Below are 72089 nucleotides of genomic sequence, written 5' to 3'. Positions count from 1 at the left end.
ATTTGTAGAAAGGGCTCTGACCACTTGAGTTTGTTTAGTTTTAACAACTTTTGCATGAAGGCAACAGTAAACGCAAATATAATTGTCAAGACAATCACCAAAATTATAGTTCCTCACCCAATGTGTGAGTGATGCTTTGAAACCATCTGCATGGGTATAGCCCAGATAATCAATCAGCTAATTGCTCAGCTAAAGTTTCCAAATTAGTGGAAGAGGGCAGATTTTTAGAAGAGGTTTCAAAGATTTCTTTCTGTAATATTGTACATACAGAGAGACATTATCATGTATGTTTTGTAAAGGAAATTTGATTTGTTCCCTGTTGTAGGCATGATGATTAAATTGAACAGGAGTAACACAAAACTGAGTAGAATTCCAATCACATTTTAGTATCACCTGTTTTTGTATATCTATTAATTGATCTCCAACCCATTTGATGGCTGTTTTTAGTTCTTGTATTTCATCTTAAATATCCTCATCTATCTGAGCCTGAGTGGCCCAAATAGTATGAGCATCTTTAGTCCAAATTTGGATAAAATTATGTGTTTGAATTGAAGTTTGTAATGCAATGCCAGTGATGGCAGCAGTGGTGCAAATAGTTATTAATCTCAATATGCCAAAAATCAGCCATCCAATGAATCGTTTAGATCACTGGAGCAGTTTAGTAAGTAACCAGGAAGCAAGTCCAGCCACAGGACCTTCTTCCAGGGCCATTGGAGATTTATTGGGAACCACAGACTATGTCGAGATCGAAGAATCAAAAGGGAATCATTTCTTAAGGAAATAGAGGAGTTAAGACAAATATATAATTTTCAATTTATACAAGTTACAGAACATAAAGTCTTAATGAATTCTGAGTTTCCTATAGCTACAACAAAAGGAAGTGGAACACAGCCTTGTATAACTGTGATTGATGATAGCAAAAGAAATAATTACTATGACAATGATTGGTCCCTGTGAAATGTCCAGTCTAAGTCCCAAGTTCTTCAGTGCTTGCTGCAAGTTTCCAGATGTCCCATTGTTTAGGCCCAATCTCTTTATCAAGGACGATTTGAGAGCGAAAAGGTGTCATTTCACCATCAAGCCAGCCAAGGAGTCCTTTTCATGGCAGTGTTTCATTGAATTCTTGGTAATCTTTTATGTTACTTGAATAACATAATCACATATAGTACTGTTATTATAATTTGAGCAGTTAGATAGCCATATACCACGGGGTCCCCAATCAAGAATGGTGTATTTGGCCATAAACATTAATTTCCCTGATTCAACTTGACATCTATCTCAGTAAATAGAGTATATTTAATGTCTTTATAAGTAAACCCCTTACATTCTAACTTTTGTCCTTTTCCTAGAGTTTTGGTAGGGTTGACATGGTTTTCAGAAAAGGACAGGGCAGTAAACGATCCAAGCAATGTGTGGAAGTTCTTTTTTGTAGGCAGGATGAAAGCCCGTGTTTGTCAACTTACATTAATACATAATTTTGTTGGACCCATGCATAAAGGAAGGATTTCAAACCTAAAGAAATGTCAATTAGTCTTCCTTCTTTCTCAGGATGAGAAGGCCCCTCCAAGCTCCACGGAGAGGGCATATGTGTTGAGTCATTAGTGGATACGATTGGTTCTATATCTGTCCATTCTAGAACCTACAATAAAAAGCGGGGTTAGGTACATAAGCCCAGTAAGGGTGATCAATCAAGTCAGCCTGAGCAGGGGAAGCAAAAGCAAACAAAGCAAGCATAGCAAAAAAAAATATATTTTCAGGATTCTGAGGCATTCCCTGTTGAGAAATCAGATTTTCAGCTTGATTAGTAAGGGTTTTTATCTGTCCCCAAGTAGGGAGATCATAAGGTCGATGACGTCGAATGCGGCATTTTGTGGAAATGTTTTAAAGCCGCCATGGCTTGTACTGGAATTTCTTCCTCCTGAGGTTTCTGTTGTTTCATCTCTAGTTTGAATGTTGGGGGCCCCCTTAGGTCGATTCTTCCGAAGAGGAAGCCATGTGAGTTCGTTGGATCCATCTGGAGAAATAGAAGCATACCCCTTTCCCTGTAAGATTAGTTTTCTAGATTTCCACTGATTAGTTAACCTATCTTGATTCCAAAAGGGAAGAGGAAGGGAGGTGTCCTTCAATGTCTCGAAATGTTTTTCTGCTTTTGTCAAAATATCTCCTTGCAGTAAGTTAAAAAACATTCAAAACAAATAAAGCTATATTAACAATAGTTATAGGCTTAAAGAACATATTGTGTTGGAATCTAGTAGAGTCTGCTCCAGATAAGGAAGATAGAAGTGTTCCTATGCATTTCACCCTGTAAAAAAAAAAAAATTTTTGTAGGTTCTGTGTGTGAGGTATTTGTTTAAGTATGTCTCGTGTTTGTGGATTACAAGGAATGTCTGTAATGTGTTTAATAGAGAATGCAAGTAAAAATTGTTTGAAATATCTAGAAATACAGCCAGGGCCATTGTCTGTTTTTATAGAATTAGGTGTTCTCATTATTGCAAAGTAAGCTAAAAGGTGGGTTATAACATGTCGTGTAGCTTCACCTCGGAGAGTTGTGGCCCACATAAAAGAAGAATTTGTATAGATCGAGACGTGTAAGAAGGAAGAGGATGAAAGTTCAGGGCAGTGAGGTACATGCATTTGCCATAAATCTTCTTTATATTTTTGTATTCACCATTCCATTCGTCATTCCTTATACCTTTTTATTAAAAATATGTATCTTATTTTTCTTTAGCAACGATGAACTGTCTTGTATATTAGCATTTTATAGGTTGGTGAATATATTTATTATATTATATATTATAATATTTATTTATTTATATAGATGAAAATATATACACACACATATATATTTCAACAATTATATTTAAACAATATATTTATTATAATATAACATATTTATATATATATATATATATATTTATAAATAGTCCAAAATCTCTTTAGTTTTTCTGTATGAAAAACTTTCTGTAAGAGGAAGTTAGTGATCAGTAATTAATGTTTTATTTATTTATTTTTTTTTAGTAATTAATGTTTTAAAATCTTATTTTATTTGGAAATAACCTAGCTATTTATTGAATTTTTATTTTTTAGTTTAGTATAACTCTAGAAATTAAGTTATCCCAATCCTAAGAGATTATTTTAAATTATAATAATAGATTATTACCTTTAATAGAGTTTATCTAAAAGTTTTCATCTCATTTATATATATATACATATATATATAGATAGATAGATAGATATGGAGAGGGAAATGGCAACCCACTCCAGTGTTCTTGCCTGGAGATTCCCAGGGACGGGGGAAGCTGGTGGGCTGCCGTCTATGTGGTTGCCGAGAGTTAGACATGACTGAAGCAACTTAGCATCAGCAGTATATACATTAATAGATAAAGTTAACTTTTTGTTGACAAATTTAGCTTACCTTCAACCTAGGACAATAAAAGTATTATATAATGTTGATGATTTAAGACATGACTTAATTAGATTAGCAATTATATTTAAATTGTATTTATATTTAAATAAACATTACATTTTATTTCAGCCTCTTGATGAAAGTGAAAGAGGAGGGTGAAAAAGTTGGCTTAAAGCTCAACATTCAGAAAACTAAGATCATGGCATCTGGTCCCATCACTTCATGGAAAATAGATGGGGAAACAGTGGAAACAGTGTCAGACTTTATTTTGGGGGGCTCAAAAATCACTGCAGGTGGTGACTGCAGCCATGAAATTAAAAGACACTTACTCCTTGGAAGGAAACTTATGACCTAATAGACAGCATATTAAAAAGCAGACATTACTTTGCCAACAAAGGTCCATCTAGTCAATGCTATGCTTTTTCCAGTGGTCATGTATGGATGTGAGAGTTCGACTGTGAAGAAAGCTAGGAGCCGAAAAATTGATGCTTTTGAACTGTGGTGTTGGAGAAGACTCTTGAGAGTCCCTTGGACTACAGGAAAATCCAACCAGTCCATCCTGAAGGAGATAGGTCCTGGGTGTTCATTGGAGGGACTGTTGCTGAAGCTGAAATTCCCATACTTAGGCCATCTCATGCAAAGAGCTGATTTATTGGAAAAGACCCTGATGCTGGGAGGGATTGGGGGCAGGAGGAGAAGGGGACGACAGAAGATGAGATGGTTGGATGGCATCACCGACTTGATGGGCATGAGTTTGAGTGAACTCCAGGTGTTTGTGATGGACAGGGAGGCCTGGCGTGCTGTGATTCAAAGAGTCGGACACGACTGAGTGACTGAACTAAGTAACTAAGGCAAAAGGAGTAATTGAGCAATTTTGTCCCCCTTTTTGAATGGCCATAGAATCTGAGATGACATCTGATTTGAACTTCTCCTTTAAAATCTGAATTAATTATTCCAGGGTGAACAGCAATTCCTTTAGAAGTCAAACTAGATCAGTTGAGTAAAAGACCGAAGGTTTGTGGGGGTAGGGGCCCAAAAAGCCCAGTATGTATTCTAGAAGGGACTGCTTGATGGTAAAGTAGAAAATCATTTAGGGCTGATATATTGATGGCAACACTGCCAGAGGTTGAGGGTTTGAGGGAAAAGATGGAATTTGCCCCTGGTTTTTGTTGAAGGGGACCTGGGGGGGTCCCCTGCTTGGAGTTTCCTGGAATAGTCCTTCCTTCAATATCAAATTTAGATTTACAATCTTTGGCCCAATGCATTCCTCTATGGCAGTGAGGGCAAATTCTTGGAGGTTTGTTTATTAACCCTCTTAGGGCAGTCCCTTTTTAAATGGTTTTTATCTCTACATGTAAAGCATCCTTCATTTTCCTTTCTAAAGGCAGCAGCCATTGTCTCAGCTACCATTTGCATCTTTTGAGTTTCTGATCCTAGATTGACACAAGCCTTCAAATAATCAATAATAGTCCCAGTCTCATGTATTGGAGCGATAGCTCTTTGACATTCCTGATTTGCATTCTCATAAACAAGTCATTTCTCTAGCTGTCTTTTGACTTCTTCTCCAATTACAGTACGGGAAATAGCAGTTTCTAATCTAGCTAAAAAATCAGCATACTTTTCAAGGTCCTTGTAGTATTTTGGTGTAGCTACCTGTAGGCTCTCCTTGAGGAGTAATTCGATCCCAAGTTTGAAGGGCCACAGTTTTTAATTGTTCATGCAACAAAGAAGGGCATTTTATTTGAGCTTCTATGGTATCAAATTTTCTGGTGTCAGTTAACATTTCAAAAGTCATTTGGTTTCGGGAGTGCCAGCTCAGGCATTCTTGTTAGCATGATCTCTGGCTATATCATGAAACCACATTGTCCTTTGAAGATATTCTCCTGGTTTAAGGAGAGCTTTTACTAGAATTCACCAATCATAGGGAATAAAGTTTCCAATAGAAGATGCCACAGCATTTAGAAGCGCTTTAGTAAAAAGCAAATGTGGGCCATACACAATTACAGCCTTTTTCATTTGTTGCCTGTAAAAAAAAACTAACACCTTCATATTGAGGTATTATGTGCCCTTGAGCATCAGGAATTCTTAAAACTGGAAAGGTGGACAAACGTTTGGGTTCAGAGACTTGTGATTGCAAAGCCAGTAATTCAGAGATCTTCTGTCATGGAGGAGAGTGAATACGAACTGATTTTTTGCAAATATGAGTCTGTACTAAGGACTTGTCATTATTATCTAAAAAAAGATTGCCAGTTTTGATGTCAAAAGTGTCTCAGGAGAGTCATTGTTAGAATCATTAGGTTCTAGCAAAGTAGAGACTTTAGGATTTGTGCCTGCTGGCAGAGGAGGAGAATTTGGAACAGCCGGGGCAGGGCTTGTAGGAAAATTCTGAAATATTTTATGTTGTTCTAATTGGGCCTTTTGTAAAGTTTTATCATTTAATTTATATTCATGTAATAAGTGTTCTGTCTGTTGTTGAATATTAGGAGGACTAGAAGTTACCTTGAAATGGCAGAATTGCAGCTTTAATGAGAGCCCATAGGGGCCAGAAATCGAATGGAATATTTTTTTCTCCATTTGGTGGCTCATTCAACATTTTCTTTGACCCAGTGCCAAATTTCTAAATCAAAACTGTCTTTCGCAGGGAACCAAGGATCACAATTAACCACTGTTGAAAGGCAAGGTTCTATTTTGGCATGAAACCAAAAGTCCCTGAACTTTAAACAAATGGTGAAGTAAAGTAGAGAGATGATGGGACTTTCCAGCCATTTGAAGTTAAGTAGAGAAATGAGGGAGCATTTTAGCTGTTTGACCCATGTCTTAGTACTTACTGACCTCAATAGGCCCTGAGTCACTCCGTCTGAAATGCCACGTATACAAGAGTCCCTGTTCTGGACGCCACATGTTGGGGTCCTTTAATGGATATAGAGAGAGTCAAAAAAGGCATGGGGACCTAAGCTCTGGTGGAGCAAAGGTGCTTTAATGATCTTTTTCTGAGTATATGTAGGCTGTTTTACAAGGAATTTCTTTCGACAATTATAAAGATCAGAAAACTAAACGTAGAGCAAGCATTACCAAGGGAACAAGGGATTAATGATGGTCATAAGGTCAAGAGACAATCCATAGCTCAAGAAAGAGGATCAGGACAAAGCACTTTTCTCATAAAGAGAATGTTTACTGGCGGAGACCCAAGCCTGTCTCACACAATGACCCCAGCCCTGGGAGCAGCTTGCTGTTCCACTGATAAGGAACAGAGGATTTATGAGTAACAGCACATAGGAATCCTCCTGTTAAACATCCCCTGACAGACAGGGAGGCCTGGTGTACTGCGGTGCATTGGGTCGCAAACAGAAGGACAAGATGAGCGACTGAACTGAACTGAAATGAATCAAATACCTCCCAGAAAACGATGTCCAGGACTTGATGGTGTCACATGTGATCCTATGAGACATTTTTAAAAATAACATCTATCCTTCTTAAACTCTTCCACAAAGTTGAAGAGGAGGGGAGCACTCTTAACTTTATTCTATCAGGCTATCTCAACACTGATATCAGTATATAAAGAGAACCTACAGAAAATTACAGATCATTTTCTTGATGAATATGGTTGAAAAAAGCTTTCAAGAAAATATTAGCAGACAGAATTCAACAATCTATAAAAGGTATCATAAGTGATTATCACATAGCATTCTTCCAAAGATGCAAGGATGTTTAAAAATCCACAAACCAATCCACTTGATACACCACATTAAGAAAAGGAAGAGAAACACGAGATTGTGTCAGTAGATGTAGAAAAAGCATTGAAAAAATCTAACATCCATTCATGGTAAATACTCTCAGAAAAATGGGCATAGAGAAAATACACCTCAACATAATAAAGGCCATTTATGGCAAACCCATATCTGAAAGCTTTTTCCTCTAAAATCAGGACCAAGGGAAGGATGCTCACTCTTGCCACTCTGATTTAACAGTGTGGAGGTCCTATCTACAGCATTTGGACGAAGATTTAATAAGAGATATCCAACGCCTAAGAGAAGAAGTAACATTGTCACTACTATAGAGAAATGATACTTTATACAGAAAACCCTAAAGTATCTACCAGAAAACTAATTAATGAATTCAGTACACACACACACACACACACACACACACACACACACAATGGAATATTCCTCACCCCTTAAGGATAAAGTTTTGCTGGTTGTAACATAGATGGACCTGGATATCATTCTGTTTAGTGAATTAAGTCACACAGAGAAAAACAAATACTGTATATTATCACCTGACATATGAAATCTAAAACTAGTGCAAATGGATGAAAATAATGGAGTAGAAAAAGACTCTCGCACATAGAGAATAAACTAGTGTTTACCAGTGGGGAGAGAAAGTGGGAAGGGGCAAGACAGAGGATAGATTCAGAAGTACACACTACTATATATAAAATAAATAAACTACAAGGACATACTTTACAGCACAGGGAATATGTCCAATAGCTCATAATAGCTTAAAACAAAGTATAACCTATATATTGAACCACAATGTTGTACCTCTGCCACTACCAACTGTAAATGAACTATAATTCAATGAAAAATTTAACATAAATGAAGAGTTCTGCATTGTGATATGTCGTTGTAATGGCAGTCATATTACAATAATTACATGTAACACATTACCAAATCTTGCACTTTAAATTTACACAATGTTATATGTCAAATATATTTCAGTTTGAAAAATCTGCTGAAATATAGTTTTCTTTTGGTGTGTTTTTTATTGTACGTCCCTTCAAATTACTCATTTCTACATGAAAATACTTTAATGTGCTAATCTCCCTGCAAGACTCTTTCTAATAAATACTGCCATCTCTCTTAACATTTAAATCAGTTCTAATGAGGTGGATCAAACTGGAGCCCATTATACAGAGTGAAGTAAGCCAGAAAGAAAAACACCAATACAGTATACTAAGGCATATATATGCAATTTAGAAAGATGGTGATGATCACTCTATATGCAAGACAGAAAAAGAGACACAGATGTATAGAATAGACTTTCAGACTCTGTGGGAGAAGGCGAGGGTGGGATGATCTGAGAGAATAGCATTGAAACATGTATATTGTCAATTGTGAAACAGATTGCCAGTCCAGGTTTGATTCATGAGACAAGTGCTCAGGGCTGGTGCCCTAGGATGACCCTAGGAGGGAGGTGGGAGGGAGGTGGGAGTGGGGTTCAGCATGAGGAACACATGTTAATCCATGACTGACTCATATCAATGTATGGCAGAAAAACACTACAATATTGTAAAGACCTGTTGTTTATTGCATAAACCTGAACTCCTTTTCTACAAGAAAATTTCGCTGATATATTCATATTTCATGACAATATATTTCAATTGGTCTTTATATTGAAGAAGATATTTGGCAAGTCTGGTATAATATTATCTTGAGATTTCAAAATTTAAATTAGGGTTCTGAGGGTGAATAAATGAACTGGCAACCAATCATTATAGAAATAAATAAAATTTACACTTTTCTCATAATAGTAGAGGACTTTGCATTTCTTATCCCGGCAAAATAGAGCCTGTGTACACTGGAGTTATGGCTCATGAGCAGAAAGGGGCTGACAGTTGGGAAACACGCTGCAATGATTATAGTGATGTCCACAAGGAACTGGCTGGGCTGACCAAAAAGAGCCAAAAGAACTTGACAGATGGAGGAAAGAATATAAAAGTAGACAAAGGTGCTCCCGAGGAGAAGGATGAATTTAGTAGCTCTGGACTCAGGGGAGCACCTGGAGGAGGCGTCGGTCCTACGAATGTGCTGGACCTGCTGCTTATGTCTGTACAGGATGAGAACCATGGAGCTGCCAGCACAGAGCGTGAGCCCCAAACATAAAACATCAGGGAATAATAGCAATGCTGCATACATAGCATCATCAGTTTTTCCAGTAACAATAGAAATACAGTAGCCAAAATCTCTTTCCTCCATGATGTTTATGCCACTCCATTTGCCAGTCATATTGAAAGGAAAAACTACATTTACCAGCATTTGCAGGATCCAACACAGGAAAATAGAGAGAACCATGTACTTGGGAGCTGTTACTTTCAGTGCTGCCCACCTGGAGTTCCAGGGACTAATCGTGATCACCTGAAAGACACTCAAGAGGCAGATGCTACTGATGGACACTCCCCTCCCCACTCTGTGCAGAAAGAAGAGAAGTTTGCAGCCAACATCACTACACATATGCTTCCACCCAAAGACTGCCATTGTGTGTGGGACTCCTTTACAGAGGAGGACCAAGGAGTTGGCCACAATCAGGTGCTTAAGGAGCAAGTCTGTGGACCTTAACCTATAACCCATGAAATGAAGGATGATATAACTGCAAAGGAGTGAGAAATTCCCCAGAATTCCAACCACGGTCTGTGTTACGATGATCATGCCTATTATTAAAAAGCTGCTGGCCATCCTTTCAGTTCACAGTCACTGGTACTTTTGAGTTAGAATGTCCTGCATGGGAATATGAGGCATTGGTTACGTGCATCATGTCAACTGAAATACAATATTCTCCATTAAACAATAGTTCCCACATGGAAATATTTGCTTCTTGTGTTTCTCTTATCAGCAGCCTTTAAAGGGTTCCATGTATAACATTTAAAAGAACTAATATGTAAAATTAATCACTGAAGATACTCATGTGAGCCCTTCTTTATTCTTCACAAATTTATTAGGCAGGAACTGAAGAGACCTTAGTTATACAGAGTGTTACCTACCCCCAGACAGGTTAAGTATTTGTCAAACCTGCTTCTTAGTGCAGAGTGAGGACTGAATCCCGTTGGGATACTCAAGACAGTGGTTTGAGGAACCCCCCAGGTGCTTAAATGATTAACACCCTGCATTCCACTGCAGAGGGTCCAAGTTCAATCCCTGGTCCAGGATCTAAAATCTCATGAACTATGATGCATGGCCAAAAGCAAAAAAAAGAGAGTGCAATGATCACCAGGCATGCCAAACAGCTAGTTACTTGCAGGCATATAATAAACCAGATCTGTATTGGATTTTGATTTCACAGTTTTTCTCTTTATAGACCTGTGGTATTTTTTAATTTTCATATAACATGATTCCACTTATTTGTAAAGCTTTATTCTATGGTACCACATATTATGAATTAAGTCTTAGCATCTTAACACATGAACATCACTGCTGGCAGTAGAATACAGCAGAAACCTGCATCACGAAAAGGCAATGTCATGAAGATGAGAAGGCGTCACTCTGAGGATGGCAATAGAAAGACTGTTTAGTTCCCATGACAGAAACACAACTAAAATAACATGTATTATAGAAATGTTTGAATAATAATATGTAGGCAATAAACCATACGGCATAAAACACTAACATGTGATAAAACAGTTTAAGAAAAAACAAAATTATTATTGTCCAATTATACACTGTATCAGTATGGTATTCTCAGAGGCCAGTGAATATATTAGCAATGAATTAATATTTGCAGTTGACATTAACATACAAGACACAGAGGAAAATTTGGCACTTATAAAGCATGTATTCTTGTGTCTTTCATAAACCGACGTACTAGATTTCCTAGAATGTCAACAAATTGGTGTTGGTGTCAGTTTCTGATGTGATCACTTACCCAGAATCTTGACCTGCCTTTCTCTCACAGACTCAGCTGCTCAGACGAGAATACAATGGATATATCTTCCAGCTGTGAGGACAAGGGCTCGGTGGGATGGTCATTATACCCAATATGTGTGTGGGAGAGAGGCAGCCAGATCCTGATATATGGGTTTGAGATGCTGTCCTCCCCTCCTCTCCCATCAAAACTGCAATTATCATTTCACCTGCAGCAGCGGTGGGAGTAAAGGCTTGGGAGCTGAGAACATTTCTGGAAACTTTTCTCTCAGTTGTTAATTACTGGAAAAAATTACAAGTTTCTAGTTAGCAGCCTTAGGAGACAATTGGCTGTACTTGACAGGCAATTTCTTTTCCATGATCCCTGAAAGTAATGGTCTCACGAGGAAGAAATGCTGAAATCACACACATTAGGGATTGACACAAACCATGTGCATCCCTCTGGATTCTTCACTACCCTGACATGAGTCTCTGCCCTAATACTAGCACTTTCCTCACCTTCAACCATTGAATGGAACCGTCAATGAAGGTATTGGAAAATAAATGGAATGAGACAAAATACCTCGGAAGTATATTTGAAGAGACAAAAGGAAAAGGAGGAACATCATCAAGATTTCATGATAGGAAACACTGGCACAACTTATATCAATTTAGACTCATTTTCATAATTCAATACCAATTTTTATGGAAATTTTGTAGGAAATAAACTTTATTATTATTGAACCCTTTGGTAGGAATTGGGTCCAGAACAAATAAATAAAAAAAAGAGTGACTGTTTCAAAATAGCTATAAAATAAAAGCACACAGATCAGATGGCTCAAATATTTTATCAAGTACTTAATTCAGGAGCATCCTGGAGAGGAAACAATATGCCACTAAAACCAAGTGCATCAGTGCAAAATTAAAAGAAAATCTGAAATGCAAGTAGGAGGCTTCACAAAAAGCAAACACACCGACAAATGGATCATGTACTTCTAGCCTCTAGGACTATGAAAAACTGTCTCTGTGAAAAACTGTGAAAACTATCTATATTTAAACCTCCCAGGCTGTTTTATTTTATTAAGGCAGACCTAAAATGTAGTACAAACTGTAAGAGTCTGTCTGTTTGATCCCGGGACTTCCAGGAGTGATCCTGCAATTTATGTCAGAGAAAGTTTTGCCTATGTTCTCTTCTAGCAGTTTTATGGTGTCATGTCTTCTATTTAACCCTTGGAGCCATGTTGAGTTTATTTTTGTGTATGGTGTGAGGGTGTGATTTGACTTCACGGATTTACATGAGGCTGTCCAGCAACCGGAGAAGAGTGGAGAAATAACTCGAGAAAGAACGAAGAGAAGAAGCCAAAGCAAAAACAATGCCCAGCTGTGGATGTGACTGATGACGGAATTAAAATATGATGCAAAGAACAGTAGAGCACAGGAACCTGGAATGTTAGATCCATGAACCAAGGTACATTGGAAATGGTCAAATAGCAGATGGGAGGGGTGAATGTTGACATTTTAGAAATCAGTGAACTGAAATGGGCTGGAAAGGGCGAATTTAATTCAGATAACCATTATATGTACTACTGTGTGCAAGATCCCTTAGAAGAAATGGAGTAACACTCATAGGTAACAAAAGAGTCTGAAACGCAGTATTGGGCTGTAATCTCAAAAATAATAGAATGATCTCTGTTCGTTTCCAAGGCAAAGCATTCAGCATCACAGTAATCCAGGTCGATTCCCCAACCATCAATGCTGAAGAAGCTCAAGTTGAATGGTTCAATGAAGACCTACAAGACCTTCTAAAACTAGCAGCAAAAAAGATGTCCATTTTACCATAGGGGACTGGAATACAAAAGTAGGAAGTCAAGAGATACCTGAAGTAACAGGCAAGTGTGGCCTTGGAGTACAAAATGAAGCACGGCAAAGGCTAACAGAGTTTTACCAAGACAACGCACTGGTCATAGCAAACACCCTCTTTCAACAACACAAGAGACAACTCTACACCAGATGGACATCACCAGATGGTCAACACCAATATCAGATTGATTATATTCCTTGCGGCCAAAGCTGGAGAGGCTCTATACAGTCAGCAAAAACAAGACCAGGAGCTGACTGTGGCTCAGATCATGAACTCCTTATTGCCAAATTCAGACTGAAATTGAAGAAAGTGTGGAAAACCACTAACCATTCAGATATGACCTCAATCAAATCTATTTCAATTATACAGTGGGTGTGACAGTTTCAAGTGATTAGATATGATAGACTGAGTGCCTGAAGAGCCGTGGACAGAGGTTGGTGACATTGTACAGGAGGCACTGTTCAAGACCACCCCCAAGAAAAGAAATGCAAAACGTCAAAATGGTTGTCTGAGGAGGCCTTACAATTAGCTGAGAAAAAAGAGACGATAAAGGAAAAGGAGAAAAGGTCAGATATATCCATCTGAATGCAGACTTCCAGGGAATAACAAGGAGAGTTAAGAAACCCTTCCTCAGTGATCAATGCAAAGAAATAGAGGAAACCAATAGAATGAGAAAGGCTAGGTATCTCCTCAAGAAAATTGGAGATACCGAGGGAACATTTCATGCAGAGATGGGCACAGTAAAGGACGGAAATGGTATGGACCTAACAGAAGCAGAAGATATTAAGAAGAGGTGGCAAAAATACACAGAAGACTATACAAAAAATCTCATGACCCAGATAACACGATTGTGTGATCACTCACACTCACCTAGAGCCAGACACACTGGAGTCTGAAGTCAAATGGGCCTTAGGAAGCATCATGACCAAAACAGCTAGTGGAACTGCTGGAATTCCACTGAGCTATTTCAAGTCATAATAGATGATGCTGTGAACGTGCTGCACTCAATACACCAGCAAATTTGCAAAACTCAGCAGGGGCCACAGGACTGGAAAAGGTCTGTTTTCATTCCAATCCCAAAGAAAGGCAATGCCAAAGAGTGTTCAAACTACCACACGATTGCACTCATCTCACAGGCTAACAAAGTAATGATCAAAATTTTCCAAGCCAAGCTTCAACACTATGTGAACCAAGAACTTCCAGATGTACAAGCTGGATTTAGAAAAGGCTGAGGAGCCAGATATCAAATTACCAACATCCACTGGAACATCGAAAAAGCAAGAGAGTTCTGGAAAAACATCTACTTATGCCTTTTAGGATACAACAAAGCCTTTGACTGTGTGAATCACGATAAACTGTGGAAAATTATTCAAGAGATAAGAGTACCAGACCACCTGATCTGACTCCTGTGAAATCTGCATGCATGTCATAACCAAGTGTTAGAACAGACATGGAAGCATACACTGGTTCCAAATTGGGAAAGGAGTAGGTCAAGTCTGTATATTGTCACCCTGCTTATTTAACTTATATGCAGAGCACATCATGCGAAATGCCAGGCTGGATGAAGCACAAGCTGGCATCAAGATTGTTAGGAGAAATGTCAGCAACTTCAGATATGCAAATGACACCACCCTCATGGCAGAAAGTGAAGAGTAACTACAGAACCTCTGGATGAATGTGAAACAGGAGAGTGAAAAAACTTGCTTAAATCTGAAGATTTGAAACACGAAGATCATGGCATCTGGTCCCACTATTTCAGAAAAAATAGATGGGGAAACATTTGAAACAGTGACAGAAGTTATTTCCTTGGGCTCCAAAATCACTGCAGATGGTCATGCAGCCATGAAATTAAAAGATGCTTGCTCCTTTGAAGACAAGTTAGGATCAACTTAGATAGCATATTAAAAAGCATAGACATTACTTTGCTGACAAAGGCCCATCTAGTCAAAGCTATGGTTTTTCCTGTAATGTATGAATGTGAGAGTTGGACCACAAACAAAGCAGAGCACAGAAGAATTGATGTTTTTGAACTGTGGTGTTGGAGCAGGCTCTTGAGAATTCCTTGAACTGCACGGAGATCAGAACAGCCAGTCCTAATGGAAATCAGTCCTGAATATTCACTGGAAGGACTGATACTGAAGCTGAAGAACCAATACTTTGGCCACCTGCTGTGAAGAAAGGACCCATTGGAAAAGACCCTGATGCTGCGAAGGATTGAAGGCCGGAGAAGGGGACGACAGGATGAGATGCTTGGATGGCATCATTGACTTGATGGACATGAGCCTGAGCAAGCTCCAGCAGTTGGTGCTCAACAGGGAAGCCTGGCAGCTACAGTCCGTGGGCCCACAAGGAGTTGGATGTGACTGAGCAACTAAGCTGAACTAATTATATTTGGTCCACGGATACTGGTGAAAATTCTCTATCTTGAATCAACTCATTAGTAAATTTAATGGACCTGAAAAATCCACTTGCCATGTAGTATAACATGACTACCCAGATGATATCACATCCATGGGAGGAGAACTGTTTATTATTTATATAATTATCAATAGGTTTTCAACGCTATGAGCAATCTTTACCTCCTGTGATGGTTTCTTACGAGGAAGAAGCTAGTATAAGGGGATATTCCTTCACAATTTTCAGTGGTCTTATCTTTTGACCAACTCTTTGTGACCCTATGGATTGCACCATGAGAGACTTCCCTGTCCATCACCAAGTCCTGAAGCTTACTCAAACTGATGTCCATAGAGTCGGTGATGCCATCCAACCATTTCAACCTCTGTCGTCCCCTACTCCTCCTGCCTTCAATATTTCCCTGCATAATGGTCTTTTCAAATGAGTTAGTTCTTCTCACCATGGGCCAAAATATTGGGGTTTCACCCAGCATCAGTTCTTCCAATGAATATTCAGGACTGATTTCCTTTAGGATAGACTCGTTGGATCTCCTTGCAGTCTAAGGGAGTCTCAAGAGTTTTCTTCAACACCACAGCTCAAAAACATCAATCCTTCAGTGCTCAGCTTTTTTTTACAGTCAAAATCTCACATCCATACATGACTACTAGAAAAAGCATAGCCTTGACTAGATGGACCTTTGTTGGCAAAGTAATGTCTCTGCTTTTTAATATGCTGTCTAGGTTGGTCATAACTTTATTTCCAAGGAGCAAGCGTCTCTTAATTTCATGGCTGCAATCACCAACTTCAGTGATTTTGGAGCCCCCCAAAACAAAGTCTCTCACTGTTTCCATTGTTTCCCCATCTCTTTGCCATGAAGTAATGGGACCGGATGCCATGATCTTCGTTTTCTAAATGTTGAGTTTTAAGCCACCTTTTTCACTCTCCTCTTTCACTTTCATCAAGAGGCTCTTTAGTTCTTCTCTGCTTTCTGCCATAAGGGTGGTGTCATCTGCATCTCTGAGGTTATTGATATTTCTCCCTGCAACCTTGATTCCACCTTGTGCTTCATACAGTCCAGCATTTAGCATGATATGCTCTGCATTTAAGTTAAATAAGCAGGGTGACAATAAACAACCTTGACATACTCCTTTCTCGATTTGGAACCAGTCTGTTGTTCCATGTACAGTTCTCACTGTTTCCTCTTGACCAGCATACAGATTTCTCAAAGGGCAGGTCTGGTGGTCTGGTATTCCCATTCTTTACGAATTTTCCAGTTTGTTGTGATCCACACAGTCAAAGGTTTTGGCATAGTCAACAAAGCAGAAGTAGATATTTTCCTGGAACTCTCTTGCTTTCTTGATGATCCAGTGGATGTTGGCAATTTGATCTCTGGTTCCTCTGCCTTTTCTAATTCCAGCTTGAACATCTGGAAGTTCAAGGTTCACATACTGTTGAATTGGTTATAGTAAAGCTTAAAGGGTTTTTTGGGTTTTTTTTTTTTTTTCATTTATTTTTATTACTTGGAGGCTAATTAGTTTACAATATTGTAGTGGTTTTTGCCATGCATTGCCATTAATCACCCATGGATTTACATGTGTTCACCATCCTGATCACCCCTCCTGCCTCCCTCTCCACCCCATTCCTCTGGGTCTTCCCAGTGCACCAGCCCTGAGCACTTGTCTCATGCATCCAACCTGGTTTGGTGGTCTGTTTCACCCTTGATAGTATACTTGTTTCAATGCTGTTCTCTCAGAACATCCCACTCTTCCCTTCTTCCATAGAGTCACAAAGTTTATTCTGTACATCTGTGTCTCTTTTTCTGTTTTGCATATTGGGTTATCGTTACCATCTTTCTAAATTCCATATATATGTGTTAGTGTACTGTATTGGTCTTTATCTTTCTGTCTTACTTCACTCTGTAAAATGGGCTCCAGTTTCATTCATCTCATTAGAACTGGTTCAAATGAATTCTTTTTAATGGCTGAGTAATATTCCATTGTATATACGTAACATAGCTTCCTTATCCATTCGTCTGCTGATGGGCATCTAGGTTGCTTCCGTGTCCTGGCTATTATCAACAGTGCTGTGATGAACATTGGGGTGCACGTGTCTCTTTCACATCTACTTTCCTCAGTGTGTATGCCCAGAAGTAGTATTGCTGGGTCATATGGCAGTTCTATTTCCAGTTTTTTAAGAAATCTCCACACTGTTCTCCATAGTGGCTGTACTAGTTTGCATTCCCACCAACAGTGTAAGAGGGTTCCCTTTTCTCCACACCCTCTCCAGCTTTTATTGCTTGTAGACTTTTGGATAGCAGCAATCCTGACTGGCGTGTAATGGTACCTCATTTTGGTTTTGATTTGCATTTCTCTGACAATGAGTGATGTTGAGCATCTTTTCATGTGTTTGTTAGCCATCTGTATGTCTTCTTTGGAGAAATGTCTGTTTAGTTCTTTGGCCCATTTTTTGATTGGGTCTTTTATTTTTCTGGAATTGTGCTGTAGGAATTGCTTGTATATTTTTGAGATTAATCCTTTGTCTGCTGATTCTTTTGCTATTATTTTCTCCCATTCTGAGGGCTGACTTTTCACCTTGCTTATCATTTCCTTTGTTGTGCAAACGCTTTTAATTTTAATTAGGTCCCATTTGTTTACTTTTGCTTTTATTTCCAATATTCTGGGAGGTGTGTCATAGAGGATCCTGCTGTGATTTATTTCAGAGAGTGTTCTGCCTATGTTCTCCTCTAGGAGTTTTATAGTTTCTGGTCTTACATTTAGATTTTTAATCCATTTTGAGTTTATTTTTGTGTATGGTGTTAGAAGGTGTTCTAGTTTCATTATTTTACAAGTGGTTGACCAGTTTTGCCAGAACCACTTGTGAAAGAGGTTGTCTTTTTTCCGTTGTATATTCTTGCCTCCTTTGTCAAAGATAAGGTGTACATAGGTACATGGATTTATCTCTGGGCTTTAAATTCTGTTCTACTGATCCATATTTCTGTCTTTGTGCCAGTACCATACTGTCTTGATGACTGTGGCTTTGTAGTAGATCCTGAAGTCAGTCAGGTTGATTCCTCTAGTTCCATTCTTCTTTCTCAAGATTGCTTTGGCTATTCAAGGGTTTTTGTATTTCCATACAAATTGTGAAATTATTTGTTTTAGTAATACCGTTGGTAGCTTGATAGGAATTGCATTGAATCTATAGATTGCTTTGGGTAGTATAGCCATTTTCACAATATTGAGTCTTCCAATCCATGAACACGGTATATTTCTCCATCTATTTGTGTCCTCTTTGATTTCTTTCATCAGTGTTTTATAGTTTTCTATATATAGATCTTTTTTTTCTTTAGGTAGATATATTCCTAAGTATTTTATTCTTTTCTTTGTAATGGTGAATAGTATTGTTTCCTTAATTTTGCTTTCTCTTTTTCCATTGTTAGCATATAGGAATGCAAGGGATTTCTGTGTGTTAATTTTATATCCTGCAACATTACTGTATTCATTGATTAGCTGTAGTAATTTTCTGGTAGAGTCTTTAGGGTTTTCTATGTAGAGGATCATGTTGTCTGCAAATAGTAAGAGTTTTACTTCTTCTTTTCTTATCTGGATTCCTTTTATTTCTTTTTTTGCTCTGATTCCTGTGGCCAACACTTCCAAAACTATGTTGAATAGCTGTGTGAGAGTGGACACCCTTGTCTTGTTCCTGACTTTAAGGGAAATGTGTTCCTGACTTTAAGGGAAATTAGTAAAGCTTAAAGGGTTTAAAGACGTGTATATCTGCATTTAAAATGGTATGTTTCAGAAATCCCAGAACACATAAATGTATTTTCATCATATCAGTAGAGAGGCATAGGATTTCTTTGAGGTATAGGAAATATTGAATAACACAGTGGACTTTGTACACAATGAGCTGACATCACTCCCCAACACCTGCATCACTGGACATCCGTAAACAGTCTGTCTTCCTGACCCTGTGTGTTCATCCTATGGCTGATATTGTGAAAGAAGAGGAAGAATGCTGGTGAGTGTTGTTTCCTCAAAATTTTATCTTTCCTCCTTTACTTTTAAAACAGTTTTGAAGGTATTTAAAATAAGCAAGCTATTTTTCCCCGAGCTAAAATTATAAAGTAACCCTGACTGATTAAATACTATGTGGTGTATGTGTACAATGTAATACAACTCAGCCATGAAAAGAATGAAATAATGCCATTTGCAGCAACACGGATAGGGTTCGAGATGACCATACTAAGGGGAGTAAGCCAGAAAGAGAATGACAAATACCATGTTATATCATTTAGGTATGGAAACTAAAATCCTGGGGCTTCCCAGGTGGTACAAGTGGTAAAGAACCCTCCTGCCAATGAAGGAGACATAAAGAGACGTGGGTTCCATCCAAGTTTGTTCCACTACTTGGGTCAGGAAGATTCCCTGAGTAGTGCATGGCAACCCACTCCAGTACTCTTGCCTGGAGAATCCTCATGGACAGAGAAATCTGGTAGGCTGCAGTCTGAAGAGTTGGACATGACTGAAGCAACTCAGTGAGTGAAAACATGACACATATGAACTTATCGATGAATAAAGAAACAGACTCATGGACCTATAAAACCAAATTGTGGTTTGCAAGGGGGAAGGTGGGGGAAGGATGCATTGGGAGGTTGAGATTAGTAGATGAAAAGTATTAAACACAGAATGTATCAAGAACAATGTCCGACTGCATACCACATGGAAATATAGTTACTATCTTGTGATAAGTCATGATGTGAAAGAATATGAAAAAGATTGTCACTAAATCACCTTGCAGTACAGCAGACATTGACACCATACTGTAAATCAACACTATATATCAGTAAAATAAATTTTAAAAAACTGAAGGTGTCAGATATGAAGTGAAGTGAAAGTCACCCAGTCGTAGCCAACTCTTTGAGACCCCATGGACTGTAGACTGCCCGGCTCCTCTCTCCGTGGAATTCTCTAGGCCAGAAGACTAGATTGGGTAGGCGTTCCTTACTCCAGGGAATCTCCCCAACCCAGGGATTGAATCCAGGTCTCCTGCATTGCAGGCAGATTCTTTACCATCTGAATCACCAGGGAAGCCCAACAATCCTGGAGTGGGTAGCCTATCTCGTCTCCAGTTGATCTTCCTGACCCAGGAATTATACTGGTGTTTCCTGCATTGCAGGTGGATTCTTTACCAGCTGAGCTACCAGGGAAGCCATGATTAGATGACAAATTGTGGAATTCATGAATGGGTCCTCTGCCACGTCCTTCATTTCCAGCTCCTCCTTCCTACAAGTAGATGTTACCAAGGGGAATTTGGGTCCATATGAGTCTTTCAATGTATTGTTGCATGCAATTTTCTAATATTTTGTGAGGGTTCTTGAATCTATGTTTATGAGAGATTCTGGCCTGTAATTTTCTTTATATATATTGCCATTTTGTGCTTGTGGTATCAGAGTGATGTTGGCCTCATAAAATGAGGTAAGAAGCATTCTCTACTCTTCAGGTTTTTTTTGGAAGTGCTTGGGAAGCATAGATATTAACTCTTTGAATGTTTGGTAGAATTCACCTGTGAAGCCATCTGGTCCTGAACTTTTGTTTGGGGAAATCTTCTATTACTATTTCAAGCACTGGACGATTGATCAATCTAGTAGGTTTCCTACGTCATGATTCAGTCTTGGAAGGTTGTATGATTCTTTTTTTTTTTTATTGTATTTTACAATATTGTATTGGTTTTGCCATACATTGACATGAATCCAACATGGGTGTACATGTGTTCCCCATCCTGAACCCCCCCTCCCACCTCCCTCCCCATCCTATCTCTCTGGGTCATCCCAGGGCGCCAGCCCCTAGCATCCTGTCTCATGCACAGAACCTGGACTGTCGGTTCATTTCACATATGATAATTTACATGCTTCATTGCCATTCTCCAATATCATACCACCCTCGTCCTCTCCCACAGAGTCCAAAAGACTCTTCTATACATCTGTGTCTCTTTTGCTGTCTCGCACACAGGGTTATTGTTACCATCTTTCTAAATTCCATACATATGCATTAGTGTACTGTATTGGTGTTTTTCCTTCTGGCTTACTTTACTCTGTAAAATGGGCTCCAGTTTCATCCACCTCATTAGAACTGATTCAAATGTATTATTTTAATGGCTGAGTAATATTCCATTGTATATATGTACCACAGCTTTCTTATCCATTCGTCTGCTGATGGGCATCTAGGTTGCTTCCATGTCCTGGCAATTATAAACAGTGCTGTGATGAACATTGGGGTGCATGTGTCTCTTTCAATTCTGGTTTCCTCATTGTGTATGCCCAGGAGTGGGATTGCTGGGTCATATGACAGATTTATTTCCAGTTTTCTAAGGAATCTCCACACTGTTCTCCATAGTGGCTGTACTAGTTTGCATTCCCACCAAAAGTGTAAGAGGGTTCCCTTTTCTCCACACCCTCTCCAGCATTTATTGCTTGTAGACTTTTGGATAGCAGCCATTCTGACTGGTGTGCAGTGGTACCTCATCATCGTTTTGGTTTGCATTTCTCTGATAATGACTGATGTTGAGCATCTTTTCATGTGTTTGTTAGCCATCTGTATGTCTTCTTTGGAGAAATGTCTGTTTAGTTCTTTGGCCCAATTTTTGATTGGGTTTTTTATTTTTCTGGAATTGTGCTGTAGGAATTGCCTGCATATTTTTGAGATTAATTCTTTGTCCATTGCTTCATTTGCTATGATTTTCTCCCATTATGAAGGCTGTCTTTCACCTTGCTTATAGTTTCCTTTGTTGTGCAGAAGCTTTTAATTTTAATTAGGTCCCATTTGTTTATTTTTGCTTTAATTTCCAATATTCTGGGAGGTGGGTCATACAGGATCCTGCTATGGTTTATGCCAGAGAGGGTTTCGTCTATGTTCTCCTCTGGGAGTTTTATAGTTTCTGGTCTTACATTTAGATGTTTAATCCATTTTGGGGTTATTTTTGTGTATGGTGTTAGAAAGTGTTCTAGTTTCATTCCTTTACGTGTGGTTGACGAGTTTTTCCACCAAAACTTGTTAAAGAGATTGTCTCTTCTCCATTGTAAATTCTTGCCTCCTTTGTCAAAGATAAGGCATCCGTAGGTGCGTGGATTGATCTCTGGACTTTCTATTTTGTTCCATTGATCTATATTGCTGTTTCTGTGCCAGTACCACACTGTCTTGATGACTGTGGCTTTGTAGAAGAGACTGAACTCAGGCAGGTTAATTCCTCCAGTTCCATTCTTTTTCTCAAGATTGCTTTGACCATTTGAGGTTTTTTGTATATCAATACAAATTGTGAAGTCATTTGTTCTAGTTCTCTGAAAAATACCATTGGTAGCTTGATAGCAAATGCATTTAATCTATAGATTGCTTTGGGTAGTATACTTATTTTCACTATATTGATTCTTCCAATCTATGAACACGGTACATTTCTCCATCTACTTGTGTCCCCTTTGATTTCTTTCACCAGTAGTTTATAGTTTTTTATACATCGGTCTTTCGTTTCTTTAGGTAGATATACTCCTAAGTATTTTATTCTTTTCGTTGTAATGGTGAGTGGTATTATTTCCTTAATTTCTCTTTCTCTTTGCTCATTGTTAGTGTATAGGAATGCAAGGGTTTCTGTGTGTTAATTTTATATCCTGCAACATTACTGTATTCATTGATTAGCTGTAGTAATTTTCTGGAAGATTCTTTAGGGTTTTCTCTGTAGAGGATCATGTCGTCTGCAAACAGTGAGAGTTTTACTTCTTCTTTCCAATCTGGATTCCTTTTATTTCTTTTTCTGCTCTGATTGCTGTGGCAAACACTTCCAAAACTATGTTGAATACTAGTGGTGAGAGTGGGCAACCTTGTCTTGCTCCTGACTTTAGGGGAAGTGCTTTCGATTTTTTCACCATTGAGGATAATGTTTGCTGTGGGTTTGTCATATATAGCTTTTATTATGTTGAGGTGTGTTCCTTCTATTCCTATTTTCTGGAGGGTTTTTATCATAAATGGATCTTGAATTCTGTCAATGGCTTACTCTGCATCTATTGAGATAATCTTATGTTTTTTATCTTTCAATGTGTTAATGTGGTGTATTACATGGACTGATTTGCAGATATTAAAGAATCCTTGCATTCCTGGGATAAAGCCCACTTGGTCAAAATGTATGATCTTTTTAATATGTTGTTGGATTCTGTTTGCTAGAATTTTGTTAAGGATGTTGTATCTATATTCATCAGTGATATTGGGCTACAATTTTCTTTATTGTGGCATCTTTGTCAGATTTTTGTATTAAGGTGATGGTGGTGTCACAGAATGAGTTTGGAACTTTACCTTCTTTTGAAATTTTCTGGAAGAGGTTGAGTAGGATAGGCATTAGTTCTTTTCTAAATTTTTGGTAGAATTCAGCTGTGAAGCCATCTGGTCTTGGGCTTTTGTTTGTTGGAAGATTTCTGATTACAGTTTCAATTTCCATGCTTGTGATGGGTCTGTTGAGATTTTCTATTTCTTCCTGGTTCAGTATTGGAAAGTTGTCCTTTTTGAAGAAAAGGCATCTGGTCCCATCACTTCATGGCAAATAGATGGGGAAACAGTGGAAACAGTGGCTGACTCTATGTTGGGGGGCTCCAAAATCACTGCAGATGGTGATAGCAGCCATGAAATTAAAAGATGCTTACTCCTTGAAAGGAAACTTATGACCAACATAGACAGCATATTAAAAAGCAGAGACATGACTTTGTCCACAAAGGTCCATCTAGTCAAGGCTATGGTTTTTCCAGTAGTCATGTATTCATGTGAGAGTTGGACTATAAAGAAAGCTAAGCACTGCAGAATTGATGCTTTTAAACTGTGCTATTGAAGAAGATTCTTGAGACTCCCTTGGCCTGCAAGGAAATCCAACCAGTTCATCTTAAAGGAAATCAGTCCTGAATATTCATTGGAAGAACTGATGTTCAACCTGAAACTCCAAAACTTTGGCCACCTGATGCAAAGAGCTGACTCATTGGAAAAGACCCTGATGCTGGGAAAGATGGAAGGCGGAAGGAGAAGGGGATGACAGAGGGTGAGATGGTTGGATGGTATCACCGACTCGATGGACATGAGTTTGGGTAAACTCCGGGTGTTGGTGATGGATAGGGAGGCTTGGTGTACTGCAGTTCATGGGGTTCCAAAGAGTCGGACATGACTGAGCGACTGAACTGAACTGAACTGAATAAAAAACCTCCCAGAAAACAATGTCCAGGATTTGAGCATGTCACATGTGATCCTATGAAATAATTTTTTAAATAACATCTATCCTTCTTAAACTATTCCAAAATATTGAACAGGAAGGGAACACTCTTAAATTTATTCTATCAGGCTATCTCTACACTGATATCAGTACTATAAAGAGACCCTACAGAAAATTAAAGATCATTTTCTTGATGAATATAGTTGAAAAAAATTTTCAAGAAAATATTAGCAGACAGAATTCAACAATCTATAAAGTGTATCATAAATGATTATCATGTAGCATTCTTCCAGAGATGCAAGGATGGTTACAAATCCACAAATCAATCCACGTGATATACCACATTAAATAAAGGAAGAGAAACACAAGATTGTGTCAACAGACGTAGAAAAAGCATTGAGAAAATCTAACATCCATTCATGGTAAATACTCTCAGAAAAACGGGCATAGAGAAAATACATCTCAACATAATAAAGGCCATTTATGGCAAACCCATAGAGGTGGACACCTGAAAGATTTTTCCTCTAAAATCAGGACCAAGAGAAGAATGCTCACTCTTGCCACTCTAGTTTAACAGTGTAGTGGTCCTAGCCACAGAATGTGGACAAAAATGTAATAAGAAACATCCAACGCCTAAGAGAAGAAGTAACACTGTCACTACTATAGAGAAACGATACTTTATATAGAAAACCCTAATATCTCCACCAGAAAACTAACTAATGAATTCAGTACACAAACACACAGACATGCACACGCACACACAAACACACAATGGAATATTCCTCACCCCTTAAGGATAAAATTTTGCTGCTTCTAACATAGATGGACCTGGATATCATTCTGTTTAGTGAATTCAGTCAGACAGAGAAAGACAAATACTTTATATTATCACTTGACATATGGAATCTAAAACTAGTACAAAAGGATGAAAATAATGGAGTAGAAAAAGACTCTCGCACATAGAGAATAAACTAGTGTTTACCAGTGGGGAGAGAAAGTGGGAAGGGGCAAGACAGAGTAAAGATTCAGAAGTACACACTACTATGTGTAAAATAAATAAACTACAAGGACATACTTTACAGCACAGTGAATATAGCCAACAGTTCATAATAGCTTTTAAAAAAAATAACCTATATATTGAACCACAATGTTGTACCACTGCACTACTATAATACTGTAAATCAACTATAATTCAATGAAAAGTTTAACATAAAAGAGTTCTGCATTGTGATATGTGGTTGTAATGGCAGTCATACTACAATATTTACATGTAACAAATCACCAAATCTTACATTTTAAATTTACACAATGTTATATGTCAAATATATTTCAGTTTAAAAATCTACTGAAATATAGTTTTCTTTCAGTGTGTTTTTTTCTTGTTCTTCACTTCAAACTGCTCATTTCGGCATGAAAATATTTTAATATGCAAATCTCCCTGCAAGACAATTTCTAATAAATACTGCCATCTCTCATAAAAATGTTAACTATAAACTTGTAACTAGCTCCCAAACTCTTACCTGATTTTATCTTCGAGTGCTAACCAGGGTATTCTTTACTCTGTGAGGACATTAATTTCTTCAGTTTTATTTCTGACGACTGTACACACTGATCCATTTTCTTGTATACTTTTATCTATAATTCCATACCTACTTCATTTCTGGGAAATTCGTTTTGTTAGACTGAAAGTAACACATTTGAACACTTTATAATAGGCACATCATTTCAAGACCTGTTGTTTATTGCATAAATCTGAACTTTTCTACAAGAAAACTTCATTGATATATTCATATTTCATGACAATATATTTCAAATGGTCTTTATATTGAAGAAGACGCTTGGCATGTCTGGTATAATACTATCTTGAGATTAAAATTATAATTAGGAGTCTGAGGGTGAATAAATGAACTGGCAATGGCTCATTATAGAAATAAATAAAATTTACACTTTCCTCATAATAGTGGAGGACTTTGCATTTCTTCTCCAGGCAAAGTAGAGACTTTGTACACTGGAGTTATGGCTTATAAGCAGAAAGGAGCTGACAGTTGGAAAGCACGCTGCTGTGATTGTACTCATGTCCACAAGGAACCGGCTGGGTGGATCAAAAAGAGCCAAAAGAACTTGACAGATGGAGGAAAGAATATAAAAGTAGACAAAGGTGCTCCCGAGGAGAAGGATGGATTTAGTAGCTCTGGACTCAGGGGAGGACCTGGAGGAGGCATCAGTCCTATGAATGTGCTGGACCTGCTGCTTATGTCTGTACAGAATGAGAACCATGGAGCTGCCAGCCCAGAGCGTGAGCCCCAAACATAAAACATCAGGGAATAACAGCAAGGCTGCAGACAAGGCGTGTCTGGTTTTTCTTCTCTTCTGGTCAATAAGAATAGTAGAACAGTATCCAAAATCTTTATTGCTTGTGTTGTTTCTGTCACTCATTTTGCTATTTATATAGATAGGAAAAATGACATTTACCAGCATTTGCAGGGTCCAACACAGGAAAATAGAGGGAACCACGTACTTGGGAGCTGTTACTTTCAGTGCTGCCCACCTGGAGTTCCAGGGACTGATCATGATCACCTGAAAGACACTCAAGAGGCAGATGCTACTGATGGACACTCCCCTCCCAACTCTGTGCAGAAAGAAGAGAAGTTTGCAGCCAAAATCACTGCAGATATGCTTCCACCCAAAGACTGCCATTGTGTGTGGGACCCCTTTAGAGAGGAGGACCAAGGAGTTGGCCACAATCAGGTGCTTAAGGATCAAATCTGTGGACCTTAACCTGTAACCCATGAAGTGAAGGACGATATAACTGCAAAGGAGTGAGAAATTCCCCAGAATTCCAACCACGGTCTGTGTTAAGATGATCATGCCTATTATGAGAAAGCTGCTGGCCATCCTCTCAGTTCACAGTCACTGCTACTTGTCTCGTGAGTTAGTGTCTGTATGGGAACATCAGGCGTGGGCTGCGTGCATCATGTCAATTGAAATCCAATATTCTCCACTTATCCTCAGGTCCCACTGGGAAGATTCTGCTTTATGCTTTTCTGCTACTAGTAGCCTTAAAAGGGTTCAATGTGTAACACTGAAAGAGCACTTAAAATGCAGAATTACTTGCTGAAGGCACTCCATGGTATCACTTCATTCTTCACAAATCCACGAGCCCAGGATTTCTGTGACTTCAATTTTTTCAGGGAAAGGTAAGACAGAGAGGTTCTTTATTTCTTGAGATCTGCTGCACAGGGCAGAGCAAGGACTTTAGAACCTCATTAGGCTGGTCAAGAGAGTGCACTGAACTACAAGCTCTGCCGAAAACCAGTTAGTTGTGTTCAAATAATAATCCATACCGATGCTTAGTTTTTATTTCACAACTTCTTACCTTGATTTTAGACCCATGGTCTTTTATATTTTCATTATAAGAAGATTCCTTTTTTGTAAAGCTTTATTCTGTAGGTCACTATGTACTATGTGTTAGGTTTTAGATATCTTAATACACATACATGGACTGCTGGCAGTAGAATATGTCATATGGCAGGAACCTGCCCAAGATTACGTAATGTCACGAAGATGAGAATAGCTCAGTATTGGGATGGTATTAGGATGTTTTTATGTCTGAAAAGCAGGTACAATGTACCCATCACAGGAATTATTGAATAAGCACAAGTAACATTGTAAACTTTCAGCCATAAAATATAATACATGATAAAAGAGGGTAAGCAAAAACTGAATTATTGTTGCTTTCAATTCATATACCTATCTATTTGTTAATTCCAGAGCTAAACAAAAATAGCAACAAAGAAATAAGATTTCTGCATGCCACTGACATACCAGGCATATATGTAAAATAGCATCTGCAAGGCATGTATTCTTGTACATTTTATAAATTCAGAGACTGGACTTTTGGATTGATAGTAGCCTATTTAAAAACAAAAAAGAATCAGCATGCTAGGAGACCACCAGCTGCTGCCTCTAACTTGCAATTACCATGTCAACTGTTCTTTAAATCTAAGAATAACAATAACCTCACCAGAATTAACACACTACAGAGGTTCTCAGTAGAGGCAAAGTTACTGTCTACACTAATTGCATCAGACATCCAGGATTGGAGCAACCCTTTCTATTCAAGTTGTTTCCATTTAGATACACTTTCTGCATGGGATTAGCTGATTTCTTCAGATCCATCATACATTTTATTGCAAACCTGTATGGATTAGTGGTGAACTTCTAGCCATCCTGAACATGGAGTCTATAATTCCTGTAAGGTAGATTCAACAGCAGATCGATTTTACAAATTTATTTTGCCACTTAAAATACAATTTTTTTAAGTTGAGAAAAATATCTTTATGGGAATTGTGTCACGTGTGCAGTTTCATTCTTTGTCTAGAAAAGGCTTTGATGGACATGAATGAGTTAAATCTAAGAGCTTTAACTCAGTGAGAAGCAAAGTTTTTCTCAGTAGAGTTATCAAATAGCTTAAATATTACCAAACGATAGACCATACACTTATTCACAAATGACATTTCCCCAATGTGGACTAGCATCCTTCTCATCACAAATATTTTTAAGCACCTTAAAAATCATGTTTTGCTGTAACTTGGGTTGAGTCACAACAGAAACTGTCAGAGGATTACATTTGATTGCATGAAGGGTCTTTAGAGATTGCTGTGGGTTCTAGAAACCAATCTCTCAGTATTAGCTCAGCTCGCGCCTCAGACTTACTCCACTTTTCTGCCTGCTGTTGGCACTGAATCAAGTTACTACACAGAAGATTGCCTTTGTCTGATATGATCTCTTCTCCAGACTCTTGATTTGACTTTCTCTTACAGACGCTGCTGCTCAGAATGAGATGGAAAACACTTACCTGACACCTTCCTACTGTCAGAAGAGGGGGCTTCCTGGTGGTCATTATACCCAGTGTCTGTGTGGGAGGGAGGCAACTAGATCATGATTTATGGGTTTGAGATGCTGTGTCCTCCCCCCTTCTCCCATCAAAGCTGCAATTATCATTTCACCTGCAGCAGTAATGGGAGTGCAGGCCTGGGATCTGAGAGCACTTCTGGAAACTTCTCTCTCAGTTGTTAATTACTGGAAACAATTACAAGTTTCTAGTTAGCACCCTTAGGAAACTAAAAGAGGGTTTCCAAGAGCCTTCTTAATTTCCATGATCCCTGAAGGCAGACAGGGTCTCACATTGAGGAAAGCTGGACTTTCTGAAGTCACACACATAAAGCACTGGCATAAACTGTGTGTCCCTCTACATTCTGTATTTCCCTGAGATATTTCTCTACCTTGAAACTAGTGCTCTCCTAATCTTCAGACCATTAAACTGAATGATCAATTAAAATGTTGTTAGAGAAATGGAATGGGACAAAAATACCTGGGAAAAACATTCAAAGAGATACAAGTAAAAGGAAGAACAAGGACACATCACTCATGATAGAAAATGTCAGCACAAATCAGAGCCAATTAATTGGATGACTTGCATAAATCAATGCCAATCAATATGGAGATGTTGTAGGAAAATTTACTTTATGATTATTGACCTCCATTAGCAAGTAGAATCAGACACAGAACCATATGAGGCTTCCCTAGTAGCTTAAACGGCAAAGCATCTGCCTGAAATGCAGGTTCCATCCCTGGGTTGGGAAGATCCCCTGGAGATGGAAATGGCAACCCACTCCAATATTCTTGCCTTGAGAACTCCATGAGCAGAGGAGCCTGGTGGGCTACCATCCATGGGGTCGCAAAGAGTCAGACACGACTGAGCGACTGACACACAACAGAACCACATATGTGGAAAAAAATGAGAAAGTTCAAAATGAGTGTCTCACAAATGAGCACTTAGTTCTGATGGCTCAACAGACAGATTCTACCATTCTTGTAAATACCAAATGAACCAATGCTCAATTACTTCATTCAAAGAGATAAAATAGTTACCACAGTGCTCTACATTAATTAATTAATTATGCTATTTTTCCAGAATGAGCACTTGATACCCTGATAATTAAGAATTATAAATTAGGAGTTGCAAGAGATCTGGCTTTTCATACAAATAAATTTACGTTTGATGCAGTGTCATGATGTAATCACTGCTGATTTTCAAGTCAGGGGTTTGGAGCCACACATGGTGGGCAACCAAGTCTGCACACAAACTCATCTAAATACTTACAGGCAGATGCAAACACCCATGTGCATTAATACTCACATACTTATGTATATAGTACTTACACAATTATAGTTTAAAACTCACAAACATTTGTGCACATGCTCACCACACACAAACTCACATCATATTCCTAAACACACGACACATATTCATATGAACTCACACGGTCACGTTCACCTTCATAAAATCAACTTACATGGTCTCTGTGTATCTCTGGATGATGATTTCATAAACAGAAGAACAGGTGTATCTCCAGACTTCTGGATAGAGGAAAATGGCATCCTTTCCTCTGCTTGTAATCCTTTCACCCTGCAACAATCCACAGACAATATTTGCTATAAGCTGCCTTAAAATTGCGCTTCCCTGGTGGCTCAGCTGGTGAAGAATATGTCTGCAATGTGGGAGACCTGGGTTTGATCCCTGGGTTGGGAAGATCCCCTGGAGAAGGGAACAGCTACCCACTCCAGTATTCTGGCCTGGAGAATTCCATGGACTTTATAGTGCATGTGAGCATTACCTACTCAGGGGTCAGGGGGTAAGAAAGATAGCGTGTTTCAGGGCATAACAGTGAACAGGTATGTATTCATCCCCAAATAAAACCATGGTGGGGAAAGCCTGGAGTGAAGGCATAAAGTCTGTATGGAAACACAGAAGACCCTGAATAGCCAAAACAATCTTGAGAAGGAAAAACAAAGCTGTAGCTATCTTGCTCCCAATTTCAAACTACACTATAAATAAAACTATAGGCATCAAAACAGTGTGGTACTGACACAAGATCAATGGACACATAGATCAATGGAACAGAATACATAGAACAGAAGTGAATCTACACTTAATGGTCAATTTCTCTATGACAAAGGAGACAAGCAGATACAATAAGGCAAGGATAGCCTCTTCAATAGATGGTGTTGGGAAACTGGAGAGCTACATGCAGAACAATCAGACTGGAATCATTTCTTATATCATATACAAAAATAAACTGGTATATACATACAATGGAATATTATTTAGGCTTAAAGAGGAGGAAATAATGATATATGCCACAACATGGATAAACTTTGAGAATACCATATAAAGTGAAATAAGCCAGTCACAAAAAGACAAACACAGTATGATTCCACTTTTATGAGATATTTATCGTAGTAAAAATCACAGCAGTAAGAGCAGGAAGGGAGTTGTTAGGGTACTGAGGAAGGAGAGATGGGTAGTTACTGTTTCAGTTTTGCAAGCTGAAACAAATTCTCTATCTTGTTTTCTATCTTCTCTTTTCATGAGTAGGAGCACATAACTTCAATACAAGCTCATTTGTCATATCCTCCTTTAGAGTTGATATTTTTGCTCTGTTTAAGAACCGTCTTTTCCTATGAGAGCTCAGAAATGTTCTGTTTTCCTCTAAAAGCATCATTTTATATCTTTAAAATTTACATCAGCAAACTATTCAGAATAATTTGTGATATAGGTCAATTGTAACTTGTCTCTTTACACTTCAAGTTAACCCACTTCCATTTCTTCTGGAAATGGTGTGCTTGCCTTTTTATTTGCTGTCATCTATCGTTGCCTCATCCAGTTTGACATCGCCTCACCCTTGGAGCTGGTTTTCTGTCAAACTTCCTGGTGACCCCATCTCTTCTTGTCTCTTCCAATATTTACAACTCCAGTGTGCCACACAGTCAAGTTTATTCTTGGGACCAGAAAGCTTCAGTGTGCCTTTTTGTTTAGAAGGTTAATTAGGTTCACGTCTTAAAGGGAACGTTGCACGGTACTGAGAGACAAGTTTTGCTCTCTTAAGTTTCCTCACAGCTTGTGTCAGCTTCTGTCCTAAATTATCAAGAACTTCTCAAACAACAATCAGCTTCAGATAATGTCTACAGTGTATTCTCCAGGGAAAAGGACAGGTTAATTAATTGATCAGCATAATAAAAATAATGCCTTCCTCTGAGGCAAAATTTGGGCAGGTTTCTTCGTGACCAACATTAAAAGATTTGGATTTCTTAACCTTCACACTTGCACTTGTGATGTAAACCTATTATGTGTATCATATCCAACTGGGCCTCTTTTTACCACCTCTGAGAAGGCTGATACAGACAAGAAGAACAAATGAAAACACAAAGCTCTTGCTGTTCTTGTGTCATGAATAATAAAGTCTTTCCTCTCAGACCCAGGAGTCTCATGCCTTCTGACAGCATCCATGAAGTTGACAGGATAATTTCTTATCTTGCATGTAGGATAAAATCTAAGACATTTCTTCACATTCTTTAATAGTCATGATGATAAGGATGTGATGCTGAGACAGACATGACTTTCTCAAAGAGAAAATTACAAAGATCTTACACAATCCTGGTTAGGGGATACGACAGTGCTTCCTGGAACAAGTGGAAATCTTCTTACCCAAGTTCTGGGCAATGTGGGAAAAGGACAGTTCTTTCAACAAATGAGGCTGGGAAAATTGGATATCCACATGCAAAAGAAGGAAGTTGGACCCTTACTTAACCCTACATACAAAAATTAACTCAAAATGGATCAAAGACCTAAATGTAAGACCTAAAACAATAAAATTCTTAGAAGAAAATACAGGGAAAAATTCACAACATTAGACTTGGCAATGATTTCTTTGGATTTGACACTAAAGGCACAGGTAACACACACTGAACCTCATAAGTTTAAAAAGCTTTTGTGTATCAAAGACAGAATTGTCAGAGTAAAAAAAAATTCACTGAATAAGAGAAAACATTTGCAAATCATATACCTGATAAGACATTAATATCCAAAATATGGAGAAAATTCTTAAACAACAACAACAACAAAAACAAAAAACCAACCGAGAAATAACCCAATTCAGGACTTGGGAAAGGCCGTTTCTCCATAGAAGATATACAAAAGACAAATAAGCACATGAAAAGATGATCAACATCACTATCCATTAGGGGAATGCAGATCAAAACTACAATGAAATGCCATCTTGCAGCCATTAAGATAGCTACTGTCAAAGCAATAGAGGACAACAAGTGATGACAAGAATGTGGAGAAATTGGAGTTCTATGCACTATTGGGCAGAAAGGTAAGATGGCACAGTCATTGGAAAACAGGATGGCAGCTCCTCGGGAAATCAAAAACAGAATAACTACATGATCGAGCAACTCTACTTCTGGCTATCTATACAAAAGAATCAGAAGCAGGGTCCCAAACAGATGTTTGATAGCTAAAACATGGAAACAATGCAACAGTTCATCAACAGATGGACAGATAAGTAAAATACAGTATAGACATAAAATTTAAAGAAAGGAAATTCTGCAATATAAGGCAATGTGAATGAAACGAGAAATGTGAACAATAAAGGAAAATTTCACTAAAATGATGCTGGGTGACCAGCAGGGGGAGCACTCACACATGTACCGCTGGATCGCAATACAGATCCCAGCAAGAAAGAGATGCTTGTTACCTTGCATTTTCTGACAGGAAGTGACACTACTTGACTACTACCACTAGCAACAGGAAGCCAGACAACAGCTCGACCAATGAGAGACAGTCACAACGCAATGAAAAGCCACTGCACTTTGAACTCTCAGTTTCCTCCAAAGGACTTTTTGTTTATAACAGCCCCTCCCAACTGCCTCTTCTCCTCTATAAAAGTTTCCTCTTACTTACTTCACTGGACTTCGATATGTTTCACCAGAGTTTGCTTGTCCCAAATTGCAATTCTCTGCTGCTCCTGCATAAACCCACTTGTCTGGTAAAATGCTGTTTTGTTGTTTTCGGTTAACAAGGGCATTAAGCTAGGAGCAATAGACCAGTCACAAAAGGACAAATACTGTATGATTCCACGTAAGTGAGATACTTAACAGCAGTCAAAATCATAAGAGACAGAAAGTAGAGTAGTAGTTTCCGGGGACTGGGGGAAGGGGAAAATGAAAAGTTAATGAATTGTTGTTTAATGGGCATAGAGTTTCAGTTTTACAAGATGAAATGAATTATGGAGCTGGATATGGTGATGTTTGCATAAAATTATGGATATATTTAATACCACTTATCTGTACAATTTAAATCGATAAGATGGTAAATTTTATGAGTATTTTTACTATGATTTTTCAAACCTCAAAAAACATCCAGGGGCTTGTCAAAGAAAAAAAAAAATAAAATCTAGTAAAGACATGAATTTGAGCAAACTCCAGGAGATAGTGAAGGATAGGGAAGCCTGGCATGCTGAAGTCCATGGGGTCGCAAAGAGTCAGACACAACTGAGAAACTGAACAACCCTAAAGACCCACCCCCAGGACCTGGCTCCAGAGACCCTTCCCTCTGCTCCCTCAAGATTTTAAACATCACATATTTGTGGGTGTGTGGGGTTACAGGCTTTGTAGAGCTGGGTCCCCCACCCCCACCCCCCTAGCCTCCAGAAGAGAAAAGGAGCTCCATGTGTTGCAAAATTAGAAACTAGAAGTTTGAGTTGGCTAGACTCTGACTTCAGAAGGGTGGAGGGAAACCTGTGACCCTGACATTCTTCATGGTGAGTAGCTGCCCCCTGCCCCAGTGGAGGCTGAGGACTGGAATCTATTCCCCACCCTAGAGCTTAGCCTTACTGGAGATGAAGAGCAGTTCCCGTTCTGTTGTTCCCCTACACCGTGCGTATATAACTTAGAATATTGGTGAAAAGAGACCTTCCAGCTCCAAGTGTGGGGAAGCAGGAGAGCTATTAAGAACCCCACCGTGGGCCTTGTTCAGCTCCTTGTCCCAGATGAAAAGTGTTGAGAGGTTACTGCCCTTCCTTCCTGTCTCAACCTAGAGTCTGAGAAACAGTTCTGTGAGAAGGGTAACGATGCATGCACGAGTCTGCAGTAGCCCCGCTGTTTGACTGTTGGACCCCGGCCAGAAGAAGGAGCACAGGGCAGGCGATTAAAACCTGGAGGGTAAAGGAGATGTGCTTTTTGCAGGCTTGGACAAGAGATCTTTTCCTGTGTTTGAGCAGCACACAGGTCTCTCTCCAGCCACAGGATAGAAGTGGCTTTCAAGCTAGGGACATCAAAGTTGAGCCCTGACGTGGGCAAGTTCTCCCCTTGCCCTCTCTCTACAAGGCAGTGCAACTCCAAAGAGGCCCAGGGTCAGGGGTGTTTTCCCAGAATCAGAGGCACTGTTCTTGTTGAGATTTAGAAAATGTCATCAGTGTCCAGGAGAAGTAATATTGGAAGGGTATTAGATGGAGGTATGATCTGGAGATATATAAGTGTGTGTGTGTGTATTATTTATATATATAAATATTTATATTTTTAAGGTAGATCCCAGGAAGAGCAAGTAAAGCCTAAGTATACATCAGGATCTGTCTTCTGATGTTACCCTGTCTGGAGACAATATGAACTTGACCCTAACATCTCCCCCTTGGGGGCACCATGGGAAAAAGGAGACCCTCCCTGTGCAGACTACATGCCTGTCATGATTACTTCATTGTGGGCTAAAGAAATCCTCCAGTAGTGGTGGGAGTGTTCATGAGGTAAGCACATGCTGCCTTAGGGGAAAATGAGGCAGACAGTGAGAAAGAGCCTGAGGCAGAATGCCTAGGAAATGAACAAACGGAGGGCAAAGAACAGCCAACCTGGTGGTGATGAATGGAAACACCCCCATCATCTTCATCTTCACCATCCACTCAAACACACTAAAGGAGCCAGGAGCCAGGTCCTTGTGGCTCCACGATAAACGCCAGACCACACTGATGCATCCCTGCCAGACTGTGTGTGGAACTTGTCTTTGAGCACAAAGATGTGAGAGATGTCTTCAGGCCTGTCATCACTCATTTGGGAAGATGAACCTGGTGCCTTCCATCCATACTTGATGATAGTATGCAAGAGCTTGTCCTTCACCTGGACAATTTGCACATCAGGAACACAGTGTCCTCATGTGGCCCTTATCTGCTTGGGCAGCCATGGTAATTCTCCAGCACCTGTGGGCTCAGTCACTTCAGTCATGTCTGAGATACCATGGACTGTAGCCCATCAAGTCTCCTCTGTCCATGGGATTCTCCAGGCAAGAATACTGGAGTGGCTTCCCATGCCCATCTCCAGGGGATCTTCCTGACCCAGGGATCAAAACTGCGTCTCCAGTGTCTCCTGCCTTGCAGGTGGATTATTTACCCACTGAGCCACCTGCGATAACTGCATCTCATGCACCACAGGAGACCTCCTGAGAGCACAGTGATTCTGGGGCTCTGCTAGAACCTCTACTCTGACCATTCAAGTTAAAGCAGACAAAGGTACCAAATGGCTCCCCAAACTCATCCACTTTCAGGTCATCTAGGTTGAAGCATTTGGAGGGCTGATTGGAGAAGCTGGTGGTTAAAAAAAAAAAAAAAATTCCAGCCAAAGTGGAGTCATCAAATAGGGAGACAATGTTAGTGGGGCGGTTCTCATGAACAGTGTCATGGAAGAGATGAGTGACGCACCATTGCTGGTTTGGGCCTGCAGGGGATGAGAAATTAGGGCCATGTAGCTCATCCCAGCTCCTCCCTGGGCTCTTCATTCTGACGGGATCAAGGACTGGAGCGGCAAACTGCAGCTTTTAAAGAAAGGGTCAGGCTTACACAGCAAGCAAACCTGCGGGCTGGGGTGCTGCTCATAGCAGTACACTTATCACCACGCATTCATCACTTAATCCTCCCAACATGAAGTTCACAGAAGCCAAGTCACCCTCCAGGTGGAAAAGATAGGACTGGAGAACTTGGAGGGTGGGCCCTCAGCCAGTGACCTTTTCCACATACCCCATGGCTGAAGCACTTCTCAAGTGTGAGTGGGTAGGTGAGAGGGCCATGTGACCAACCTCAGGTCACATTAAGTGGGAAATTTCTTCAAAAAAATGAGCCGTAAAGAATATGTGAAGCTATATTCAGTAGACTATTTGTAAATTTGTTAGTCATTCTGGAACTATTACAGGTGTTGTATCTGCGTTCCTGATATATGGAATGTGTAACTAACATATAATCTACTTGTGATACTTTTATATCTTATATTTCATTAAAAACTAAGATTTCCAGCATACAAGACAAAAGAAGTATTCTAAATATAAAATCAAACAGGTCTGGGTTGTGGTCAGACATTCTGCACTTCTGACAAGCAAGCTTCTGGGGGCAGCTGAGGCTGTTGGTCCATTCTGGACTCTGAGCATCAAGATTCTAAGGTTCTCACATTAACCGTGAGGATGAAGGTCTTGATGTTAGACTTTAATGTGTTGGTTATGCGTGTGGTAATTTCTAGGGCAGAGGTTCTCAGCCAGGAGGGATTTTGCCTTCCACTGTGTATGCCATGCTGGAGACATTTCTGTTCACGGAGAAGGGGTGGTGCTGTGACTGCTGACTAGTGAGTGGACGCTAGGGATGCTGACAAACTTCCTAAAGCACAGCCTCTACAAGAAACTATCCAGCTGAAAACCTCAGTGAGTACTCAAGTGGGGAAATACTGCACTAGGGGAACTTCTAAAAGCAAGCAGAGTCAGTGGATTCCAAACCAGAAGAGGGGAGAAATGAATGAGTAAAACAAATCCTAAGTCAATCAGCAAAGAGGTGATTAGAAAAAGAAACATAGAAGAATAGAAGAAACAGAAAGCATAAAGGGAGGCGGCAGATTTAGGTGCAAATATATTCGTTAAGCATATTAAGTATAACTGGAATTATCAGTTAAGAAAGATTCTCAGACTAGATTTTCCAAAAATGTGCCATTTATAATTGCTATATATAAAACCTAAGGATGCAGAAAGTTTTAAAGTAAAAGGATGGAAAAAGCATGGCATGAAAATACTAATCAAAAAATACTAATCAAAAGAAGCTGATGCATCTATATTAATTTCAGAGAAACAAGGCTTGACATGAAAAGGTCTTGCTCAGCATAAAGAAGCAGTTTCATAATGATAAAAGACTGAATTCACCAAAAATACAAAAAGTCTTCATTTTATGCCTCTATAAACATGGCTTCAAAATATTAACGCAAAAACAAAACAGGAAGAGTGGGCAAATCTAGAATTAAAAGTGGGAGTTAAGCAATTTCCTCAGTATTAATTTGTTAAAAGCTGAATTAATTTAGAAATGAATAGCAGGTCTGCCTACCACAAACAATAAACCTGGCCTTTTGGACTTTGCAGAATGTTGCTCCCATTGCTGACTATACCTCTTAAAGACACAAAGGGATTTACAAAACTCGACCACACATTGGGCCCAAAGTAAGTTTGGCTGTAATCAAACGATTTTTTAAAATACCAAACATATCCTCTAATTTTAGTGCAATAAAGATAGACATTGGTAGCGAATGTGTTAGAAAGTCTTCTTGAAAACAGCACTTGAAACAGTCATCCCTCAGTATACGTGGGTTCACCCCAGAATGCCCCATGAATACCAAAATCCATGTATGCTCAAGCCCCTTACGTTTAACAATTGCACACAACCTACACACATCCTCTTGTATACTTTAAATCATCTCTAGATTACTTATAATACCTACTGCAATGTAAATGACTCAATGGCTATGAGTTTGCGCAAACCCAAGGAGACAGTGGAGTACAGGGAAGCCTGGTGTGCTGCAGTCCACGGGGTTGCAGAGAGTTGGACACGACCGAGCGACTGAACAATAAATGCGGCAAGTACAAGTTCTGATGTTTGAAACTTTCTGGAATTTTTTTTCAAAATATTTTTGACACAAGGGTATGGAGGGCCAACGGGGGTGTAAATAACATTCTGGAGAGGAGAGAAAACAATTCTATTTTATTCTTAAAAATCCACTTACCTAGACCAGGGTAGCCAGACAGGGCTTGGTGATGATTGCTTTTCATAGAGACATAATTCATATACCATAAAACTCACCTTTTTATAGGGCACAACTGCATAGGTGTTAGTATATTTATCAAGTGGGGGAACCATCTCCACTAACTCCAGGACATTTCATCACCTCCAGAAGAAACCTGATACCCATTAAGGAGTCACTGTCCATTGCCCGCCCCCGACCCCTGACCTCAGCTACTTTGTCTCCAGAGATTTACCTATGTGGACATGTCCTGTAAATGAAAGCACACTACATCAGCCTTTTGTGTGTGCCTCCTTTTGCTCAGCACAATCTTTTTTTTTTTTTTTTTCAGGTTCCAACATGTCGCACATGTCAGTACTTCACTTATTTTTATAGCTAGGAAATATCCATTATATAGATACATTTACCCATTCATCAGTTGATAAACATTTGAACGGGTTCCGAAGTGGGGTGCACCATTTTACATCCTCATCAGCAGTATGAGGATTCCAGTACTCCCACAGCCTCACCAAACACCTGTTATCATCTGCAATAATACAAATGATTTTCATGTTGATCCTGTATCCTGCCGTCTTGCTAAACATGTTTGCCGCTGTGCTGTGCTGAGTTGTGACCGACTCTCTGCGGCCCCGGGGACTGTAGCCCGCCGGGCTCCTCTGCCTGTGCAGTTCTCCAGGCAAGAATACTGGAGTGGGTGGCCATTTCCTTCTCCAGGGGATCTGGCTGACCCAGGATCAAACCCGCATCTCTTAAGTTTTCTGCATTGGTAGGTGGATTCTTTACCACTAGTACCACCTGGGAAGCCCAAACAAGGTAGCTTTCTTTTCTTAGTGGATTTGTTAGGATTTCTTATGTAGAAGATCATGTCACCTGCAAATAGTGTTACTTCTTCCATTCCAATCTGCAAGCCTTTGCTTTTCCTTGACTAAATATTCTGGATAGAACATCCAGTATGGTCTGCAGAAGAGGCAAGAATGTTTTATTCCTGATCTCATGTGGAAAACACTCAGTCTTTCATCTCTAAGTATTGTTAACTGTGCGGTTTGGGAGATGCCTTTTATCAGATTAAGGAGGAGGTTCCCTTCTATTCCTAGTTTGAGTGTTTTTAATCACAAAAAGGGGTTAGATTTTGCCAGATGCTTTTTCTGCATCAATTGAGATGATCATGTGGTTCTCCCTGCATTTTATTCTACTGACATGGTATATTACATTGACTTTCTTGATATTAAACTAACCTTTCATGTTTGAGATAAATTACATTTGGTCATGGTATACAATTCTTTTTATATGCTGCTGAATTCGGGTTGTCAGCATTTTTGTATCTATGTTTCTAAGGGATAAATGCTCTGTAGACTTCTTTCATTTTGGTGTTTTCATCTGGCTTTAGCTATCAGGGTAATATTGGCCTCAAAGTAAGCTAGGAAGTGCTTCCTCCCCTTCTGTTTTTGGAAGAGTTTGAGAAGAACTGGTTATTAATTTTGCAAACGTTTTGGTAGAACTCAGTGAAACCATCGGGGCCTGTGCTTCTCTTTGGGGGTGGTTTTTACTATTAATTCAGTATATTCCATGTATTCCAGACACAAGGACATTTCTGCTGTACTTTCTATTCCACAGAAAAGGGATAAAACTCTACACAGCAGTCTCAGTTAGCTTTTGTCAATAGAGCAGTTCAGGTCAGATCAGGTTCTGCCCCCAGTGACTCATATAAAAGAATTTCTGCAATGTGCATCACAGCTCCTGCAGTGCTACTAAGCCAGCCATGGCCCACTTGTCCTCATCTAACTTGTAGGGCCAGCTTCTGTCTTTGGCTGGGCTGAAGAGGCTCTTAAACTACCAGAGGAAACTGAGGCATTTTCTTTCCTCTGGGACATTTGTGGAGTTCTGGTCTGGTTGCTCTGTAAGAGCCCACATCACACCCACAACACACTCTGGGGCTGTTTTTCCATCTGGAATACACAGCTGGGCAGGGGAGGACTGATGACAGGCATGTGCTGAGACTTTGGATATTCTGACGAGAACCAGGGACAGGAGAGACGGGCCTTCCTTCCGGCTGCTCTTTGTGTAATTTCTTGTGGGTTTGGAAAAGGGGAAGTGGCATCAAGTCCACTTCCTCGATCCCTCTGCCCTCTGTCCTCGACCACTGCCCAGCTGAGGTCTTCACCTCCAGGACCATCATCCCAGCCTCTTCCCTGGCTCCAGGCTTTGTTGACCCTGGAAAGATCTCCCCAAGTCTTACTGGTCCCCGTCCCTCAGGGCAAGTTCAAGCCCCTCACCCTGCTATTTAGAGGCTCCTCAGGATCTGACCCCTACACTCTGACTCCTCCACACTCACTGTTACGCTCAGTCTCACTTTCCCACTCTGCACACCGAGTTACTTGTTCCCCTGACAAATGAGAAGGAAGGCCTTCCAGGTAGAGGTTCATGTTACAGGCAAAAGACTGGAGATGCTGAAGCATGTGTGGGTTTGCAGGAACCAAGAACATTTCCCAGGGAGTGGAGACTGCTGAGACAGGGAAGATCTGAATCCTGGGTGCCAAGGTGACTGCATCCTTCCCTTTACTCCCCTAATCCAGGTGTCACCAAGTCCCAATATGCCTCCTTGGGAATCTCGTCACCCTCATTCCTGCCACTTCCCTCACTCCACCTGGTCAACCTCACTTAGACCCGAATTCTCTCAGGTTTCTTAGCATCATCCTGCCCTTCAATTCGGATGCTGTCACTACTTTGCCAAAACCCCCTGCGATTTCTTCTGCCTTCCAGGCTAAAGCTTCCATCTTCAGCTCACTCCAAAATACACGCCCTGGAGTCAGCCTCATCTCCTTATGCTCTCGATGCCTCTGTGCATCAGCAGTGGAGCTCAGATATCTCTGGACCACACATGTGAGGACTGTGACATCAGCAGTCTGCAAAGGACCACACTCAGCGCTCACATCTTGAGCAGCCCCTCCCACACTGACTCGGGCTTGGCCATGTGACTTGACTTGGCCTGTGAGGCAAGCAGAGGTTTAAAGGCACTTGGAACCTGCGACTTGGTCTCTTAGAAACTGCTCTGGAGCCATCAGCCATTGAATAAAGAGGTCCAGCCACCCTGGACCAGCCAAATGCTGGGAGAGGTACACCAGGCCTTGGCTGAGGGCCAGACTCGGGAGTGAAGAAGTCACCTTGAACGTTGCAGCCCCAGCAGACACCACACGGAGCAGAACCTTCCCGATGAGCCAAGCCCAGACTGCAGAATGATGAGGGATGATATGTTTCACTGTTTTAAGTCACTAAGTGTTGGGGGATGGGTTGAAAGGCAGGAAAATGTAAGTGGGACACCACGGATCATTCATTATTGGCAGGCTGCTGGCTAAGCCAGAACATTCAACATCATGCTGCAAGTGATTACACTACCCATGTCCCCACCCCATTATCTCCTCACTCACTCAGTCCTTCAAGTATTTACATTTAGGAAGGCACATGTATGTGTGTGTGAGGCAGCGGGGTGCACAGAGCATTAGGCTGAGGTTAAACCACAGGCCCTGTCCTTAGGAAATGAATGTCAGCTAGCATGATGAAGAAGAGGGTCTCCTTCGCCCTCACCCCCCAGGGTTTGATCTGCTCTAACAAACAGCAGGGACTCAGTAACACGAGAGCTGAGCTGGTGAAAGCAACCTGCCACCAAACGCCAAGATCCCCGCCACCCTGCAAGGACAGATTTCACTCAGGTGTCTCGTCCCCTGTGAAACCTTACACATACCATCTGCATCATCTGTTGCTCCTTCCAAGGGCTCTTTGCCACCTGCATCAGTTAAAATCTGGGTGACTTGCCAAGTGATGAAACCCCAAAGTAACTTACACGTTTAACTCTCCCAGGTGATGGGTAACCCGTGTGGGCCTCAACAGCATCAGGAACCCTGGGCTTCCGCCTGTCTTGTCCTGCTGTCTTGCTGGGCCTGCACTTCTCAGATCACTTCCTGGCCTGAGATGGCTGCACCCACTCCTGCCATCAGGTCCACATTCCAGAGCACAGGAAGGAGGGGGAAACATTATTTCCCCACTTAGGAATGCTTTCTAGAAGATGCCCATGTCACTTCTGTTCACATATTACTGGTCAGAATTTAGCTGCAATGCCACACCAAATTTCAAGAGGCCCTGGGAAAATGCCTTGAATCCAGGCAGCCATATGCCCAACTAAAAATACGGGTGTCTAATCAGTACTAAAGAAATAGAAGAACATGCTGAGAGAGAACCGGTTCTATCTAGCCACAGTCCCCAGCCTGCTCCCTGTCACAGCCCTGATGACCCTGAGAGCTCCTGGCCTGCTCCTCTCATGTGTCAGACATCATTACCCACTCTGTGTTATTAACTCACCTAAGTCTTCATTCCTGCTCCGCTCGATCTAGATTCTACTCTTACCCCCCCATTTTACAGTCTTGCAATCTGAGACTGGGCAAGCTGCTCAAGCCCACACAGCTATTAACGGAAGGAACAAGGATCTAGATGCAGGCAGTCTGGTGCCAAGGCACCTGCTCTAACCACCACCACACACTCAGCCAACCTCTGTGAAACCTAAGTGCACCTCAGGACTCCACTGGCCCCTGGGGCCAGGGGCACTCCCATGGGCTTCCCAGAGCATCCTCCTCACTCACAGGACAGGGGGTGTGGCAAGTCCAGTCAGTCCTCGCCAGACAGAAGCGCAAGGCTGGGGCCCTGAGGTGGTGCCCTCTTCTCCACCTAGTGACGAAGACCAGAGGACCAGCTATTTCTAGACCTTTATTTCTCTGTGAAAAGGGGGAAAGGGAATAAAATAAAAACGGCACAACTGACACAAAAAAACCACCGAGAGGAAGGGAGGGAGGTGGAGATGGGTGAGGGGTCCCCACAACAGCAGCAGGAGCCGGCGACCTGGGACGCTCGCGTCTCTTCCCCAGTGGGCGGGAGCGGCCCCTTCCTCCCAGGGCCTCTGCTCTGTCCTGCCTTGTGCACCCCCAGCCCCGTGGGGGGCAGACATGAGGAGTTGGAGTCCCGGGCTGAGGGAGGAACCGTGCCGGGGGAGGGACCTGGGGTCAGACCATGCACAGGGAGTGACAGCCAAGGGCCCCCCACTGTCCCCTCAAGGGAGGGGCCTGGCGAGGGAGGGTGGACACCGGAGGCCGGCGGAGGATCCTCTTCCAGCATCAGGCGAGAGACAGAACTAGGGGAACAGGAAGATGCAGGAGTCAGAAGGCAGCCAGCCCGCTGCCCACGGCCACTCGTAAGCCAAGCGCCGCCCTCGCAGACCCCCACCCCCTGCCGCTGGAGTCTCGGATTCCTGACGCCTCACCAGTCAGAGCCTCCTGGGCAAAGTACTTGACGTCCACATCCTGGTCCTGGGTCAGCTTCTCAAGGATGGGCTTGACCTCACTCTGCAGCGTGCTGGGGAGAGAAGGGGAAGGCGAGGGGTCAGGCAGGCGTGGCTGCTGGGTGTCTGTGCAGACACCCAGACAGATGCAGACACACACGTGAATGAAAGCTCTCAGGGGCCAGAGCAACCATTACTCGGAAGGCTGGAAGTCGCACAAACAAGGACAGAGGCCTCGGGGGCCCAGAATAGCTACAGGGAGGGGGGGTGGTGTGGAAAAGTGCGGCAGAGAAGCCAGAACCTTCAAGTCTCTGAGCCTTGGCCACATGACACCTTGCATTTGTGTAACATTATCTACTGAGGTCTATGGCCCATCAGGTGTGGACACAGTGGAAAACCCAACCCTCCTGATTCTCACCCACATGGAGCCCGGGCTGGGAGAAGGCAGATCAAACTGCCGACGAATAACAGGAGAGGTGAGTGACCAAGGGACAGACTCGGCCCTACAGGGGCCCAGGGAGGTAAGGGCCGAGGGAAATGCTTCTGCAGCGGCAGTCAGCTGTTTGGGGGCTGAAGGCGGCCTTCAGAGAGAAACTAAGGGGTGAAGCTGTGTCCTGGACAGACAGAGGTGCAGGTGTCACAAGGCCCTTCCCCCAAAAATAACCGCCATTCTCACTTCTATCACCTGCGTCCCCCTTGATCGATGTTTGAAGTTGATTCAAATGCAATTGTGTGTGGAGGAGGGGCAGGCCTCACCTGTTGTCCAGGATGGGCCCTATCTTCTGCAGGGACTTGGCCACGTTGAAGCGGACATTGGCGACAGGGTCCCCGGCCATGCGCAGCACGGTGGGCAGCATGTGCTTGGTGGTGATGTCCTGCCCACAGACCTCGGACAGCACCTGCAGGCCAGGGAGTGGCAGAGGGTGACTCCCCAGAGTCCTCGCTCCCTCTGACCGGGACACTTAGCGGCCATCAGGCTTGAGGGTGAAGCTAGCTGATCATCAGGGGACTCTGAGCTCAGACTTGCCCACCTTGAGGGCCTTGATTCTCCACAAGTTCCCAGGTCTCCTAACACCCTCCTGACTCTACCGTCTCCCTGCCCTGAAAACCCCCAGCCCACACTGTCCCATCCCGGCTCCCTCCTCAGATTCTCCCTCATCCCTGGGGATGGGACTGGACTCCTCACCCTGGGAGCGCTTCCTTAGTGCCATGGTCTCCAGAGTGATGCACAGGAAGGGATTATCAGATAATTTTATGCTAACTTTTAAATCTCACTCTTTAATTCGTAGTTACGTGTATGGTTTATTTAACTGACTAGATACAAGCACTTTCTACTGTATTTATCACACATATACATATTACACACACACTATATATACATTACATATTAACAACTGTTCTAAGTTGTATAACCAGATTAATCTCACAGCCTCAGGAGTCTGGGGCTGTGATGACTGGTATGAACCCTTTACAGGTGAGAAAACTGAGGCACTAAGAAGTAAGGTAATTTTCTCAAGGTGCACAATCAATATATGGTAGAGCTAGAATTAAACAGTAGGTCTCATTCTAAAAACTGTACATTTACCCATTATATCATAAATATTACACATTTGGTGGGAAAGGAGAGGGGTGCTCAGACAGACCTGGCCATCACTGTTCTGCCGGGCAAATCTCCCTAGTCCCGAGTCTCCCCCATGCAGATCCCCACCTGCAAAGGCCCTGTGACTCTGACCAAGGAGCCCCATGCTCTGGCCTGCAGTTCCCCAAGGACTCACCCCTACAGCCCCAAATCCCAAGCCAGGTTTCTCCCGAGGACCTTCTCCATTCCTCCTCTCCCACCTACTTCCCCTCCCCCAGGGAGAGTGGGGGATGGTGGCATGCTCACATTGATACAGAAGAGTGTAGTCATGCGGTGCAGGTAGTTGGGGTCCCCAGACATGGCCAACACCTTGGGGATGATAGTAGCATGGGCCCACTCCTTCCCGAACTTCTCCACCAGCTTCTTCAGGTTGCTGGTGGCTGCCTCGCGGATGGCGTAGACTGTGGAAGGAGGAGGGAGGGAGGGAGACTCAGGAGGTGAAGGGCTGATGCAGGTGGGGAGTCACAGTCACACTCGCTCCCGCCTGCAGAGCAGCCCCAGGTACCAGGCCACATAAACTGCGAGAACCCATAAACTCGCAGAGAAAGAGAGGGCCGTGTGCACTGGATGTAGTGTTTTCTTTTCACGGAGCACCTTCTCAACAGCTCCAAGGCACAGACAGGCAGGCTGAGGCTCTGAATTTGCCCAAGTGAACTACTCAGTACACAGAATGGAGCCTGTTACAGACAAACGCTAACTTTTATTTTTGCCACTCCTAGTGAAAACAATGCACAGTTCTCACGATGGCCTTCAAAGACTGGGATGAGGCACCCTATGTTTCACAGAGAGTGTGGGCTCAAAGCTGGCAAGTGACGTGCTTAAGCTTTGACAGCCAGGAAGTGGGATTCAAACTCGGAGTGTCTGCCGGGTGACCCTCAGAGTCTCCACTGGACCTGGCAGCCGCGGGTGACCTGATACATCCACCTCGTACCCTGCCCTCCTGTGGGAATCCAGAAAGCAGGGGAGCTGCTCCATGCACCTGACAGCAGTGGGGTGACGCCCACTCCCCCCACCTGCCCCAAACAACCCACCCCCGCACCCTTCTGGAGCCCCAGTCTCTGCCCAGAGGTCCTGGGGAGGTGCTCACCATGATCCACAAGCCAGGCCATGCACAAGGAGTTGAGTTTCTCATCAAAGAACTCCACCCCCTGCAGGAGACGAGGAGACAGAAGATCAGAGTCAAGACTGGGCAATTCTGGGGAAGCCCAGGGAAACCACACACCCCCACAAAGAGCTGGGCACTGTTCCACTTCACCTGACGGGCTTTCTTCCCATCTCTCCCCTCTACTCCCCCGACAGCCCTCACACCTACCACTGGGCCCTCAGGGCCCCCAGGTCCCCTGGCACAGCCCCCAGGCCCCAGGCACCGGGCCCGGCCCAGGCCTGCGCTCTCACCAGCTGTCCCGCCAGCAGAGGCATGTACTCAATGATGGCTAGCCGCACCCGCCACTTGGCATCCTCCGCCAGCTCCACGATGGCAGGGAGCAGGGACTGCGACAGCTGCCGGATGCCGATCACCTCGTTCACGCAGTCCAGGTTGGAGATGATGTTCAGTCGCACCTCCGGGCACTGAGGAGAGGACAGGAGGGTCTGAGAAGATGCACTGCACATGGAGCCCAGGGCAAGGCTCTGACTTACACTACATGTATGTATGGGCTTCCCTGGTGGCTCCGATGGTAAAGAATCCGCCTACAATGCAGGAGACCCAGGTTTGATCCCCGGGTCGGGAAGATCCCCTGGATGTAGTGTTTGGCTACCCACTCCAGTGTTCCTGCCTGGAGAATTCCATGGACAACGGAGCCTGGTGGGCTACAGTCCATGGGGTTGCAAAGTCGGACACGACTCGGTGACTAACACACACAAACACACATGCTCATGTACACAGCTAGCCTCATTTTTCCAAAGTTAACTTTACACCACTCTGAAAGACCTACACTGGTTCCTGCTTTCACTAACCAAAAGAAACCCAAACAGGATTTTTGCTTTTACAAAAGAAAAAAACTGCTGCTTCACTCTACACCATTTCGACCTTTGACAGGTTTATAGTAGTGCTCTATCTTAGCACAGAGGGGGAACCTATATCCCCATCTGCTTCCAAAAATCTCTGAAGCAACTTCTAAGAAAAGGCACATAAATACAATCAATTCCTTGTCCAACATCATATATTCCTGGATGGCAGACACCACAGTCAGTTTTTCCTGCATCTCCCTCTGGGAGCTGTGGGGTGAAGAGGCATGCGCTGAAATAAATCAATGAAGCAAATAATCAAGTGTGCAGTAAAGGGTTATTAACTGGACAGGGCTAGGTTGTTCAAACTTGACACATTCCAGAGGACTGGCCCCCCACCAGCTTCTGGGAGATGATCTCTCAGTATCTGAAATAAAAAACGGCCCTGGGCCATGCCAAAAAGATCATGCTAATAACGTGACTTGTGGTGAGGACCTTGGGCCATGTAGCATCAACCTGACCTCCACAGAGGATGGAGAGCTGTAACCTGAGGTCAGCCATCAGCAGACAGGACGGGCACCCTCTGGGGTCTGACTGAGAGGACTGGCCTGCTGCTGGCTGGTGCCCTCCCTTCACAACGGCTGAGACAGAACAAATTAGCGCAGCCACCTCAGACCCACAGGGCTCGGGGGTCAGCAGGGACAAGCCCCTCAGTGTTGGTCCACCCCACCCCTAGGTTGTTCTGAGAGAAACGATTCTCTACCTTCTTTAATCCACAGCACTTTGGGGTCCCTAGTAAGCACCTTCGCCTGAACTGGGAGAGACATGCACTTGTCACAGCACCTGTATGATCAGGGAGTCAAGGGACCACCCATCTGCCCCTCGCCACTGCCACTCTGAAGGTGTTGGAGGATCAAGTGCCTTGTTCCTTTTTTTGCTCAGTATCCCTAATGCCCAGGAAAAAAACTAGTACAGAATAAAGGCATGTGAAACAAATGCCAAATAAACCAATGGGCAGCCCACCATACCCACAGACACTCAACTCCCTGGTGACCTGGGCATTTGCTGAAGGTGCTGGTGAACCTGGGGAGGAGCTGCCCCACCCGCCACGGCCACGTGCAGAGCGCCCCCCCCGCACCCATACCTCATCCTTCAGCTGGGCCAGGAAGAGCGGCAGCAGGTGCTCGATGGTATTGTCTTTGCCCAGGATTGGAGAGAGGCCCATGATGACGGAGGCCAGCGCCGACTTGACGTGCTGGTTGGCATCAGACACCAGCTCCTGGGAGGGAGAAGGAAGACGGGAGCCATGGGGTCAGTGGCTGCAGAGACTCCACTCCTATGAAGCCCCGAGACACTGCTTGCTTTTGTCCTCTCGATCCAGGCTGAGTGCCCGAGGGGAACTGGAGCGCCTTACATGTTCGGCGTGCCTGGAGTTCAACGACCCCTGCCCCCAGGAACCTCTGCCCCAAACTCGAAGCTCTGTGGATGAGGCGACGCTGTGAGCTCTCAGGAGGAAGCACCCCACCACCACGCTCAGCCCGGAGCCTCAGATTCCCTCAGGCTTCCTGACTGCTCTAAAGCTGACACTGCCTGGTCTGAGGAGGCTGGGAACTCGGTCTGCGTCAGGCTGCCCCTCATGCCCTATCTCCACCCTTCCTTCCAGAAAGTTCAGGTATGCTCTACTCCTCCCACCAAACTCCCTGTTACCTTGATGCAGGGCAAGATCTGGGTCATGATCACATTCTCCCGACAGTCAGCGGAGAGATTTTCACAGAATTCTGCGGGCAGCGAGAGGGAGGGGGCGGGAGGTGAGACCTGATGTGCCCGTTCTGCCTGCAGCCCCTCAGACACCCGCCCCACCACCCGCACGCCCGCTTGCTGTGTTCTGGTCGCCAGCACCAACCTTTGACCTTGTGGGAGGCAGCGGCCCTCACCTCGGCCTCACAGTCTTTCATCAGGTTCTGGAAGGCAGGGACCAGGTCCGTCTTGGTGATCTCAGGTCCCACTGCTTTCTGGAGCTACAGGAAGGGAAGGAAGGGCGGGGGGAGTGAGAGGGCTTGCTGGGTACCTTCGGTGAATGAGAACAAAATCAAAGTTCAAGGCACCTGGACTGAGGCAACAACAGCCCTTGGCGTCACTGCTGAGATGTAACGTGGGTGCTGTAGGGGCGGCCTCAGCCAGGTCTCAGAGCCTCTCCGAGGCTCGGTTTCCCTGTTGTGCGGTGATGAACTGTATATGGTGCCGAGGGGCTGGGCAGGGCAGTGGTCACGAGTGTGGCCCCGGAGTCCAACTGCCTGGCTCAAGTTCTTACTCTTGCTTATCATCGGTGTGACCTTGGATGACTGCTTGCACCTCTCTGAGCCTCTGCTTCCTCAAACCACGAGGGTACCTACTGCAAAGTACTGCTGTCTGCATTAAAACGACAGATCGCCTTACTGTTCAGGTTACTCGGGCTGGGTTTTCTGTCCCTGATCCCAAAAGAGTCTAATGATGTATGATCCCTGTCACTTTCTCACTTGTATTAGTTCTGTGTTAAGACTGTTTACCAGCGTCCGTATTACTTTTGCAATTAAAACAAAACAATACAGGTTAGGGTACCATCCCCTCCCCACCTCCAGGAAACCAGACAAAGAAAAACGCACAGGTTCTGCTGTGAAGTTGCTTTGTGAGGACCTGGGGGAGCAGGGTGGTTCCTGACTGCGAGGAAAGGGGTCTGCTGCCCACCTCTCCAGCTTCCTCTCCCGCTGAGAGCCACTGCCCAACGTTCTTGCCTGTGCTCCTCTCACCACCCAGGCCCTCTGCACACACGGGACGCAGGTCCTGCCCCGGCGCTCTCTCGTCCCCCAGAACCTGCTGCAGCACCACCTCCTCGTCTCGGCGCTTCCACACCCACCCCCACCGGCCGGCCCTGCACCAGTCACGGTCTCACTACCTCTCCTCTGTCTCAGCTGACTGTCCCCTCTTCAGGCTGCCTGCTCCTTGAAGGCCAGGAATGTGCTGAATTCACTGGATCCCCAACACCCAGCCACGAGCTGGAGCCCGACAAACATGTCTGTGCGATGAGCCACTGAGACTCCATGGAAAGAGCACAGTCCTCAGAGATGTGGCATCTGTTCTGCCTGCTTGATAGCATCGCTCCGACCATTCAAACGTTTGGGCCGTGTTTGGGGGCTCGACTGTATCCCTCCACCCCTGAAATTCACACACTGACGTCCTAACTCCCCACCCCAGGACCTCAGACTGTGACCGTACTTGGCCACAGGGTCTTCAGAGAGGTAACAGGGTAAAAGAAGGTCATTAGGGTGAGCTCTAAGCTAAAGTGTCTAAAGTGCTTGCAAGAAGAGGAGATGAGAACACAACACACAGGCAAGGTACAGGGAGAAGAAGGCCGCCCATGGCCGAGGAAAGACGTCTCCGTGAAAGGAGACAAGGTTCGTAGGTTGGGAACACACACATGCCACCCTTCTCTGCTCCTGTGGCTCCCCCCAACAGAACCTTAAGTTGGCCTCAGAAACCTCAAGGAAGCACTTCAAGCTGCCGCTATCAACCAACCAGGGTTGACAGGTGAGCTAATCAAATGACAACAGAGAGCTTCCTGCTTCAATGCCCGGATGACCCACTGGGCTTCACTAAACCCCGGGTCCTCTATGTGACTCCACTCCTTCCCAAGGCCTCCGTCTCCCCATCTGTGAGATGCTGTCTACAGCCCCTGCACACACCTCTGTGAACTTGTCGGCCACCATGTAACGGACACGCCAGGACTTGTCCTCAGCAGCCTGGCGCAGGGTGGGCATCACCAGGGCCTCTAGGTCCTCCTGGGGCAGGAGCTGGGCGATGTTCACACATGCCTCCACCGCTAGCAGCCGCACCGAGTCCTGGGGAGAGGGTGGGAACAAGGAGGGGTCAGCAGAGGCCCCATCAGCCCCCAGCCTCCTCCCCAGACTCGGGTCCGCCACGGGGAGAAGCAGGAGAGGGGCGGGCAGGCGGCCCCACCTGCTCGTCAGAGGCTAGGTTGGAGAACATGGGGATGATCTCGCTCTTGACGTTGTCCAGCTCCAGCACCTTGGCAAACTCCCCCAGCTTGGAGGCTGCGGCCCGCCGCACCATGGGGGTGTCATCTGAGCACAAGTTCCGGAAGTACCTGGAGGGGGGCGTAGAGTGGGCTCAGGAGGAGGAACTCCTGGAATCCCAGGCAGTCCTGCAGCACCTGGCTTTGCCCGGGTGATCCTGACCCAAGTGACAGCCTCTGAGTCTCCCCAACCCTACACAAAGGAACTGGTAACAGAACCCACCCTACTGGGCCACTGAGGTTTAAACGAGACGACGTGTGTGAGACACCCAGCCGTCTCTCTGCAGGTAGGTCTACAGCGAACTGCAGGTGCTGATTCTATTATTATGACCACATAAAACTGCTCAGCTAAGAGGCTGCGCTGAAGCTGCTCAGAGTGTTTCCTTTCCAGCACCGAATGCTTCCAGTTAAAGAGACGCGAGGAGCCCAGCACAGCCCTCCAAGCACCCACGAGAAGCTGTACGCTGCTGTCCTGGCCGGAGTGACGGCTCAGGGGCTGGTTCAGGACAGCGGTGGAAGGACAGGAGTCCAGAGGGACGGGAAGAAACACAGATGGGAGATTTTAATCCAATTAAAAATACTGGTTCTTCCACAGGCCAAATCTCAAGGGCAAGCAACTTGCTGGGGTTCAGCCAAGAGGGAGGGAGGTGGTGGAGGTGGTGGAGGCGGCGGCCTCCCATCTGCCACACCGAGACAGGCCTTCAACTGCACCACACATCACTGGCTGAGCATCCGCATGTACCAGAGCCTGTCCTAAGCATTTTATACACAGTAATTCTTTTACATAACCAACGGGAGGAAGAACCATGATTGTCTCCGTTTCCTAAATGAGCAGGAGGCAGTGCCTGGACTTACACCCGGCTGTGTCCAGACACTGGCTCTCTGAGGGCTGGCAGAGCGCGGGGGCTTCTGGGCGCTGGATGGGCCTAACGGAGCCTGAGGCTCAAGAGAAGAGGACCAAGCAGGAGTGGGAGACAGGGTCTCGCCAGGGCCCAGAGGCCAGCGGAGGCCAGGGGACTCACTGTCGAAGCTCTGCCTTGACGGCACTGGACACGCGGGGGTAGCAGACGGAGAAGAGGCCGCAGGCTGAGGTGCGGGAGGTGAACCAGTCGCCGCCCGCCAGCCGCTTCACCAGGGGCACGAAGTGGGCCTCGAGGTCGGAGGGGGAGTGCTCGTGGGAGATGGCCCGCAGGGATTCCACCGCCTTGTCCCGCACCACCGTCTCCTCCACCGTGGCCAGCGACTCCAGGGGCGGCTGTGGGGAGAACAGGTCAGCACATGGCTCCTCCTCAGCCCCCCCGAGCTCCCGGCTGCACCCCCTCAGGGACTCAGCTCCTCCGACAGGCTTCCCCTGATCAGCAGAGGCCCACATGCACACAGTGTCTCCTCCCTGAAGAACCACAACAGAGAACCTCACGCACAGGTCCTTGGAGGTGCTTCAGTGGGGTCTACAAACCCCCAAGCTGTACATGTCACCTTCTGAGAGGGCCACAGCTGTCTCTGGCATCTCCAAGTGCAGTAATAATCACTGATGTTGACGGCAGCGTCTATTTACTGCATGTTCTTAGCAGGGCCATGGCTCTAGCAGTGCTGGTTCTAACTCACTTGAGTCCTATGAAGCAGGTCCTGTTCCTGTCTCCATTATAAACTAAGGGGAAACTGAGGCACAGCCAGGCTAACTTGCCCGAGATGTAACAGCGATAAGCCAGAATCTAAACTGGGCCAGCTGGCTCCAGAACATCCAAAGGGCTGAAAGGCAGAGCTGCAGTTTCTGACAGGCAACCACATCAGGATCTCACAATACTGGGGAACCTGGGGCTCGAGACTCTTGTTACTGTGAGGCCTGGAGTGATCATGTTCCTTTAGGGACATGTGACTGCCTCACCATGGGGTCCTTTGAGCCCAGCAGACCTCCTAGCACAGAGCAGGAATTACTGACTGAAAGAACCGAGACTCAATTGTTATCCTAATCTGTTCAAATAAAGATATGGGTGGAGGCTTGCGGTCTGAAGTCCAACCTGGCCTGACAGGGACAGAAAGGAGAATGAAATCATAAACGGAGACATTTCCAGGGCCCAGGCAGGTCACTGACTGCAGCGAGGGCCAAAGGCGACAGGCGGGGATGGCAGAGGCAGCGACAGGCGGGGACGGCAGAGGCAGCGACAGGCGGGGACGGCAGAGGCAGCGACTGGCAGTGACAGCAAAGGCAGCGACTGGCTGGAGAGCGTCCAGGCCAGGGAGCAGAGCTGCCTCCCGCGTCCAGGTCTGTCAACTGTCACGGGCGGACATGGCCAGGGAAAGCAAATCTGGGGTTTTCCAAAAGCAGCCAAAAGGGCCAGGCCCTTACATGTGAATAAAATCTCATTTGACACATGCTTCAACGTGGATGAATTCCTTGAAGACGTTATACTAAATACAATAAGCCTTTCACAAAAGACTACAGAATGTATGCTTATGTGAGGTGCCGAGTTTTACAAACTGAAGGTGTGTGGCAACCTTGTGTCCAGCAAGTCTGTCAACATCAACTTTTCCAACAGCATTTGCTCACTTTGAGTCTGGGTCACATTCTGGTAATTCTCAAAATATTTCCAACATTTTCATTATTAATGTATTTATTATGATGATCTGTGATCAGTGATCTTTGATGTTACTACTGCAAAAAGACTACAACTTGCTAAAGGCTTAGATGACGGTTAGTGTTTTTTGACGAGAAAGTACTTTTTAACTAAGGTATGTATCTTTTTTTGACAGAATGCTATTGCACATTTAACAGACAACAGTAAAGTATAATCATAACTTTTATATGTACTGGGAAACAAAAACATTCATGTGACTCATTTTATTACAACATTCACTTTCTTTATTATGGTAGTTTGGAACTGAACCCACAATTTCTGAGGTATGTCTGTAGTCAGACTCATAGAGACAGAAAGTGGAATGGTGGTTGCTGGGAGGTGGGGTGAGGAGCTTGGGGAGTTACTGCTTAATGAGTACAGTTTCTTTGGGGAAGGTGAGAAAGTTCTGGAGATGAATAGTAATGATGGCTGCACCGCAGTGTGAATGTACTTAATGTCATGGGGAAAAAGTGGCTAAAATGGTAACTACTTTTTAATAATGGTAACTATTTATTACAATTATTACTAATAATGGTACTATTAATAATGGCAACTAATTATTACTAACTCACCATGATAAAAAAAAAATCAAGAACAAATTTTTTACAATCTCATTAAAAAGGTGGCAATGATTCATATACCACTAAAAGCAAGCCTGCAGACTAACTACAAAACATCATCAAGTGCAGATGCCAAAGTATGAAGATGCATCTTTAGGGATCATGAAAGAAAGAATTACAGGGGGAAAACAGCGGTTCTGAGAACAGTGAAAACTGAGAACCTCCAAGCTTCTTTCAACCCAGGCCACAGGACTGGAGCGCCTCCTCCCTTCCCTTTTCCCAAAGAGCCGTTACTCTCAGTATCTGACCATCTCTGACCTCCGCCATCACCCAACACAGGGTCACATGAACAGGAACACAGGAAAAGTCACAGAGACAAGCCTGGAATCCCAGCTCTGCCACTCACTAGCAGTGTGACTGTCTTCCCATCCAAGTACTAAACAGGCCCGACCCCTGCTTAGCATCCAAGATGAGATGAGATCGGGCGCGTCCAGGGTGGCATGGCCAAAGCCGGTGTGACCGTCCCTACCCCGAAGGGTGGGCAGGATAACAACGGAGCGGACATCTGTGAGCACTCACTACATGCCGAGTACTGCACTAAGGCTTCCTGAGGTGATCCTCAATGTAAGTGCTAAGGACTCCCCGTCTACAGATGAGGAGAGGACAGCACAGAGAAGTCAGATGACTTACCAGTCACACAGCAAGTAAGTGGAGCCTGACCCCCAACTGAAAACCTCACACATAGAGGGCCAGGCAGGTCCTGGCACTGCTCAGACATGCCCAGTCAACAGTGAGGAAGACGGGTGCATTTTCGTTCAAATATAGTAAACGCCACTGCTGATTGCTGGGTTAAAGTTAATGATCAAGGCCCCTCTGTTCAGAGAAGATGACCCCGGCCTGGCCTGCACTCTCCCCTCCCTGCGAGGACCCTGGTTCTGACCCCCCAGGGGCAGGCAGGGGCCCTCCCCGGATTCCGGACTCACCAGCAGGCAGTGCACGTACTCGGGGCCTCCCACCAGAGTGGTGAAGGTGCCCAGCTGCTCCGCCAGGGCCAAGAGGACCTCGTCCTCATCGTAGATGGTGTCTGCAGGACAAGACAGACAGGGTTACAGTTCCGCCCCACAGCTGACCCCCCCCTTCCCCAGAACAAGCGTGCTCCACTCTGCTCCCTCAACTTGGCAGCCACCCTCCCCCTGGGTGGGCAGAGGTGGGGGGGGGGGGGGCAGGAATAGGTGATTAGGTGTGGGATGCTAGGGAAGAGAAACCATCAATACTGTCAAGTTCATCAATACTGTCCAGCGTGACTTGATAGATTATCCCCTCTGAATCACTTTCGAACTACATGGCCAATTAAGTCACTTCATCTCTCCATACTTCAGTTTCCTCATCTATAAAATGAGGGCAGGAGTCTTACCTGCCTTAAGAAGTTACTGTGAGATAATCCTGGACAACAACAGTGGCATAGAGCACAAGCTCTGGGTGAACAAACTTAATTCTCACAAGAAAGGGTTCAGAACACTGTCTGGCACATGGTTGGTATATAGTAAGTATTAGCTATTATCACTATTATTTAATGTTCACATCAATGCTATAGCACATGATGACCATGCCTGTTTTATACATAAAAACTCTATGGAACAGAGAAGTTAGGTAATTTACCTAAAGTCACCAGCAGCTGGAGCTGCAATTCAAACCAGGCTCCATCAGCCTTCAGACCCCTTCCATTAGTCCCTGCACCAGCCCCCAGCCCCCAGCACACGGCACTTACAAGCTGTTAAACTCACAGAGAGGTTTCTCTCTTATCTGGCAGGAACCACCCCAAGAAGCCCCCACTCAACGTGGGCCCCAGGACTCCACTGTACCTGTAAGAAAGGGCAGAAGCTCACTGCGGGTCCTTTCGACCCCGAGGGCCAAGGCAATGGTAGACAGCTTCTTGATGCTGTTGAGGCGAAGCTAATGAGGGGAAGAAGAAAGGGAAGGGAGAAAAGTTAGCAAGCCCAGACTTAAGGTGATAGTTTTGGACTCAGTCAGCTGCTGGAAGCCCCGCTAAGCACGTGTGGGGTACTGAGTAATGCAAGCCTACCAAGTGACTCTGTGACCTTGAGCTGTTAAATTATAGTGGCAGCCTCAGCAAAAGCATCTGATGGGTCTCACTGAGCCAACACCCGCTTCAGTACTTTCCAGGATCACTCTGTCTGACACTGTGTCTGCATGCCCAAGCTCCCCACCCTCCTACTTGTGCCCACTCTTTGGCTCAATACCACTAACACACTCCATCTTGTGCTCTTAACAGCAGCAGCTACGTTCCCAGCTTACTCAGGGCCCAGTCCCAGGCAGAGCTCACACTTGCATGTCTCATTTAGCTCTCACGACAAGCCGAAGGCAGACGGTTATGGGCCCTACTCCAGAAGAGGAAATAGGCTCAGGGCGTGAAAGTCCCTTTTAAGAGTCACAGAGCTCTGTGGCATGGAGCGGGGGTTGTAACCCAGTGATGGGTTAGATGGTAGATGGCGGCTAACAGTGATGATAACAGAACAAACAATATTATAATGACACTGCTATAAAAACAAGACTAGCATTAGCAGTAGAAATTCCACTGGTACGGTGGGTTGAACAGTGACTGCAGAAAGGTACGTCCCAGTCCTAACCCTCAGTACTGGTAAATGTGAAATACACAAATGTAATTAAGTAAGCATCTCGAGGTCGTCCTGAATTTGGGGCAGGGGGTGGTGGTGGTGCTGTGAAACATTAGGAAAGTGTGTGTCTACCCCCCGTTCCTGGCTCCTAAACCCCTGCAGTTTCCTAAGTGACAGGAACACAAGGAGCATCTCTTGTTCTGATGTTTGATTTTCGATTCTGGTTCCTGATTCTGAGCCCCAAAATTCCTTGGAATTTCCTGGGTGATAGGAATGTCTCTTGCTCTAATGAGGTGACTCTGGGTGGGCTCCTGGATGGGGCTGGTCACCAGGAAGACCAAGCCATGCTCAGAAGCTGCGAACTTTCAGCCCCAGGCCCCATTCCCCCGAGAGGACACTGACTGGATGATCAGTCATGTGCATGTGATGAAGCCTCCATAAGAAACCTCAGAGTATGGGGCTTGGGGTGCACCCCCACATACCATGAGGGTGATGCACCCCAACCTCTGGGAACAGAAGTTCCCTTGACCTCACCCTCTGCATCTCTTCACATGGCTGTTATCTAGACTCTTTATTGCATCCTTTATTATATAACAAACTGGTAAATGCAAGTGTTTCCTCAAGTTCTGTGAGCTGTTCTAGCAAATAATCAAATCCACGGAGGAGGGCCTGCTTTGATGCGAATCGTAGGACATCTGGCTGGTATTGCCAAGAACTGCTTGATCAGGAAGGGGGAAGGCCATCTGGTGTCAGAAGTGCCAAGTGTGGGAGGGGTGTGAGAGGAAAGGAGAGACACAAGCCTGAAATCCAACAGTAGTGACTTACAACAGACAGGAAAGAAGATGAAGAGACACAGAGGAGAAGGCCGTGTGAAGACAAGGGAGGGAGCTGAGGCTGTGTCCCAAGTCAAGGAATTTGTCAAGAACGGCTGGCAGCCCCCTGAAGCTGGGGAGAGGCACAGAGCCTCCTGAAAGAACCAATACAGCTAACACCTGATCTCGGACTTTTGGCCTCCAGAGCGCTGAGAGAGAACCCTTCCTGTTGTTTGCAGCCACCTAAGTCGCGGGGCTTCATCGTGGCCACCCTGGAAATCGCACCCTCTGCTAACACAAGGCGGGCCTCAGGCTCAGTATGTTAGTGTTAGGACCTCATCTGATCCCCTCATCCCAGGGAACATGACTAATGGCAGCTTTCCACAAGCGTGGAGGCAGGCTTGGGGGTGCTGACGGCTGCCTGAATGAGCACTGAGTGGGCCAGGACCCAACCCCAGCTGCTTGGGTGGCCTGGCCACCTGGGAATCTCCCTTCCGTGTCTCCAGCCTGACAGCGGGGCTGCAGCCATGAGTTCCTGTGTGAAGAGTGCAAGGCGACGCCCCAGTGGTGAGTAAGCCAGTCAGCCTCGCCAGCCCAAGCACAAGCCGGACTCCTCCCCAGAGGAGGAGCAGAACAAGAAGGGAGCACGGCCAAGGGGGAGCAGCAAGGGCTCCCTTGGCCTGCTCATCCCCGGGCCATGTGGCACTGAAGAGGGCGGCAAGTGCCTGGGACCCCGCACCCCCTCCGGTTGAAGGAGCTAAGACTCTCTTTGGGAACCACAGTGATGACAGCCTGAAGAAATGCCATGGTGGCCTCTCCTCAGAAAAACATCTCACTTTTCATACAGTGTCACTGGGTCTCTGGACCACCTGGGCTTGAAGTGGTCCACTCACTCACCTGCCTGGCAGCAAAAGGGTCTCCAGATTAAGTATCACAAGCCCCGCATCTTTTTTTTTTAGCCAAACATTAAATGTATATAGAGCAAGACCTACAGAAACATATAAACAACTAAATACGGTGACATGAACTGCCAGTGAAATCTGAGTGGGAAGTACACAGGTGCTCCCTGATGTTCTCTCTCTTACCCAGTCATGGACATGCCCTGAATGCCCGAGGGACCCCAGGTTAAGAGCTCCTGCACTGGGCTATACTGCCATGTAGGACTTCTGGTTTCCAACTGTTTATGTGAGTCCCTGCAAAGATTTTTTAAAATCACTTTTGCATTTGGATGTGACCATGAGACTAATGTCTGGCCAGTGAAATCCAAGTGGGAACAGTGTGTGTGACTTCTAGAAGTGCTCTTATGGGGAGATGGGGGGTCACATCTTCATCCTTCCTTATCTGGAATGGGCCTATGATAGCTGGGGCTTCAGCAACCATCATAGGGCCTTGAGGTAACCTGGGACTGCGGAGGGCAGGATGGAAAACAAACAGAACAACGTGTGAGAGCCTGGGACTCTAACACCTACAGTGTCACCCGGCTTGGACTACCGCCCGACTTACTGATGTCATTTAAGTATCATTTATTCAGAGTCTTCCTATTAGTTACAGCCAACCTTGGCTTCCTGGTGGCTCAAACGGTAAAGAATCTGCCTACAATGTGGGAGACCCAGGTTCAATCCCTGGGTCGGGAAGATTCCCTAGAGAAGGGAATGGCTACCCACTCCACTATTCTTGCCTGGAGAGTCCTATGGACAGAGGAGCCTGGAGGGCTACAGTCTACGGGGTCGCAAAGAGTCAGACATGACTGAGTGACTAACACTACTAGAGCCAACCTTAATCCTAACTAGCCCAATCAGTGACTGAGTTCTTTCTGGACAGAAAGACATAAGGACAAGTCGGCCAAGGAACGTACAGGAAAGATTTTCCCCGTTGACAAGAGACAGGAGGAGGAAAAGAACCTCTCTGTTCACACCCATGGTTCCACGACCACACGTATCACTATGAGCTGGGGCTGCTTGTGTCCCTAGCAGCCCTCACCCTAGTACATGAGACGTAATAAATAAAAACTCCCTTCTCACCACTATATCCACACAGAAACACTACCACTTTTTAAAATCCACACCACATTCAATCCACAGAGTTACCCTGATATGACCACACAGACCCAATCCCACATGTAGTGTGTCTTTGCTTCATGCTGAGTGACACCCAAAAGCTCTCCTATGGACTACGAGGCCCAACAGGACTGACTCCTGCGTACAGGTTCATCCTCACTTCCCATTCCCTCTCTTTGCTCCCTGGGTTCTTGTCACAGTAGCTCCCTCGACAGAAACTAAAACGAACACAAACATTACGGTCAGGTCTTCTTACCTGCTGACGTGCTATTTCCTCAGCCTTCCCCAAGACACAACAGGGCTCCCCTCACTGCATTCAGGCCTCTGCTCAGTCCTCACCAATGCCTGCCCTGGGTAAACCAGCAAGCCCCCATCACTGTACACATCTTAACTCATCATTTCCAACACAGGCTCCGGCCTCTTTTCTGGAGTACATAGAGTACATGGGGGTTTGAAGCAGAGCTCAGGAATCAGGTTGTGCTGTGAGAGTTTAGTTGGTGTAGGGTGATGGCGAAGAACATGGGTTCAAGATCCACGCTCTGCCATGCCTTCTCTGGATGACCTGCATTTTTAAAGACTTGAAAAATATTTATGCTTGCGGTTTTTGATGTGCCCAGCCCTGTACTCGGTTCAGGAATCACCAGCTGGTAACAGTCACGCCCCTTCCTCATCCCAGAGACAAGTCACCTTCCAAAGCCCACCATCCGCTCACTTGAAAACCTGAGTATAACTTACAGTGGACCCTCCATATCTCAGGTTTCCCATCTGTGGGCTCAGCCAACAACAGACCACGGAGTACCACAGTATTTCCTACTGAAATAATCTGCATGTAAGTGGACCCACACAGTTCACACCTGTGCTGTTCAAGGGCCAACTGTACTTCCTGGTTCACTGTTTCTCCTTCCGCACTAGAATGGGCTTCACAAGGCAGGGACTCTGTCTTCTGCACTCTGTGCCTCCAAATCCCAGGACAGGGCCTGGCAAACAAGAAGAGTCCAATAAATGCTGGATTAATTTTTTTAAGTTAAGGTTACACATATATTTCTACAGGCAGGGAAGAAAAGAACCTGGGGGGATTTGCTCCAAACTGTTAGTTTGGTAGAGCCGGTGGCTGGGAATGAGCAGGGTGGCGGGCGCGGCAAGGTGGCTGCTTGAACAACAAGCCTCAGCCCCGGAGACGCCTACTGAGTGACACAAGAGCCTCTTCAACTCCTATAAAATCCTAACATCCTTCCACCTCATTCCATGAAGAATTGTGTTTTTAAATGAACATAATGTTCATTTCACACACATTATGTGTGTGGGTGTGTGCAGGCAGATGGGTGTGAAAAGTTCTGCATCACCAGAGAGTGAAATGAGGACCACAATCTCTATTTTTGGAGTATTTTTTTTTTTAAGTAAAGAATGAACAGGTATGTATTCTGGCTTCACCAATTAGCTAAGGTGCCCAGGTAAACCCTGGGCACCTCAGAGCTTGTTTCCTCACTGTAAAATGGCTATCACAACAATGCCTCTCTCAGGACTGCTGCGATAATCAAATAAGGAAGACCCAGGGCCTGGCACGAAGCAAGCACTCAAGTGTTAACCATTATTCTTATTATTTCTCACGTATTTTTATTTCTTGAGCAGGGAAAATAAATAGCTAACCTGAAATAGAAAAGAAAAAAGTACTCTCCCCACCTCCTTGGAAACCGCAGCACAAACGAGTTCTTCCCTAGCAGTTTACCTGGCCTTATAATTATGGAGGTGCCTGCTCCCCCATTTGGAAGGCGACTTGTCTCTGGGATGAGGAAGGGGCATGACTGTTACCAGCTGGTGATTCCTAAGCCAAGTACAGGGCTGGGCACATCAAAAACCACAAGCATAAATATTTTTCAAGTCTTTAAAAATGCAGGTCATCCAGAGAAGGCACGGCAGAGCGTGGATCTTGAACCCATGTTCTTCACCATCACCCTACACCAACTAAACTCTCAGAGCACAACCTGTTTCCTGAGCTCTGCTTCAAACCCCCGTGTACTCTATGCACTCCAGAAAAGAGGCCGGACCCTATGATGTCACATTTCTAAGGTGTGGGCACCCAAAATGTCTTAGACCATGTAAGAACCTGCTGTCTTTACATAGTTTATCTCATTTAATCCTCACAGCAGCCCTGCCAGGTGTGTCTCCCGCCCTTTTCCTCACTTAACAAGAAAATCAAGGCCCAGAACAGTTGAGTAACTCATAAAGTTGCCAGACCAGGACTCGAAACCCTCGTCTGCCTCCACTCATGGCACTGCCACCTCTGTGTCACCTCTGGCCTACTCTGTCTCCACAGGGCCCAGCTTGGTGGTGAAAAGTGCTGCCCTGAAATCCAATGCTCTTGGCTAAGTCCTATTTCAGTATTTATTGGGTTGTGTGACAACGACCAAACATTCAGATTGAAAATTCAGAATCTGATTTAAAGGAGCCAATTGTAAAAGGACACTTCTGGAACAATCAGGAAAATCTGATTATGTGTATGAATCGACTGTTAGATGACATCAAAGATCACTATAAAAACTTTGTTATGTATGATGCTTTTGAACTGTGGTGTTGGAGAAGACTCTTGAGAGTCCCTTGGCCTGCAAGGAGATCCAATCACTCTATCCTAAAGGAAATCAGTCCTTAATATTCATTGGAAGGACTGATGCTGAAGCTGAAACTCCAATACTTTGGCCACCTGATGGGAGAACTGACTCATTGGAAAAGACCCTGATGCTGGGAAAGATTGAAGGCAGGAGGAGAAGGGGACAACAGAGGATGAGATGGTTGGATGGCATCACCGACAAAATGGACATGAGTTTGAGGAAACTCTGGGAGTTGGTGATGGACAGGGAGGCTTGACATGCTGCAGTCCATGGGGTCGCAGAGAGTCGGACACGACTGAGTGACTGAACTGAACTGATGTATGATAATGGCAATGTGGTTATTAAAATGCCCATGGTTTTAGGACATCCTTAGTGGTCCAGGGGTTAAGACTCCATGCTTCCAATGCAGGGGGCACCCTGCAGTCTGATCCCTTGTAGGGGAACAAAGATCCCACATGCTGTGCCACACAGCCAAATAAAAAAAGTCCATGGTTTTAGAGGTGCATAATGAAGTATGTAGGAGAAAGTATCTGGGGCATGGGTTTTATTTTTAAAATACTTCAGGAAAAAAAAAAAGTGTGGAGGGGGAGGAAGAGAAACAGGTGAAAAAACATGACAAAATTTTTTTAAAAACTGGATTTGGTACTATTTTCTCTGTGGCTTGAGATCTGACAATCAAAAATCATTTACTGGAAAAAAACCCAGCACCTATCTCAGATGTCTTCTGTGAGGACTCAACAAACACACATAAAGCACTTAGCAGGCCGGCATACAGCAGGGTTTCTCAGCCTTGGCACCACCTCTGGGGCTGGACCATCCCTTGTGAAGGGATGGCCTGGGCAGTGCAGGATGTTGGGGAGCTTCCCCCACCACCAGTCGTGACAACCTGTTAAGACCCATTGCTCTATAGTAACCATTAAGAGAACAGTTTTTAAATGCCTGAAGCACCTCACCTTTGAGAGATGAAGCTCTCATCTTACCACAACCAGCAGACTAAATTTAACGAAAACTTAAAACATGTCGTGCACTGTTCTAAGCATTTTCTTTGTACTAACCTATTTAATCCTTGAAACATCCCTATGAAGTGCTAAGTATTACTTTTGGGGAGGGGGGGGGGGGAAGTCTCCACTGCACGGCTTGCAGGACCCTAATTCCCCAACCACGGACTGAACTCTGAGCCCAATGCAGTGAAAGTGCCGAGTTCCAGACACTGGACCGCCAGGGAATTCCCTTTTCCCACTGCATAGGTGAGAAAACTGAAGCAGACAGTATAAGTAACACAGAAACCTGGCCTCTCCACCAGTGGACCACATTTTAAGAAATGTGGTGCCCCAAACACCCCTGAGACAATGCAACCCAGCCACTGTTTCTTACTGGCTAAGGAAGCAATTTCTTTGAACCTCACTTTCCAAATAGAAAACCATAAACTGCTATGACAACTGAATGAGGTCATCACTGAACGCCTTCTCTGAGGCAGCCACTTAAGGGGCCAATTCCACTGCAACCTCCCAACCAGGTAGGTGCTGCTTCCTCCTCACTCATCACTATTCCTTACAGATGAGGAATCTGGACCCAGAACAGGCAAGGCACTGACTGGCCCAAGGCACACAGGGAGCGCTAGGATTCAAAGCTCAGTCATCCTGACCCCTCCTCCTCCATCACTCACCACACGGCATCCAAACCACCAGCAAACCTCAACAACCCTCCTTTTCAAGATACCCCTAATCCTGCCAATGCTGGTGCTGCTCTGCAGTGGCATCCAGATAGGGCTCTCTGATCCTGCCTGGCCCCTATTCAAGGGTGAGAAGTCACAGCATGTCATTCCTCTAAGCAAAGCCTGGCACTGGCTCCTCCACCTCACCAAAGTCTTTGCCTTGCTGGTCCACAGGCCTCACTTGATCTAGCTCTGGATTAATCCTCATCTGCCACCACTTCGACATTCACTGTGCAGCCACCACGCTGGCCTTGCTGTTCTGACTCCCGAACTACGGTCATAAGAGCCCAAACCACTGAGGCTGGGCCAGTGTAACCCGCACAATTTTATAAATGGGGAAATTGAGGCCCACAGGGAGGATCGAAACTTTTCAATCACCACTCCCCACAATTACAGCTAACATTTATTGGGCCCTTACAACAGACCGGGCGCCGTTCTATATGACTCGTATTATTAACTCGTTCAGCCCCTTACAATCTACCAATGAGACCAGGACTATTATTAGACCAGTTTATGGAAAACAAAGGCCCAGATCGGTGAAGTAATCGGCCCAAGGTCATTCGGATGAGAGGCAGGGCTGGGATAGGCAAACCCTAGAACCCTACCTCTTCTCAACCCTTCGCCTGCTGGGCTCAGATATCTGAGACCCCCGCTCCCACACATTAGAAATGTTAGTCCGTTTAGTACACTGCCCACCCTCCACTCAACGGGAGGATCCCGGAAAGGGGGCTAGTTTTCACCTCGTAATTCGTACCTGAATTTGGCCAGTTCCCGCTTTGGGAGGGAGATTTTCGCCCCCTTCCCCTTCGGGGGTCTACACCAAAAGTGGAGAGAGTGGACGGGCAGGAATTGGAAAGTCAGTCTTCACGTCTCAGTCTCCATTTGGAAAGTTTACCCCACAGCGCAGCCTTAGCCGCTGAAACCTTGAACGGTGAAAACTACCCGGACCCCCACCAAGCAGGCGGCCCCTCCCCCACTCGGAGCAAGTCACGCGCCCACCCCATCCCCAAGGCGCCATTCAAGGGCTGCTGCCGCCAATCACCGAGCCGTTCCTTCGCCTCTCCCCCACCCAATCGGTCGACCCTCTCCAGAGCCGCGGCCTCGTAGGCCCGGGGCCCCGCGCGCACTTGGCAGGCCCGGGACCCTCCAAGCTCGCCTTCGCGCCCGCCCTCCGCTGGGCCGACACCCAATCCCGGGCGCCGTCTCATCGAGTCCGGGGACCATAACAGATGAAAACGGAACGCTGATTGGCCGCCGCCCCTTCCGCCACTCCCAGCGAACACTGAACCTTGTCCGCGAGGGACGCCCGTGCCCCCAGGTCCCCTTTCCCTTCTTCCTCAAGTTCCCGTTGCTTCCGGACCTGAACATCCTCGTTGCGGAGCTCGTCTATGAGCACCGCGATGGGGTAGAGCGAGTCGTCGCCGTCCGCCGCCGCCATCTTGGGCCCGTCCCGTTCCTGTCAAGACCGCGGCCAGCGCCGTGCTAAAACCGGGATAGGGAGGGGTTGGGCTGGGAGGAGAAAAGAAAGGCGTGGGGACGCCCGAGCCACTTTACAGGGGCTATCCCACATTCATTGGCCGCGATACTCCGGGCCGAGCCTGCGTTTCTTTGGTCCGAACAAATAAGGTCCCGCCTACCGCCCATTTGCCATTGGCCGAAGGGACGAGATTAAGTCTGCCGGAGCCTAGGAGAGGGGGAGGAGGAAACGGAAGTACGTGATATCTTAGCGACCAAGATTGGGCCCGCCTACGTCGCCGCTAACATCGGCCTAGACGAGCGGTTGTTTCTAGCCAATGAAGAGCAAGATTGGGAGGTGGCTAAGCCAGCGCCTCTCCGAGTTCTTCTGCGCCTGCGTTGCTAGGAATGCATGACGTCATTGGCGGGGCTACCAGAACTATCTGCAGGTTTTGGTTTGGGAGGCAGTAGTTACTCTTGCTGGCAAGCGGACTCCTGAACTTTTGTGGGAAAGGAGGAGAGAGTGGGTCTTTGATTTATGCCTTGTTTTGCTGGGGCCCCGAGAAGGGTGGCGACTTGCCTTATTATGGGTAAAACCCAACGCCCCTCAGGCGTGGATCTGATTCCTGAACGCCTGTCTCCCACCTCCCCTTTTTACTCTTCAGCAGTTTTGGAAAATTAACTGCTTGAGCACATCATGCTTTTTCATGCCAACAAGCCTTTGCCCAAACTGTACGTTCTATCTGGGAAGCAGTTCCTATTAAATCGTCAGATCTCTACGTATATCCTCTTCCCGTCCTCTGTTCAGTCTTGGCCAAGCCCCCAGAGCCTCGTAGTCAGTCAATCTCTCTCCCTCCCTCCGTCTCTCTCAAAATTCGTATCCCTTAGCTGAATCTGCTAAAGACCCACTCCAGTTAGGAAACTGCTCCTTATAAAAGGGAGCGGGGGTTGAGCCGGGGAGACGTTGCATATTTCAGTCTTTTCCTCCTTATTCCCAGTTCAGTTCAGTTGCTCAGCCGTGTCCGACTCTTTGCGACCCCATGAACCGCAGCACACCAGGCCTCCCTGTCCATCACCAACTGCTAGAGTCTACCTAAACCCATATCCGTTGAGTCGGTGATGCCATCCAACCATCTCATCCTCTGTTGTCCTCTTCTCCTCCCCTCAATCTTTGCCAGCATCAGGGTCTTTTCAAATGAGTCAACTCTTTGCATCAGGTGGCCAAAGTATTGGAGTTTCAGCTTCAACATCTTATTCCCAGGATCTTCCCCCAACCCCTACTCTGCCAACTCATGGAGGCTATAAATCTCCTTAGCTAAGGATGTGCTCTAAATGTCTTATAATTTTGTCAGTTACACCTCAACAACGCTCCCCCCCACCGGAGTCCCAAGTGTGCCATGCAGAGACAGCCTCTGCATGCAGCTCATAGATGCAGTCAGCAGCTTGATTCTGGTCAGACTCTTCACAGAAAAGACCCTGACCAAAGGTATTTCAGCCAGTGACCCAAACAGTTCTCTCAGCACAACAGCTTGTTTGCACAGTTCACATCCTAGAAGAGGGATGTCCAAGGCACACTAAACGCTGTGTGCCACCTGGACACACTGGCAATCGTCCAGGTGTCTGACCACATCTGTTTTCTGTTTCTGCACAGCTGGCGCTAATACTGCAGAACCACAGCGGCCCAGGGAGTACCGTTAGGTTTCAGCTTGCCTAAAGCATCCGTGTATGTCAGACCATGCATTTGCTCAGAGGACTGAGGATTGGAAATGCCAGTGGCTTTGGCAATAGTGTAGAGCTGAAAATTTCCCCCAAAGGGATAGATGCCACTTATTCCTATAAAGCCAGGATGCTGCTGGAGCCAGTCTGGGTTCATTCTCGAATAAGTGATTCCTGTAAGATGCAGGACTTTGGGGGCCCTTTGTACCTTGGTGGCAGTGGAGTCCAAGTTGATTCATCCCCAAATTTGGAACATCAAGCCCGAGAATCGCAAGGCTTCTACAGATCAGGCTTCAGTTTTGAGGTGCATTTATTGGCAAGCTAATTACTGCTGTTTATAAGCAGTGCACCTGTTGGTAGTGTCAGAGTGGCCCTGAGTTCATAAAGCAGTGGGGACTTTTAAGTGGAGGCTGCATCCCTTTGCCAGAGGTATTAACTGACAAAATCATTAGGACATTGTCTCCCATGTCCCAGGAGTGTAGTGAGTTCTGGGCCTCCTTGGCTAATGGGGAGTCCAAGAGACAATAGTTTGTCTTTTCATTGATGGAACAATTGAGCATGGTAATCTGCCCAAAGAATCCCATTAAACTTTCACTGGAAAATAGGACTTGAATTTGGTCAGGTTATATCAGCTACCCCAACTGGCAGAGATGTGATGACAAGTTAGACAAGGCTATGGAGGCTGGGGCCTCTAACTTGCCAACAAAGAGAATATAATTTATATAATGAAAACTTTGTACATCAGATGTTAGTGGCGCTTGACCAAAATCCTCACCACTTGCTGGAGGCAAGTAAAAAGGTAATATGTATCACTAACACTTGTCTACCTGCATCTCCCCTTACTGGAACAGTCATCTCTGTGGGATGTGGAAACACAAGCATATCACACAATTTCTGATATGTTCTGATGCAGGATGCTGAATTTTTCCAAAGGATCCTGTTATGGTCTGTTTGTGTGCGCTCAAAATTCATATTCAAAATTTAAAATTCCACTGAAACTCAACTCCCAAGGTTATGGTATTAAGAGATGGAGCTTTGGAAAGAGATTAGGTCATGAATGGGATTATAATGACCTTTCAAAAGAGGCCTGAACGAGCTCTCTTGCCCTCTTCTGCCTTGTAAAGATACAGCCAGAAGTCTGCAGCCCAGAAGAGGGCCCTCACCTGACCATGCTGTCACCCAGATCTCAGACTTTCAGCCTTGTGAACTGAGAGAAATAAATTGATGTTTATGAACCACCCGCTGTCTGGAATTGCATTACAGCAGCCCAAACAGACTAAGACAGGCCCCCAAATACCTCATCTATTTAGCTTCCCTCTGCTTTTGTGATAATACATGAAGGCTGTTTGTTGTGTTTGTTCAGTCACTACCCCATCCTCATTTCCAAAATTGTCAAGAAATGTAAAGGGTGTAAGATTTTATCCCATTTGCAAACCAAGTTACCTTGCCAGTTTCATGGATGCTGGCATGAGAAGTGAGAGGCCTAGAACTGAGACAGAAGCCATTATTATGTGTGGCACAACAGGCAGCAAGAGCTTCAAGTTCATACCTGGTCCCTTTTGTTCCCACAAGCCCCACAGGGGTTGTGCAAAGAAGTCCAGGGGGATGCCACACCCATAGCAGGGGTCTATGTCACAGATGGAGAACATTATGCTTAAGAAATCCTAATCTTCCAGTGTGGATTGTAAGTACATCTATCAAACTCTTCTTCCAAGGAAGACATTTTGTTTATTATATTAGTTAGATAATGAATCTGCCCTTGTGCCCAAGACAGACACTACTGCCATATTCCAAGGAGGTTATAGAAAAATCCTTTCAAAGTAGTCCAGAACAGAAGCTGGTATACAACATGAAAAATAAAATGAGAGGGTCATGGAGAACTGTCTCCCAATAAGGTACACCTTTCCCTTCAACTTTTGGGAGTGACTGAGCAAAAAGATTCATTGAAGATTTCTGACACCAAAACTGACCTTGGTTGTGTGGTGCTGCTGTGCTAAGTCCCTTGAGTCGTGTCTGACTCTTTGACCCCATGGACTGTAGCCCACCAGGCTCCTCTGTCCATGGGATTCTCCAGGCGAGAATACTGGAGTGGGTTGTGATTCCCTCCTCCAGGGGATCAAACCTGCATCCCTCTTGTCTCCTGCATTAGCAGGTGGATTCTTTACCACTAGCACCACCTGTGTGGTGGTGTTAAAAGGCCGGAGGAGGCAGAAAGAGACAGATTTAACAGGAGACTTCATGGGTGAGGTGGTATTAACCTGGATGAGCAGTGAGAGGTAAGAACAGATGAAAAGAAAGAATAATGTCACATATCTGAATAAATTGAAATTTGTTCACTTATCAGAAAAATACATAATTCAGTATTCACACATGCAACAAGTCAATTCTGATGGATTACTAATCTAAATATTAAAGCTAAATACAAATTTAAAAATAAAACAAAGGCAAACATTTCTAGTCTTAGAATGGGGAAAATTTTATTAAGCAGATTAATAAATGTTATTGAGAAGTAAATATTTTTACATTAAAATTAACACTTCCTCCTCATTCACACACACACACACACACACACACACACACACACACAGGAAGACAGAGACAGAGAGCATGAGATAAAGGAAACCAAGAATGACATCATGTCCAGCAGGTATATAGAACTATTATAAATCAATAAGAAAAAGGCAATACAATAGAAAAAATGGATACAATAAATTAACACATACTTCAGAAAGAGGTTTCCCAATAAAGATAAATAAATATGTGAAAACATTCTTCACTTTTGTAATAAAATAAAATCACCACTTGAAACCATCACACACCAATTAGAAGTCCAAAATGAAAAAAAAATAAACAGAAAGTGTTGACAAGGATGTCGGTAAGCCAAGAGTATCTCCTACACTGCTGTGACTGTGGAAATTGGTCCAAACATTTTCCAGACCTCTTTGGCACTGCCCCTAAAAGGTAAAGATGCAGGGGCTTCCCTCATGGTCTGGTGTTTAGGACTTAGCCTTACAATGCAGGGAGTACATGTTCGGTCCCTGGTCGGGGAGTTAAGATGCCTCACAGCCAAAAAACCAAAACATAAAACAGGAGCGATATTATAATGAATTCAATAAAGACTTTGAAAATGGTTCACATCAAAAACAACCTTTAAAAATGATAAAAATGTAAATCTGCTGCCCAACAACTCCGTTATTAAATATACAGCCAACAGAAACTAGCATGTGTCTCATCAAAACTTGTTCTCGATTTACATACCAATCACTACTCCTAATAGTCCCAAACTGAAAACAATCCATATGCCAACCAACAGTGGAATGATTAAAGTAATTATTTTCTATTCACATGATAGAACCCTACACAGCAATGCAAACGAATGATCAATGACAACACCCAGCAATAAATTCACAAAGAACATGAGAAATGACAAAAGTCAAATACAAGAATAGTTTATTTACTTTATATAAAATTCAAACTGACTAAAGTGATTTATGT

The 72089-nt window shown here is 44.4% G+C and overlaps 2 protein-coding genes and 1 pseudogene across 2 annotated transcripts; all 3 read right to left on the bottom strand.

The window, feature by feature from the left end:
* Positions 1-8919: 8919 nt before the first annotated feature.
* Positions 8920-9861, bottom strand: LOC133055152 (vomeronasal type-1 receptor 4-like). The gene has a single exon (XM_061140604.1). The coding sequence runs from the start codon at positions 9859-9861 to the stop codon at positions 8920-8922; it is 942 nt and encodes a 313-aa protein (XP_060996587.1).
* Positions 9862-26583: 16722 nt separating this feature from the next.
* On the bottom strand, positions 26584-27406 carry LOC133055151 (vomeronasal type-1 receptor 4-like; annotated as a pseudogene).
* A 16781-nt stretch (positions 27407-44187) lies between these two features.
* Positions 44188-67040, bottom strand: PPP2R1A (protein phosphatase 2 scaffold subunit Aalpha). Its single transcript, XM_061140099.1, has 15 exons — positions 66784-67040; positions 57461-57551; positions 56582-56682; positions 53446-53678; positions 52348-52495; positions 52074-52229; positions 50258-50372; positions 50062-50132; positions 49499-49633; positions 47803-47976; positions 47495-47555; positions 46654-46808; positions 45525-45667; positions 44751-44842; positions 44188-44621 (listed from the first exon to the last, which is right to left on the bottom strand). Exons 1-15 carry the CDS (start codon positions 66859-66861, stop codon positions 44605-44607), a joined length of 1770 nt encoding a protein of 589 aa, XP_060996082.1. The 5' UTR covers positions 66862-67040; the 3' UTR covers positions 44188-44604.
* Positions 67041-72089: the final 5049 nt, after the last annotated feature.

This window comes from Dama dama, chromosome 4 (assembly GCF_033118175.1).
Source record: "Dama dama isolate Ldn47 chromosome 4, ASM3311817v1, whole genome shotgun sequence".
Lineage (NCBI taxonomy): Eukaryota > Metazoa > Chordata > Mammalia > Artiodactyla > Cervidae > Dama > Dama dama.
Note: the sequence above shows the minus strand (reverse complement) of the source record. Positions and strands in the feature narration are given on the sequence as shown.

Coding starts and splice junctions, on each gene's coding strand:
- LOC133055152 (XM_061140604.1), bottom strand. CDS start 9,861: ATGGCCAGCAGCTTTTTAATAATAGGCATGATCATCGTAACACAGACC.
- PPP2R1A (XM_061140099.1), bottom strand. CDS start 66,861: ATGGCGGCGGCGGACGGCGACGACTCGCTCTACCCCATCGCGGTGCTC. Junction 50,373..52,073: donor TGGCCGACAAGTTCACAGAG/GTGTGTGCAGGG, acceptor CCCTTCCTGTAG/CTCCAGAAAGCAGTGGGACC. Junction 49,634..50,061: donor AGATCTTGCCCTGCATCAAG/GTAACAGGGAGT, acceptor TCTCCCTCCCAG/GAGCTGGTGTCTGATGCCAA.